This window comes from Vigna umbellata, chromosome 8 (genome assembly GCF_029865625.1).
Source record: "Vigna umbellata cultivar VRB3 chromosome 8, Vumbellata_1.0, whole genome shotgun sequence".
Lineage (NCBI taxonomy): Eukaryota > Viridiplantae > Streptophyta > Magnoliopsida > Fabales > Fabaceae > Vigna > Vigna umbellata.
The window spans coordinates 9,324,185-9,387,319 of record NC_142172.1 but is presented as its reverse complement, the minus strand read 5'-3'; the positions used below and the strand labels follow the sequence as shown (position 1 = coordinate 9,387,319).

The window sequence follows — 63,135 nt, the reverse complement described above, 5'->3', positions numbered from 1 at the left end:
GGGTTTTTGTTTTCATGCTATTGGTTCAGGTAGTTGCTGATTTTTCATAAGTTGTAGAGCTACACTTATAAACTTGGTTCCTTTTTATTAACGAGTTAAATATGTTTTTAGTCCTTGTACTATCAAGCGAATTTGTTTTTAGTTCCTTTTTCAAAGTAAGGTACATTTTAGTCTTTCCCCTTAAGGAAACTTTGATTTTAGTCCTCAAAACCTAACACCGTTAAAAACCAGCTGATGTGGCTAACGGTAAACTGACACAATTTTTTTTTCTTACATTGAGTCAGTGTTTCTGACCTTTTCTCCCTCTCTCTCTCACCTGCAACGCATCGTTCTTTCGGTTGGATTTCCACCACTGCCATCGCTGGCGAGGATTTCCATCAGCGTCGTTGCTCACAACCAAAATCGCCACAACGCCACCGCTCCCCCGCCGCATCGTCGTCGGGATTGTCCTCCATCGTCATCGCACAACCTGCAATGAGGAAACAACGAACCCCATGGCAGCCATTGACGTCGCCGAAGCACCTCTTCAAAATCTCGTCTCTTGCGGTTCAGATCCAGCACGCCTTCAAAGCAAAGAGAACCCCCAAATCAGGTTCGTCCATCAACCTTCGTCGCGCCATCTACTAGGAAGCCCACCATCATCGTCAAAGTCGAGGGCTAATGAAACACCCCCTCCGTGGTCGCTTCCTCCAGCACCCTCTTCTTCAACCACCCCTTCTTTCTCTCTCTCCACCAACTTCACCTTCTTCGTCACCAACACCACCACCTCCGCCAACCCCTTCTTCACTTTCTCCTTCACTAGTAAAAAATATGCTTTTTAACTCGCCTAATAGACTTCGGTCTAAGAACAACCGAAGCCTATCAGAAAGCGATGGAAATTTTGTAGTTTTGATGAATTTATATGCCTCGGTTCAGTGAGAACCGAAGCATATAGCACATATTACAGCCTATTAACTCGGTTAAAGGTGGAACTGAGGTCTGTGTTTTGGCGTATTGACTCGGTTAAAGGAGAACCAAGGCCTATTACCTCTCGCACATGACCTACTTTCGTATCTCCTTTTTCATTTTACACGAAACGCTTTTCTTTCCTCTCGCAGCAGAAGTAGAAACTCTCGCAGCAGAAGCAGAAACAAAAAGGGAAATCTCTCTTCTCCCACTTGGCAGCCACGGCGCGAGGAGGTTCTTTCCTCTATTGCAGTAGCTTGCGCTCCGGAGGGGAGGCGGGATGGTGGCCGGCGTCGAAAGTGAAGGGGAGGCGCGATGGTGGAGACGAGTACCGCGGCGGCGATGATGGGAGGCTCGTCGATCTAAGGCGTTTGGCGAGCATAGAAGATGGTGCCTTAGAGATGATGGGAGGTTCGTCGATCTAAGAGTTGAACGAATAGCGGTGGTTTCTGTGGAGGCGAGGTAGCGGCGAGACCGTAGCGAGGCTGCGGCGAGACGGCAGCGAGGTCGCGGCAAGGCCGCAGCGAGGTGGCGGCGAGGTCGTGGCGAGGTCGTGGCAAGGGCGTCCTGCAGCGGTGGCGTTTCTGCGAGAAGGGGAGGCATCAACCTTCATCTTTTCTTCTCTCTGTTCTGGTTTGGCCTTGTAGGAGCCTCTATGTTCTGGTTTGTTAGGCTAGTGTAGTTGTTGTTGGAGTGCTTGCTTCTAAGATTTGCTTCTAAGATTTGGTTTTGTATTTTTGAGATTTGGTTCTCTGAAAGGGAAGGAAAATTCAATAACCCTTTTGCTTGGACCGTGGACTGTTTTGTTTTGCTTGAACTGTGGACTGTTTTGCTTGAACTGTGCTTGAACTATGGACTGTTTTGCTTGAACTGTGGACTGTGGACTGTGGACTGTGCAAGGAAGAGGGAGAAGTGGACTGTGCATACCGGAAAAAAAAACACGCTATTGCCTCGGTTATCTAAGAACCGGGGCATAATCCGATATCGTTTTAACCCGGTTCAGAACCGAGGCATAAAGTCATCCCCTTTTTACCTCGTTCGTATATGCCTCGGTTGCAGAACTGATGCCTATAAGCAAAATTAACCGATGCTATTTCCCCTTCCTGCACTAGTGTCATACCCCTCTATTTCGTTATGTAGTTCATACCCCTCTATTTCACATGAGTAAAGTTTTAAATATTTCAAAATTTTATCACAATCACTCATGACATCTTAAAATATTAGATATTACAGTTATGCTTACAAAATGTGAAATTGTTCATTATCTAATAATGGTTACACTCATGACATTTTCAGTGACCATTATATTCTACAAAGACTCCAGAAAGCAGTTCAAATGCTTCAAGCCTCCAACTTCAAAATACTTATCATCTCCTAATCGAACAAAGATTGTGTTTTTAAAAGATAATGTGATTTTCAAGTCAGTCAGGTGCATTAGAAGGTATTAAATATGGTAATTAATAAACATAAAATAGTTATCTCTTAAACTATTATATTTTTATATTATTATTTATGAGTTTTTAACGAGTCTAGTTCGTATGGCTAATTACCTGAATCAGTATTTAATTAAAAATGAAAGTTATCTTGGTCAATATATAATTGGTCATGTCATCATGATATATTCTTATTATACCATAAAAAAAAATAAGTATATCTAGACACAAAAGGAAGACATGTATTCAGACACATGTAATACATATATAAACAAATTTTTTTACCATTTATTCTTGACTTACATTAAATTAAAACGATTCACTATTTCCTCTGATCATGTGTCATTCAATTATATTTTATCATTTTGTTGTATCGCTGTAAATGAATAATTGAAAAGTAGTGAGTGTGTAACCTACTCTCTTCTTTTTTTCTTGTGAAGAGATGAAATAGCATTGAACTTGAAGCAACACTCAAGAATAAATAATTGGAATAAAGAAGGAGACAAGATCATTGAAATAAGTTTCACATGGCAAGTGGTAGCTGTTATTTGACTTGTGAGGAATGAAGAAGGTGGAAGCTAATTAAGGTAGCAAAACAAAAATGTTACAAACCTCAAAACACAGCACAAATTTGACTATAAAGTAAATCCTGAGTGATCGTGTGCCACATGGAACATGCGTGTGTGAAGAGAGAGTGAGATATTGTTACTATGCATTCTAATTTTTACATAATTAATACAATAAACTAAGTTTATAGATACTCCGTTCTCTAAAAGTTTTATATGATCTAAAAGTTGATATAATTTATAAATATTATCTCCTGAATTTTAATTTATTAAGACACATTTTTAAAGCAAAAGTAGAGCCAGTTAAAACAGTGATTGGCCTATGGATTATATATACCAATATAATGAATGTAATTTAAAAAATAATTTAGATTAAATTTCATTATATTTGGTTTCAATCCTCAATATGTTTTTTTTTAAATAGAAGTAAATAATTACACTATTTTATTACTTTTTAAGACTTTTTTAGTGAAGCTAACCCTTATATCATTTAATCTAAAAGTTGAGATAATTTATAAATATCATCTCCTGAATTTTAATTTATTAAGACGCATTTTAAAGAAAAAGTAGAGCCAATTTAAAATAGTGATTTTCTTTTGGATTATATATAGAAATATATAATATAATGAGTTTAATTAAAAATAATAATTTAGATTAAATTTCATTGTATTTTGTTTCAATCCTCAATATGTTTTTTGAAATAGAAATAAATAATTACTCTATTTTAATACTTTTTAAGATTTTTTTTAGTGAAGCTAACCCTTATTATTTAAATTTTTATGAATAATCACGATGATAATTTAATATGCCTGATTCAATTGTTGGGAAAACTTAATTTTGATGAAAAGATATTAAAGTACTATTTTAATATATTTGACATTTGATCACACACATGCCGACATGCATGCGTGTGGTGAATGGAAAGTATGTTTTCAATTTAAAAATAAAGTGTTAGATAAATAGTACCATTTTCATTAAAAACACAATTACAAAAAAAAAGTGTTTAAGTAAAATAATTCTATATAATTGAGTTATATACTAACAAATCTATCACTAACAATTATTATGTTAAAATATCTTTAACATATTATTGCCTAAATTATTTTGTTAAACCATTTTTACATTTTTACATAATACTTAAAATGACTTTTACAAACTAATCATCTCTTAATAATTAATTTTTTTCTAAATTTGAAAACCCAACAATAAATATTATAATATACTATAATCAAATTTACATTTTTTAAAAATTGATTTTTTTTCATTGAATATGACTTTATATATATATATATATATATATATATATATATATATATATATATATATATATATAGACACACACACTATAAATGTAATTTTTTTCATATTAATATCTAATTATAAAAAGTTATAAAACAATAGATTAATCTAATTTCATTACGTGTATTTTATTCAATATGATTTAAATTTTTATTTCCATTTTCAGCACCTAGATTTGAATATATTTTTAGAAGTGCGGGTCACGTCACTAATACAAGGAAGGGCATTCGCACCGGTTAATTTTAATCATTCGCACCGGTTTTTGAACCGCAGCGTATTCAGGCGAGACAAAAAATTGTAGACTTTTTGTTTCGGTTATGGACCGAGTTATTTTGTCTGCCTCTACTGCCTCGGGTAGAACTTGAACCGAGGCAGTAAGATCTTTTTTTTTATTTTGATTTCAATTCCAGATTCTAATTTCAAACACCCAAAACTGAAAAACCTTAAAAGATGAACAAGACCCCTCTACAATCCGAAGACATCCGAAGACATAACCAAGCTTTTTCATAAACTCAGATAACAAATTGTTTCACAAACAAACTCAGATAACAAATTGTTTCACAAACTCAGATAACACACTCAGATAACAAAACTGAAATGAGATGAATGGCTGAAACCCTAACAAAAATCCCAAATCTGAAAAACCTAATTCTCCAATTCTGCATTTCAGAAACCCTAAAATCCCTCCACTGTCGCTTCCTCGCAACGCGCCACCGCCACTGCCGCGCCTCACCGCTACCAGACGCGACCCCGCCGCGCCGTGAACTGCCAACGTCCTCGCGCAGTCGTCTCCATCGAAGACCTCACCACGCCGCGCCTCGCCGCTACCATACGCGACCTCGCAGCGCCGCGCCTCACCACTATCAGACGCGACCTCGCCGCACCGTGCCTCGCCTCGCCGCACCGCGCCTCGCCTCGCCGCTATCAGACGCGTCCTCGCCGCGCCTCGCCTCGCTGCTATCAGACGCGTTCTCGCCGCGCCTCGCCTCCCCGCTATCAGACGCGTTCTCGCCGCGCCTCGCCTCGTCGCTATCAGACCCGTCCTCGCCGTGCCTCGCCTCGCCGCGCCTCGCCTCGCCTCCCCGCGTCTCGTCGCGTCTTCGCTGGCCACTCACCTCCATCACAACACTCTCCTGTACTCTGGTCTGCGTTCAAGGGAAGAAGAGAAAGGAATATGCGTTCAAGAAGAAGAGAAAGGGAAGAAGAGAAAGGGCAGATCTGAAACTGAAAATAAAGCTGATCCCTTTATTAGGTCACGGGTCTGGACTGCCTATTGTGCCTCGGTTCAAAATATATCCGAGATTATATAATGATACTGCTTCGGTTATTCAGTTTAACCGGTGCCTATTATATCAGAAAATAAAAAAAAAAATAAAAACTATAATGGCAATTTTGAAAATATATTGAACCTTTATGCCTCGGTTTTTGACTTAACCGAGGTAGTAGATATCTGGCGTTTCGGGTTTTTTTAAACCGAGGCATATAACTTCCATAAAACTACGAAAATGCCACCGTGCTTTTATACGCTTCGGTTCTAGTAAAACCGAGGCGTATATAGCGTGTTAAAATGACGTTTTTTTACTAGTGCGTAAACTAGTTACATAAATTAGAATAATTATAAAATAAAAAAAAAGAATATTTTTGGTTGTTATTTTAACAAATTCTTTCACAAGAGTATTTTGAAAAGAAAATATTAGCATCTCATCCTTTTCAATTTATAATTTTCAACATTTTTACTTATACCATCAATTTTAATTTATTTTCTTTTAAAAAACATATCAATAACGTTATAATTTCTTAAATTTAAAGCATGTTTTGTATATTAAAAAATAACCATTTCTTATAAATTAACTTTTACATTTCACATTTATTTATCATACAAGTTAGTATATATGAAATGTACTTTCTATAATATTAGTTAATTAGATATGTGATTAAATAGTTAAATTAATATATTTAGATGAAACACTTAAATAATCTAATACAAAATTTAAAAGCCGAAAAAGTGGTGATTGAGACAAATACCAAACTTTGTGTCAAACACATAGATAGTATAATATAGTCACGTAGATAGACCTGCATTTACTAAATCCATATTTCTTTGTCTATGATTTTGTACATTATCTTCCAAATGTCTTACCTATTAATTGTCGACATTAGGTTTGTCAAAATTCACAAGCACAGTGTTTCAAACCTGTCTTATCTCATTATTGTCATTTTCCTTCAAATTAATTTTGATCATCCAGGGTTTTAAAAACCCGTATTTGATGGGTTTTAATATAGCTTGACTTATTTTTCATATCTTTTAATTTAAATTAAACTTCATAATATTTTTAAATTCATATTTAAATTATGATTATAAATAGGGCTATTCAATATAAATATTTATTATATATAATTCAAATTAGTAATAAATAGTTATTTTTCAAATTATAGTTTATATTTAAAATTACTAAGCCGTTATGTAAACAAATCCAATTTAAAAATAAAATGAAAAGGAAAAACTAAAAGAAATAAAAAAAATTCCCAAAGATTTCTATCTCGTTAAAGAAAAATTATGAAGTACTCTAATTCAAAATTTAAAATGATTTTTACATATAATATTGGTATAAATTAATTATGACTAAATTTTTAATTTAATATAAATATTTTTATTAAATCTATATCAATATTTTAGTTTGCGTAATACTTATTTATCAAACTAAAATTGTAATATATATATATATATATATATATATATATATATATATATAATTATAAATATTTCATTTCATTTTGATTTACTCATCAAATATGTATCTTTTACAAAATAGGAATTGATTTCTTTAAAGACGGAACATATGAAACAAAATTAGTAATATAAACTATTTATTAGTTAACATTAAATCAGGCATGAATCATATGTTACAAGATGTATTACAATATCAATATTTTTCCCCACAAAGATTATTTGCTTAATGCAAAACTAGCTGAGTTTTTTTTTTCTCTCTCTTGTCAATAGTGCACGAATTTACCTTATTAAATGACAAACCTTCTAGATATTAAAAGCATAATTTTTTATAGAAATTAAAAAAAAAATGTACTATTATCCTAACAACATTCACTTATTGCAAAGTTTCGGATCTCTAAATGTTTTTGATTATACAATCTACTTTAGGGACAATGCATGGGTTCACATCAACATAATTTATGCTATAACAGTATATTATGTGAATCATTTAATATATGATAAACCAACTGAACCATTGACTAATTTAGATTTATGAGTAAGGTATACATTAAACAATGGGGACAGAGTCACAATGATGGCATTTGACTAATATGAAAGTAGAACATTTTGTGTTCATATATGAACCTTCTCAGAACATATATATTAGGCTAAGATCAAATGCAAATTATGTGATATATAGTTATTGGCACAAAAAAGTTGGTTCATGCATGCATGCAGGTACCTAATAGTAGTTATTGTTTGGGTGATACGTCCTTTCTCTGTAGAAAGAAGAAACATATCCTTCCAATCTTTCAAAGTAATCGATGACAGTTGATAGATTGTACCTTCCGTAACAAAGTATTAAATTTTATTCGATATATTTCAAATTAATTGCATGCATTTTTGCAGCTGGACTGTTAAAGTTTCTTATCAAAACATTTATAAAACGACTTACTTTATTAAAATGGTTTAAAAAACAAATTTATCTCTTTTGATGACGTATTTTTTATACACTTATTACGTATAGTGCATATATATATATATATATATATATATATATCTATATATATATATATATATATATATATATTCATATTTAATCAGATAAATTATTTATAATAATTTAAAGAGTTAAATATATTTTTACTCTTTCAATTTTGACGTGAAATTGAAATTTGTTTATATTTAAAATTTTGATATATTTTGGTCTTATAATTTTAAAAATAAACAAACATAGTTTTTTTTAACCTAATGACATTAAATTTATTTAACGTGCCAAACATGTTTTCCAGTTAAAACTAAAGTGGAAATATAACAAATGTGTAAACAACTTAAATATTATTATAAAACGCTCAAAAAATTTAACTTAATTGAATTAAAATAATTATATATTCATTCTTTTTTAAACTTTAGGGACCAAAATATATTAAAATTTTAGACAAAAACGAATTTTAATTTAACGTAAAAATTTAAAGACTAAAAATATATTTAACAATAATTTTATAAAAAACTTAAAAATTATTAGCTAAAATAATACTTTTTTTCTTAATTTATTTAAGCATTTTAATTAGGTTTAATTGTGTGTAGTTTAAACTTTATAAAATCCACTTTATACATATTTTAACGAAAAGTAGTATTATTTATATAATTTTTAATTATTATACAATTTACATAATGTTGTGTGAATACTTTGACTATAAGAGTAGAGATTTTGTCCATAATAAAATGATGACTTTTACATGTTGTATTCACCTTTGTGTGAAACACGATAACCCTGCTTAGTTAACTGACACATCTATATTGGAGGAATTTATGTAGACTTTCTTCAAATTGTTTTGTAAGACAAAGTGTATATTTGACCGCAGATGGTGTCGGCTAGTAAGATATCATTCTACATTAATGTACAATTCACATTTGGCATCTTTATAAAATACACGAATTAGACACAATTTTCACAAAAAAAAGTATATTAAAATATTACAAATCGGTAAAGATTTTAAAGTATATAATATTTATATTTTATTATGTATTAATTATTTTATATGTATCCTTTATGTGAGTATAAGAGGTATTATTGTAGGCATATCAATTTTTTAAATGTTCAGTGGTTAAATTTGGCTTTATGAGAATATTTAAGACTTATAATTGTGAGATCGAGTTGAACTTTTATAAAACGACATGTATTAAAGAAGAATACAATGAACATGAATAGTTATCAAGGATTCTAAGATAATATTACGTAAACAACAAGATATTACTTGTGAAACTCTGGAAGTTAAAGTGAATTAAAAAGGCAAAATATAGAAAATGGATTCTTTGCTGTAAGGAAATATTCAAATGATGAAAAAAATTGAAGAAAAATCCAAAAATATAAGAGGTCACAAATTATTAATGGTCAATATCTAGTACTAAAATAGATTTGGTATTGGTTATTTTAAGGATTATTTTTATTCTACAACCAAAGCATATTAAGATGAAGTAAAACATGAAGACTTTAGACTTCAATTCTTAACCGAAACATATTCTTTAAATATAAGTTTCGATTTTGGAAGAACGGGAGTCTATATGTGACGTAAAAAAAATTAAACATTAAACAGACCAAAATAAATGTAAGATACTTGATGAACTTGTGACGAGGACCAAAACACGTCACTATGTGTCTCCTCGTTGCGAATAAACATCAAACAGATCAAAACAAATGCAATAAAGAGGAAAATGAACCTTGAAACAATAAAAGGTGATTTATGACGACCAAGAATGGAAATGGGGAAGAGAGGAGAACAAGATATTTCACAAGAAAACGAGATGAGAACAAGACGTTTCACAATAGAGAAGAGCTTTGCATAGAGAGGAGACCACCAATGGAGAAGTAACTTTCAAAAATGGTAAAAGATCTTAGGGAGCCCGCGTAGCAACCAAATATACCAACAAGTATATTGGGTAGTTTGTAGTATAACAAGTATCGTATCAACAGGAATTTGGTAGAAAATGCAATGTTCTAACTAGCTTGAAATGTATAAAACATATTTGTTTCATGAAAATAAATTAAAAGATGTTGGAAAATAGTTTGAATTATAAACATGTGACTTTTAGATGATTAAATCGTGTTTCACAAGAAAACGAGATGAGAACAAGATGTTTCACAATAGAGAAGAGCTTTGCATAGAGAGGAGACCACCAATGGAGAAGTAACTTTCAAAAATGGTAAAAGATCTTAGGGAGCCCGCGTAGCAACCAAATATACCAACAAGTATATTGGGTAGTTTGTAGTATAACAAGTATCGTATCAACAGGAATTTGGTAGAAAATGCAATGTTCTAACTAGCTTGAAATGTATAAAACATATTTGTTTCATGAAAATAAATTAAAAGATGTTGGAAAATAGTTTGAATTATAAACATGTGACTTTTAGATGATTAAATCGTGTTTCACAAGAAAACGAGATGAGAACAAGATGTTTCACAATAGAGAAGAGCTTTGCATAGAGAGGAGACCACCAATGGAGAAGTAACTTTCAAAAATGGTAAAAGATCTTAGGGAGCCCGCGTAGCAACCAAATATACCAACAAGTATATTGGGTAGTTTGTAGTATAACAAGTATCGTATCAACAGGAATTTGGTAAAAATGCAATGTTCTAACTAGCTTGAAATGTATAAAACATATTTGTTTCATGAAAATAAAGTAAAAGATGTTGGAAAATAGTTTGAATTATAAACATGTGACTTTTAGATGATTAAATCGTGTTTCACGAGAAAACGAGATGAGAACAAGATGTTTCACAATAGAGAAGAGCTTTGCATAGAGAGGAGACCACCAATGGAGAAGTAACTTTCAAAAATGGTAAAAGATCTTAGGGAGCCCGCGTAGCAACCAAATATACCAACAAGTATATTTGGTAGTTTGTAGTATAACAAGTATCGTATCAACAGGAATTTGGTAGAAAATGCAATGTTCTAACTAGCTTGAAATGTATAAAACATATTTGTTTCATGAAAATAAAGTAAAAGATGTTGGAAAATAGTTTGAATTATAAACATGTGACTTTTAGATGATTAAATCGTGTTGAAGTTTGACTCTACCACTTTGTCCCTCTTTTGTATCATATTTATGTTAAACATGATACAGCAAATAAGAAAGTGTTGAGAGTTCTCTTTAAATATAACTCTAGGTTCATTCTTGGCACCTAGAGTCTAGGATCACCAAACTTTAGTATGATTTCCCAATGATTACTTGAATTGATCACCTGCATTAAGATCATGACCCTATATCCAATTGCAACTTTAGATCTATTCCTAGCATCTAAAAGCATACAGGAGAGTTGAGTGAACCACAACTTGAAACTAGCTTTTACTTAATCCCAAGTCAGTGAAATACGATAAGGGATCACTTCATCCAACAACAAGCATAAATCAATTAATAAACATGTGATCAAAAGCAAACATTCTGAAATAAAAATAATACTAAATACAAGAGAGTTTCAAAGTGGTTTGCATCTCACTTTAACACCTAGGAGACTTAATTCCTCACAATGGATGGAAAGAAGTTAATACATGGAAGAAACTCTATCTCCTAGTGCTTTTATGATGTTGTTTAAAATGCAGAGGAAGTGTGTGAGAAGGCTCTCTAAAGTCTCTCTCTAAAACTCTCTAAAGGAGTCTCTCAAAAGTTCTCAAAAAAACTCTATATAAAACAAAGTTGAAATCTTATTTATATAGACTTTGATAGTATGGCTTTAGCCGTGGCTTCCATGGCTTCAACCGTGAGGTTTCCTCCCAAGGTGGGTTTCCTCTATGGCTTAAGCTTTGTATTTCTAGGTTGGAGCCTCTTGAGATTACTTCTAGGTGAAAGATTTCTCATGACTTTAGCCCAGATTAAGGCTTGAGGTTTCCCTCAAAAAGGGGTTTTCTGATGTGGCTCAAGCCCTAAATTTCACACTATAGCCGTGCTGAAGTTAGTTTGTTGTATTTTGCTCATAATTTCTCTATTTTCTTTATATTTTCTCTTTGATTCTCTGACTTTATCAAACCTACAAAACAAGTAAAGTCGGGGTGATTAACAGAAATATTTAATAGAACCAAAACAAGATAAATGTCAAATTATCATCAAAACTAACTCTATTGGGAATTTATCAAGAGTAGTTAAAATAGAGATAGTGACACAATGTTGTGGTCGAGAAGTAAGTTTTCTAGAAATTTAACCCTAAATAGAAGAATAAGCTTCAGTTGTTTAAAGAACAAAGACTATAGTTGTGTAAATATTTGCAAAAATGCCACTAGTGACAGTTTTGAAGAAAAATGTCACTAGTGTGTGTTTCATTATTTATCATTTGGTATCTAGATCATACGATTTCAAGCATAATTTATTTTAATAATAAACATTATTAACATAGTGTGTGTGTGTGTGTGTGTGTGCATTCTGATGTTAAAGGTACCAAAACAGTGAACAAGTTTTGAAATGCGAACATGAGATCATGTGTATGAAAGATAAAAATCTCCAAATCTGATGCAAAATATGTTAGTAATTCAATCTTTAATTGTTTTTTTTCACAAAAGTATTATTGATAATTATGTTTTGGTCTCTAAATTTTGTGGCAAACTTTCTCTTTCGATGATTGATTCACTAATTCATGATCAACATTGCTTTATGTGCTTATCATTTTCTGGGTAACCTTAACTGATTAAATGTTGTTAATTTATGCATATCATGTGCTAGTTAAATTCACTTTTGGTTGCCAATAGTTTGAGTTACCTTTCTTTGATTTTTATATTCATATGTTTGTGAAATTTTATATACATAACTTTTAGTATTACTTGATTTGATTTTGGTTCATTTAAATTTTTAATTATCTTAAATTGAGTTTATTTATTGACTCTAAATAAAGAATTAAGTGTTAAATTTATGTAGATAAATTGCTAATATAGTGTTTAAGTTTTCAACCACAAAGGCTCACATAAAGTGAAATAAAAATATCTTGATTAAAACTAAATAACATTGGCGGAAAAGCACATGAATCAAAGTTCCATGAATGCTTACATCCTTAAATACATGCAATATTTGATTATTTGATCATGAGTTTGACAAATTAATTTTAGCATCGTGGTTGTCTTGATCTTATTTTCTTAAGAAATTTTGACTTGATGAGCTTGAAGATGAGGTAGATTTTGTTGATAGGCATTTAGTCATTAAAGCTTATCATGAACTTCTATCTAACTTATCTCTTCTCTCTTAATTTGTTTTTAATTCTAAGAGAGAGTTCAATTTTTTTTTTCTGAATGGATTGAAACTTTAATGACTCATTAAAAAAATATGTTAGACACAAACAAATATTAAACAATGAGCTTAAGATCTGGAAGGAGAATTATAAAAATCCTAATTCTAATTTTGAAAATAAAGAAAAGAAGACATTAAGATTAGATGATCTAATAAACCTCATTAAGCGGTTTGATAACACCATTGTGTGATTTTGATTATAACAAAACACTATTGGGTAATGAAAATCAATGATGCTATTTGACTAACATGTGTAATATGCAGTCAAAGTTCATCAAGAGAAAAGATTTGTTTTTCCAACATTAGCCAACTACTGGACCTCATCTAATATCTCTTTAGATATCATCTAATATATAGTTTGTAGTGTTAGAAAAAAATATTAAAGCCATAATGATAAATGGATTAAGAACCAAGTTAAAATGAATCTTAATGAATAATGTATCAATTTGTAAGACCCTTGGGAATAGCTAGAGGTAGAACAAATGAGTCAAGAGTAGACGAGGTTCATGTCTATGTTGGTTAAACGAGTTTAATGTGGTTAGAAACCTCAATGTTATATGAGTGCTTGTTAGACGAGTGAACTATTAAATTATGTTTGTGCCTTAGGCGTTGTATGTGCATAAGAAGTTGTGTGTGCGTTAGACGTTATGAAGAAGGTTGCATGCATCGTGATTTATGTTCATCGTTGAACCCTTTCGATAAGGCTTTGTGTTAGTGCGATGTTTAGAATAGAAACTAGGAAAGACACGTGGCTATAGAGAAAATATATGGAGGGAGAATATGGCTTGACACTTTGATATCTTGTTGTCCTTTTTTAGGATAAAAGCTGACTCAGAGAGTAATATATTATTGTTTTGCTTTTTATTAAGAAATAGGTTCAAAGCACGCTAAAAAGGTACTATTTTGTACCCTTAGAAAGGTAATACATGACTATATTAGGTCAAGGGAAGCTTGGAGGCAAGCCTTATAGCTCTTACATTATCTTCTCTCGTTCTTGTTGAGTTGTTTCTTTTCTCTATAAGTCTTTCTTTCACCAGTGCTAGTTGTGCTTGTTGGGTAACAATGCACTAAAAGGTCTTAAGTGAGCAGAGGTTGTGTTGTGCTTGTAGTTGTATTGTTAGCTTGTGAGTATCTATGTTGTAAGATAAGGGAAGATAACAACAATTATATGTTTATGTTAAATGTTTTGTTTGGTGAAAATGGTTCCTTGACATGAATAAATGTGTTAGCATGCCTTGTATGTGTTGATATTATCATGTGGTGATTATAATGTTGATTGATGATGAAATGAAGAACATATAAATACATGTGATATTGGGGTTAAGCATGAAAATATATGATAACATGATGACACATGGACGAGAATGTATGGTTATATTAAGAGCATGGTGGTGTTTGTGTGAGATTATGAGTGCTATTTTATATGATGATATGAGAATGGTTGTGTTTCCCACTTTTTTCTTTAAGTTCAATATAATTCCTTTTATTAAATTCATAGTGACATGTTCCTACATTGAGAGGTAACATTCAGTGCTTGTATCGTAAATTATTTCAATAAGTTATCTTTGATAAATAACATATTATTCGTTGATTATATTTATATTATATGTTATTGTTGGAACACTTTTATAATTAATGTGACTTAATAGATTATTTAAAAAAAATCAAATTTAGAACATTCATGAGACAATATTGAAAAAAAAATTATAATAATAATACTATAAAAAATCTACTAAATCTAAAAATAAATAAATATTTTATATACATACGTTAATTAACTCGATAGATCAATAGTTAGCAAAACCTTATATAAAGTGAAATGGGCAAAAATAAGAAAAGAATAGAATAATAGAAACGAAGTCGTTCAACTATGGTGGGCGGGAAAAAGTGAAGAAAACGATACTTGTTTTCAGGACCACTGACACTGACCACTTCAGTCTGTGTTAGTGATACGTAGCAAGTGCAATTAGCGTTTACTTCTATTTGTCTGTTTTCCTACCCATTTTTTTATAAACCACTCATTTTTCTTATTAACAAATAATTGTATTCAAATAAGATATAAGTGATAATTTTTTTTATAATATGAGAAAATAAAATCAAATATTTGTACTCACTGGCTTCCATGGACTATTGTAGAAGATAATGACCCACTTAATATGTTAATTTAATATATATCTCCTTTGTTTTAATCTGGCTTAACTCTATTTACCACTCTGATACCTACTTAAAAAATGTTTAGAAAGAGATTGATATACGTGTAGATAACATACAATAATATAAGGTCTTATAAATCTTAATACCGTATTTTTCTATGTTGGACATATCATTATGATCGGATACTGATTTATATATAAAATATTATTTTATATTCCTACACAATCTTGGAAAACAATGTAAGCATAATAAGAAAAATAAAATAAAATAAAACATGATTAATTTAATTTTAGTTTCTATGGTAGGTTCAGTTAAATGTAGAAGTCGGGTATTATTAAAACTAACTACAAGAAATATTATTTATTTATTTATTTTGTAAATTATAAATATTGTTTTAATGAGTTTTAATATTGATTGAAATGGGAATTTGAGGCACGAGTAGAAGGAAAACAGAAAAGGTTAGAAAGTTGGAGTAGAACGCACGTTCACGAAAGTAAACGGTTTCATGTTTTCGTGTAGACTGGGTTGTTGAGGTGCTTTTCTTAACCAAAATCTTGACCAAATGGAGTGAATAGGAGAAAATACGAAAAATAAGGAACACATGTAATGAAAAAATACTTCATTTTATTTTTTTTAATTTTGACATTTAAGTTCTTCTATCTTATGTCTGTTCAATTTGTTGCCAACATTTTAAGCCTTTAGGTTTAAAGTTTCATTTCATTTATGATGAATTTAGCATTTCAATTTTTGATTCATGATGCTATAAATAATTCTTCTTGTATATGAATTTGAAATATTAAATGAATTGAAAGAGTTTCTAATATCTTGCTCCTTGGATGAAGTGATGATTCCGTAGAGATTTATCTTAGAATTTCTTTAAGTGACATGATAACCCCATCATCTCATAAGCATTTCTTTTCCATTTCACTTTTCATTCCTTTTTTACATCGTCAAATTTTTCATTTTATATCTTCATGTTTCATTGTAGTTTTTGTTTTGTTCATGTTCTTCTCTTGAATGTAATTAAGTTTTCATATTTATATATTTCATTTAGATTAAATTTATTTTTGTGGTGATTGGTATTCATTGAATTAATAATATTTAACTTTATTATATATATATATATATATATATATATATATATATATATATATTGTATTTAACGCATAAAATTTTTCATATGCAAATTAATTCGGAGATTTGTGTTTAGAATGCAACATAACTAAAATGCAATGAAATTGTAAGTGCTAGACCAAAGAAATTCAAAAACTGAAAATGCAATAAATTGGAAAGAATATTCAAGAAATGACAAATTCAATTTAAAGATTCGAGATTTACTCAATTTTTCTTATCATAATTTTCTTGTTTAGATTAATGTTTGAACAATTAACAAGATAAATTAATTAATTCAATTGAAAAATGTCATTGAATCAATAATATAAATTAAATCATATCTAATGTATTTTTAATAGTGAAATCAAAATTCAATTAATTTTTATTTGATTTCTAAAATTAAAACAATTAATATAAAAAAGTAAAAATATCAAAATAAGATAGATGAAAAACAAACTCGTTAAACAAACATAGTACAACAAAGAGAAACGACAACGGTTATTTTAGTTTATACACAACGGTTAATGAACCAAGGTATATCCAACCGAGATAAAAAAATGGTAGGTTTTTTGTCTTAGTTTCTATAACCATTATATCAGTCACATATTCAATCATTATCAAACACAGATGAAAAATGGAGAAGGGTTTGAAAAACTTACCACACGAAGACGAAATGACAAACAATAGTAAGGAGAAACGGTGGCGCATTGAGAAGGATACAGCGGGAGTGGCGTGAACGCCTAGTGACAGCGTGACAGTGATAAACAAAAGTGGTGGAGGCAACGAATGTCGTGCGCACAAGAGAGGATGCAGTTTGCGTAGAAGAGAGAAAGTGTTCGTGGAGAAGTAGTGGGTTATTGTTTTACGTTTCTGAAATTTTAACCCTGAAAAACGATATTACCTCTGTTAAGTGAAAAACCGAGGCAATAAGGGATTTACCGCCTTAGTTAGACTAACAATCGATGCCTAAACTATTCAAAAAAAATTCAAAATAAAATATTAAATGCCAATTTTGAAATTTTGTTCAGATTATAGGCCTCGTTTTGCGGTTAAATCGAGACAGAAAAATAATATGACATTGGTTCTGTTAGAACCGAAGCCATACGTGTTGACAAAAGGAATTTGAAATGTTCAATTCCAGAAAGGTCAGCTACTTGGTAAGACATATGACATCGATTCTGTGTGGAACTGAGACAATATAGTGTGTTCAGAATATGACAGTGTATAAGAGTCAATTTGCAGAGTTTTTCGCCTCGGTTACACAGAAACCCGAAGGAGTATATGACCTATTGCATTGGTTTTGCCTGCAACCGATGTCGTAAGGTCTGTCCAAGAGTATGTCAGTGAATTTGCAGAGGTTATAAAGGGATTTTGCAGGGTGTTTTTCCTCGGTGGTTAGAGAACCAAGACAGTATGTCCTTTTCAAAAAAGTTGTCAGGTGAAAAGTTTGTTTTGCAAATAGGGTAAGTGGGTTTAACAGGGTTTTAGGCTTCGGTTACTCAAAGAACCGAGGCAATATCTCCTTTAGGCTTTAGTTCCCGCTTAACCGAGATGTATAAGTTCGTTAAAACTACAAAAATGTCATCGCATTTGTTTAAGTTTTGATTTTTCAAAACCGAAACATATTGAACATGTTTAAAAGTTGTTTTTGCACTAGTTATAACACATCTCAATTCTTGATTTCATAAATTAAACTTTCAAAGAACTAGTTTTTCATTAATGAAAAACATAACATACAAAATAAAGAAAAAGATGAAGAGACAATTTTGTAAGAGAAAATATGTCCAAGAGACCAATTCGAAAACTGTATCTGCAAGGGCCGGACGCCGTACGGAAGGATCCATGTGAGCGGACGCCCAAGCTAATTGGGCGGATCTCCATACGGACGAGGCGGACGCCCATATCACATGGGCGGACACGACGAGCAAAACCGGACGCCGTACGGAAGAGCCCACATGGGCGGATCCCACGTGGGCGGATCCCACGTGGGCGGATCCCACGTGGGCGGATCCCACATGGGCGGATCCCCGCGGACACGACCAGCAAAACCGGACGCCGTACCAAAGAGCCCACATGGGCGGACCCCACATGGGCGGATCTCTGTGCGCGCGAGGCAGACGCCCATTTCACATGGGCGGACGTCCACGCCCGCCGAAACACTAATCAACATAATTTAAGGGAAAGTAGCCTGGTTTAAAGGTAAGTAGAAATTAGAAGCTATCGGGCCGTTTTGGGCCGTGATTAACTTTTCACTAATCCCAAGCCCATAGCGAAAACTATAAATACAGGTCCACGGTGAGTGGTAGATAGGTTACATTGAATGCACATTTATTGCTACTACTGAAAATAACCACTGCTCTGAAACTGACTTTGGCATCGGAGAATCTTTTGTAGGTCTCCACCCCTCCGGATCAAGAGGAGAGCCAAAGCGCCAGGAGTAGATCCGTCACGGAGACAAGACTACGGGAGGACTTGGAAGACTTGGAACCGCACAGCCCTACACATCCGAAACATTTGGCACCCACCGTGGGGCCGTGTGATTTCAAAAACTCAATGGTGACCACAAGAAACCAGGGCACGGACGACCCGGTGGAGATGATCCGCGCATTGCAGCAAAAAATGGAAGAGATGCAGCAGCGTCACGAGGACGAATTGGCCGCCGTAAAGGCCGACTACGAAGCCCGGATAGCCCAGGAGGTCGGGCGGATAGATGAAGGAAAGCAAAGGGAGGATAAGGAAAAGACGGTAGCGGAGGGAAGCCCCCCCACAGATACCGAGTATGATAGAACCTGGAGGCCTACCGGGTCCGAGGCGGAAGGAAGCAAGGCTAAATCGGTGCATGCAGAGAGCGCTGCCGATGACGGACGAATGATAGTGAAGCCGGAATCGTCGTCCACCTTGTTACTCCCGTTCACTCAGAACATCATGAATGTCCAAATTTCGGAGCAATTTATGGCTCCCCAATTCAAAATGTATAACGGAACAACGGACCCTGCCTCCCATATCCAGACGTTCTCGAACGCGATGGCGTTCCGAACAGGCAATGACGCCATCTGGTGCCGAGCGTTCTCGCTCTCATTGGAGGACGAGGCGTTGGAATGGTTCAACACCCTCCCCCCTAATTCGATAGAAAATTTCGCCGGGTTGAAACAGCTGTTCGTCAAACAATTTGCGGCCAGCAGCACTCAAGACCTGACCGTATTCGAATTAATGACCCTCAAGCAGGAGAAGGACGAGACCTTGCGGACGTTCATGGACAGATATCAGAAGACCGTCCGGCGAGTGAAAAGCCTGACACCGAAGCTCGCCCTTCACTACATCCTGCCGGCTCTTAAGCCGGGGCCGTTCAAGGATAGTGTCTGCAGGCGAGCACCCAAAACAATGGAGGAGCTGAGGGAAAGAGCAGCTGATGAAATAAGGGTAGAGGAGATGAAGTTCTCCTATAAAAAAGAAACTCAAGAAGCCAGGGGAGAGAGGGCGGACAGTAATAAACCCGCCAATTCTACGGGAAAAACGTTCGGCCCTAGGCCCCGGGAGCAGAAGAAAGGACCTCGCTTCCAACAATATACGCCCTTGAACGCCTCAAGGGAGAAAATTCTCCGAGAGGCCCTAAGTGCAGAACTGATAGTGGAGCATGAGGGGCTCCAAACTTCAAAGAACGCTGACCGGAGCAAACATTGCTCCTACCACAAAAACATGGGTCACAGCACCGAAGAATGCTGGACCCTCAAGGACAAAATAGAAGAACTCATCCGAGCGGGAAAGCTTAAGAAGTACGTCCGAGACGAGCGCCCATCGCAGTCAACCGAACGGTCTGCCCAGAGACCGGCCTACCGAAAGGATAAGCCGCGGAATCCCCGAGCGGAACGACCTCGCTCCGAAAGGCGCCCGAGCCGAAGTCGAAGCCGCAGTCGGGAACGCCCCTTGAGAGGACACATTAATACCATTTCCGGAGGATTCGCGGGAGGAGGGTCATCTTCTTCCGCCCGTAAACGCCACGTTCGGGCCCTCCAATCCGTCCATCTGGTTGACAAGCCGCGTCACTCCATGCCGCCCATCACCTTCTCGGACGAGGACTTTCACGCCCCTGATCCCGACCAGGACGACCCAATGGTCATAACGGCAGAAATAGCACGGTACGGGATAAGCAAAGTCCTGGTTGACCAAGGAAGTTCGGTCAACATCCTTTACTGGAAGACTTTCCTGCAAATGGATATCTCAGAAGATCTGATCGTTCCCTACGATTGGCAGATAGTAGGGTTCGCAGGAGAAAGAGTTGACACAAGGGGATATGTGGAGTTGAGGACGAGGTTGGGGACCGGACGGTCTAGTGAGGAGAAGAGGGTCCGGTATCTGCTGGTACAGGCCAACACCTCATACAACGTATTGCTCGGAAGGCCGTGCTTAAACGCTTTTGGAGCAATCGTCTCCACCCCCCACCTCACGATGAAATACCCCTCCGAGAAGGGGACTATCTGCACCGTCAGGGCGGACCAGAAGACGGCCCGGGAATGCTATGCAGCGGGACTAAGGCTGCATGTTCAACCGGTAAAGAGGCGGACGGCAGGTTCTGAGGTAGCCATGGCGGACCTCGACCCGAGGACCAATACCGAGGACCGCCTGGAACCCTTGGGAGAAACCCAACCTATCTTGATAGGGAGGGAGCCCGCCCAGACCACACTCATCGCCAGGGAGCTGGACCCTGAAACGGAAAAGGAGCTGAGGGCACTCCTTTGGAAGAACCGTGATCTTTTTGCGTGGACGGCAGCAGACATGCCGGGCATTCATCCTGCAGTGATGTGCCATAAACTCTCGCTGTTCCAGAACGCTCGCCCCGTGGCCCAGAAAAAGCGAAGAATGGGTGAAGAGAAGCGTAAAGCCGTGGCAGAGGAGGTGGAGAAGTTGAGGAGAGCGGGCTTTGTCCGGCCAGTCACTTACACCACCTGGCTAGCTAACGTGGTCATGGTGAAGAAGACCAACGGGAAATGGCGCATGTGCACTGATTACACGGATCTGAACAAAGCCTGCCCGAAGGATTCACACCCCTTACCCAGCATAGACGCCCTGGTGGACGGTGCCTCCGGACACCGAATATTGAGTTTCCTAGATGCATATTCTGGGTATAACCAAATACCCATGTACGGGCCAGACATTGAAAAGACAGCATTTATCACGGAGAAGGCTAACTTCTGTTACGAGGTTATGCCGTTCGGCCTGAAGAATGCGGGGGCAACCTATCAGCGCTTAATGGACAGAATATTCCGGGACCAGATAGGCCGGTGCATGGATGTTTATGTTGATGACATGGTGGTCCGGTCGGCGGACGGAGGAGGACACATCCAAGATCTCGAGGAGGTTTTCCGCCAAGTTAGGAAATTCGGCATGCGCCTAAACCCCGCAAAGTGTACGTTCGGGGTGGCAGCTGGAAAGTTCTTGGGCTTCATGCTGACATCCAGGGGAATCGAGGCCAACCCGGACAAGTGCGACGCGGTACTACAGATGCAGAGTCCAGCCACCATTAAGGAAGTGCAGAGATTAGTCGGACGCCTTACTGCTTTGTCTCGGTTCATCCCCAAGTTGGCGGAACGGATGAGGCCGGTACTACGCAAGTTGAAGAAAGGGGCCGGTCCGTCATGGGACGACGAGTGTGAGCGAGCATTCAAGGACGTCAAGGTCATCCTTAGCAACCCACCGGTCATGAACCGCCCGGTCTCAGGGGGAGATTTGCACATTTTCTTGGGAGTGTCCGAAACGGCCGTCAGCGCCGTATTAATGCAAGAGCGCCCTCAGGCGAGGCTAATCTACTTCGTGAGCCGGACGCTTTTGGATGCAGAAACCCGATACCAGCGGGTGGAGAAGGTAGCTGTGGCTTTATTGCACGCGTCCCGAAGGCTTCGTCCTTATTTTCAAAGCTATCAGGTGATAGTCCGGACAGATTTCCCAATCTCCAAGATCCTCAGAAAGCCGGACCTAGCGGGACGGATGGTAGGATGGGCGGTAGAACTCTCGGAGTTCGGTTTGCGCTACGAACCGAGGGGATCAATTAAAGGCCAACATTTGGCAGACTTCGCGGCCGAGTTACCCCCGTCCGGCCAGGATAACTGGAATTTGTATGTAGATGGAGCATCCGGCCGTACGATCAGCGGGGCCGGCATCGTACTTGAAGGCCCCAATGGATTCTTACTGGAACATTCATTAATATTCAAATTCAAAGTATCCAACAATCAAGCTGAGTACGAGGCTCTGGTGGCCGGCCTAGAATTGGCAAAGGACATGGGGGCGAGAAGGATAACCTGCCGGACTGACTCTGAGCTGGTAGTGGGCCAAATGAACGGCAACTTCCAAGTCAGAGAGGAGCGCCTCTTGCGGTACTACCAGCGAGCGACGGAACTCGCAAAAGCGTTCGATAAAGTCGACATACAGCACATTCCCAGAGAACAAAACACGAGGGCAGACATACTGTCTAAACTCAGTTCGGGAAGGGAGAAGGGACAGTTGACTACGGTCGTACGGCAGGTCCTACTCCAGCCCTCAGTAGAATGCTCGGCGATATCCCGGGGAGGACAAGACTGGCGCGCCGAAATCAGGGAGATCATGACCCGCCAAGATGAGGGGCGGACGGTAAGTCCGGGCGAAGCCAAGAAAGTGGCCCGTTATCTGGTCATAGGGGATGACTTGTACCGAAGAGGCTTCTCCTCCCCCCTCCTTAAATGCCTGGGGAACGAAGAGGCGCGCTATGTCATGGACGAACTTCACAATGGCGTCTGTGGCCTCCACACGGGTTGGAGGACGTTGAAAGCCCGGTTACTAAGAGCCGGATACTATTGGTCTACCATGGAGGCGGATACGAAAGCGTTCGTCCAGAAGTGCCTCAGTTGCCAAGCGCACGCCAACCACTCTCACCGACCACCGCACGCTCTGAATCCAATATCATCCCCTTGGCCGTTCGCCCAATGGGGAATGGACATCGTGGGACCGTTTCCGTTAGGGCGGGCGCAGAAGAAGTTTCTTTTGGTGGCGGTGGATTATTTCACCAAGTGGGTAGAGGCCGAGCCCCTGGCAACCATCACGGCCGCCCAGGTCCAGAAATTCTGTTGGAAGTTGATATGTCGCTTCGGCCTCCCCCGATCCATCATCACAGACAACGGCCGGCAGTTTATAGATAAAAAACTCGCCGAATTCTTCAAAGGATTGGGGATCAAGCACATTACCAGCTCCGTCGAACATCCCCAGACGAACGGTCAAGCCGAAGCAGTGAACAAAACCATAGTTTCGGAACTCAAGCGGCGTTTGGGAGAAAGGAAGGGAGCATGGGTGGACGAACTGCCCGAGGTCTTATGGGCCTATAGATGCACACCTCATGGAACCACAGGCGAAACCCCTTTCAACTTAACTTATGGTACTGATGCCATGTTGCCGGTTGAGCTGGGCGAACCGTCCTTAAGGCGAGAAGTCGAGGACCTGAACCTCAACGATCAAGAGTTGAGAATCGAATTGGACTCCCTGGACGAACGGCGTGACCGAGCGGCGCTGAGGGCCGAAGCTTGCAAACGAATGGTCGAGAGAAAATACAACTCCAAGGTCCGCCCAAGAAGTTTCCAAGAGGGGGATTTAGTATGGAGAAAAACGGGGGATGCCCGCCGAAACCCGGCGCACGGAAAACTCGCCGCCAAATGGGAGGGGCCGTTCAGGATAGTGGAAGCCCCGGGGAACGGAGCCTACAGGCTGGAACGCATGGACGGACGTCCCATCCCCAACACCTGGAACGCCACACATTTAAAGTTTTACTTTAGTTAATGTCAAATACTTGTTTCGATGTACCCCCATAATCAATGAATCAAGATATCTGTTTTCTCCCACAAAGCTAATGTCATCTTGTAGAAATGTAGTAACGAAGGATCGTCCGCCCTACCAAACTCCAAGCTGGCGAACGAGCGTTCCAAAGAGAACGACTCTCAGCTTGGTTGGGCGACGAAGTGAAGAGACGTCCGTCCTACCAAACTCCAAGCTGGCGAACGAGCGTTCCAAAGAGAACGACTCTCAGCTTGGTTGGGCGACGAAGTGAAGAGACGTCCGTCCTACCAAACTCCAAGCTGGCGAACGAGCGTTCCAAAGAGAACGACTCTCAGCTTGGTTGGGCGACGAAGTGAAGAGACGTCCGTCCTACCAAACTCCAAGCTGGCGAACGAGCGTTCCAAAGAGAACGACTCTCAGCTTGGTTGGGCGACGAAGTGAAGAGACGTCCGTCCTACCAAACTCCAAGCTGGCGAACGAGCGTTCCAAAGAGAACGACTCTCAGCTTGGTTGGGCGACGAAGTGAAAAGACGTCCGTCCTACCAAACTCCAAGCTGGCGAACGAGCATTCCAAAGAGAACGACTCTCAGCTTGGTTGGGCGACGAAGTGAAGAGACGTCCGCCCTACCAAACCCAAGCTGGCGAATGAGCGTTCCAAAGAGAACGACTCTCAGCTTGGTTGGGCGACGAAGTGAAGAGACGTCCGCCCTACCAAACCCAAGCTGGCGAACGAACGTTCCAAAGAGAACGACTCTCAGCTTGGTTGGGCGACGAAGTGAAGAGACGTCCGCCCTACCAAACCCAAGCTGGCGAACGGGCGTTCCAAAGAGAACGACTCTCAGCTTGGTTGGGCGACGAAGTGAAGTGACGTACGCCCTACCAAACCCAAGCCGGCGAACGAGCGTTCCAAAGAGAACGGTTCTCAGCTTGGTTGGGCGACGAAGCGAAAGGACGTCCGCCCTATCAAGCCCAAGTTGATGCAAGAACGTTCCAAAGAGAACGACTCAGCTTGGTTGGGGCGGGCCATGAAGCGAGAGTTAAACATCTAAAAGCTAAACGTCGACATCCGCCTGGGAAAAGGAGGCGTCATCCCACCCGGCCGGGCCGGTACTAAAGCAAGTTCTTTGTAGGAATAAAAGGCGCACAAAATATACGAAACAGGAAAAAGCAACTGTGTATTAATCAATGACGCTAAAACGCGCCAATTTACAAAAGGACCGCCCGGCCAACTTCTGGACAATCCGAGATGTTGGGCGGATGGTCACAAGATACACCAAAAAATTAAAAGAGAGTTCTAAACGTTTTTCCCGGCTGCAGCCTCTACAGTCGGCCCGTCTTCTTCAACAGTATTCAGATCCACAAGGACGCCGTCGAAAACGTCCTTCTCTATATCCACGCCCAGAGAAAACGGATCCTGGATGCCCGCCAGCAGAGTTACCTGACGAAGGGCTTTGTTGAACCCTTCCTCGTGTTCGAACATAATGGTCGACTCCAACTCGGCAATCTGCTCCTTGGCCTTAGTAACTTCAACAGTGAGCTCCTCGTTGGTCTTGGCACGATCCGTTTCGACCTCCTTTAGGCGGGCTACCTCCGCCTTCAGCTGGCGACCTTCCTCCGCCAAGCGCTCCTGTTCGGCCTGGGCGGTTGCCAAACTTTCGGCGGCCTCCCTCTTGGCCTCCTCAAGATCGGCTTCTAACTGCTCGATCTTCTTATCATATTCATCCTGGTTAAGGACCATCTGCTCCAAGGTCAACTGAAGGGAGGCTGCGTTTTTCTTCTCCTTGTCGAGCTCGGCCCGGACCTCCGCCACGCCAGGGCGGTCAGCAAACTTTCTTAGGTACCAGGCTAGAGCGGAGGTCCGGGTGGACATCTCTAACATGGCGTTGGTTAACTCCAGCTCGGACAAGGGTTCAATGAGCGCCCGCTGAGAGGAGCTCATGTGGAATTTCGCCCGGTCGCTCATGCTGAACTCCGGGCTGAAAACGCCGCCAGGTAGGGGGACGGCCAATACCCTCTCCCGCTCTTTCTCTTTGCCCTTGTCCTTCCGGGCTTTCTTGGAAGCTGACCGAGACGAAGAGCCCTCTTTGTCTTGGCGTCCCTCAGCAGTAGGATCTTTTCTCTTTCGAGTAGGATCCGCGGAAGTCATGGCCGCCCCAGACGTTGGACCTACTTGGACGGCCGCCAGCTCAGGTTGATGCTCCCGGATTCTAACCTTCACGCCTGAACCCCCGGCCTTACCAGCGGGGTGGACCCGTCCAGTAGGAGCGCCGGCAGGAGGAGGGCGCGGCACTGCTGGAGCACCGGTTGGCCGGGCCGTCGACGAGCTGGCACCGGACTTCTTCCTGACGGTGAGGAAGTTGGATTTGCGGGGGCCCGGGGTCGTCATCAGTTCTGTAAAAAACAAAGAAATTCAGAAAAATTAACGTCAGTATGCGAAAAACGAGCACACCTAATGTGACAAGACCATACCGAACGCCTTTGGTCCACAATCCTCAAGACTAAGGCATTCAACCAAGTGGCGGGCGGAGATCCGGCGAGGGAGGGTGTTAATGGTGCGCACGGCCTCTCGGTCGGGTGCTGACAAATCCCCGATGGAAGTCGCCCGTATTCGTCGAGGGTCTTTCGTCCAATAGAAGGGGAACAGCGGCCTCCCTTCACCATCGGAAAATTCATGGAGGCCGTCCTTGTCAACGATTATTTTAAAATAATGTTGCTTGAAATTTTTAAAGGAATCGGAGAAGGGGCGGAATAGGGTCCTGTCCCGCACCGAGTTAAAGGATACCCAACCGCCAGAAGAAGAAGGGCGGACTTCGAAATAGTAAAAGAAAACTGGGATGGTGGGAGTGACACCAACTGCTGAACACATCGCCACAAACGCCTGTACAGCCGCCCACGAATTGGGATGCAGCTGCGTCGGAGCCACATTAGCTTCCCGAAGAACGGCCATTTGAAAATTAGTAAAGGGCACCCGGACGAAAAGATGGGTGAAGAAGGTCACGTACATGAAGAAGAAATCATAAGGACTAGACCGCCCATCATGAAAGACCCTTTCGTTCAACAAAGTCACCCCAGCACGAATTAACCTCGAATCCTCCATATCCCGTACGATATGGGTATGGCGGATCCGCCATTCCAAATCCTTGCTGTAAGCATAGCAGGAAGCATATCGGCTGGGAACGACGGGAGCCAACTCCGATATCACCGTCCCTTCACCATCCGACTCGAAGGGTGACCCGACTACACGAATACCGCCTTTGAGCAAGAACAGAGGCACACCATGAAATATCCGGTCGTTCATCGAGACCGGTGACCCAGGGTCCCCTCCGGAAGACCCAACCGCCTCCTCCAAAAAATGAGAAGAAGCCGAACTTAGAGAATCGCCGCTGTCGCCCTGCGCCGACCCCTCCCGGACTCCGCCCGACGACCCAGAACCTGACTCAATGGACATAGATGCCATTTATTACCTGAGGGAAAAAGAATCTCAAACTCCTGAGTAATGAAGATAAGTGAAAATGACCCCGTTTAAACACACTATTTATAGGGAAAAATTAGTAACCGCTGGATGTATCATGGCCGTCTAGATTTGGTACAACCAACGCTCCGGATTTGGCGACGCTTCAGCTCTATTCACTGGGGACGCGCCACGTGTTTTCCCGCCTGAAATCCGAATTCAAAAAGCCCACTGGATAAAGCCCAATTACGGGTTCCCGACCCCCACGCGCCGTATTCAAAATCCTACGTTCACTACGTGTACTAGGACTTGGGGGGCTTGTGTACCAGAGAGTGTCGGGCGCCGTACAAAGGACGCCCGAAATACCGAGACGCCCGAAATACCGGGCGCCGTACGAAGGGCGCCGAAGGGCCAGGCGCCGTACGAGGGGCGCCGAAGTACCAGGCGCCGTACGAAGGGCGCCGAAGTACCAGGCGCCGTACAAAGGGCGCCGAAGTGCCAGGCGCCGTACGAAGGGCGCCGAAGGGCCAGGCGCCGTACGAGGGGCGCCGAAGTGCCAGGCGCCGTACGAAAGACGCCCGAAATACCGGGCGCCATACGGAAGGACCGTCCGGTTGTCCAATGATCGCCTACCCAAAGATATACCGGAGTCCACTCCGGAGGCTACGGCGACTTACGACAATGCCTGTACGCAATCGTAAAAGGCACACCGGAGGCTCATGCGTTGAAGAGCCGGCCAAAGATTGAACCTAGACCCGGTATAAACTCTCCTAACCCTCTTGTAGCAGGGAGGAACACCTACCAACCGGGCCGAACCTCTTTATAAGAAAAACTTTGAACTCACAAGGAATCCTACCATCACAGAGCAGCCCGGCACGACAGCCACTGCATCAAATCTTGTCTGTTAGGTGACCCAAAGTCCTACGTTCACTACGAGCACTAGGACTTGGGGGGCTTGTGTATCTGCAAGGGCCGGACGCCGTACGGAAGGATCCATGTGAGCGGACGCCCAAGCTAATTGGGCGGATCTCCATACGGACGAGGCGGACGCCCATATCACATGGGCGGACACGACGAGCAAAACCGGACGCCGTACGGAAGAGCCCACATGGGCGGATCCCACGTGGGCGGATCCCACATGGGCGGATCCCCGCGGACACGACCAGCAAAACCGGACGCCGTACCAAAGAGCCCACATGGGCGGACCCCACATGGGCGGATCTCTGTGCGCGCGAGGCAGACGCCCATTTCACATGGGCGGACGTCCACGCCCGCCGAAACACTAATCAACATAATTTAAGGGAAAGTAGCCTGGTTTAAAGGTAAGTAGAAATTAGAAGCTATCGGGCCGTTTTGGGCCGTGATTAACTTTTCACTAATCCCAAGCCCATAGCGAAAACTATAAATACAGGTCCACGGTGAGTGGTAGATAGGTTACATTGAATGCACATTTATTGCTACTACTGAAAATAACCACTGCTCTGAAACTGACTTTGGCATCGGAGAATCTTTTGTAGGTCTCCACCCCTCCGGATCAAGAGGAGAGCCAAAGCGCCAGGAGTAGATCCGTCACGGAGACAAGACTACGGGAGGACTTGGAAGACTTGGAACCGCACAGCCCTACACATCCGAAACAAAAACTAAAAACACTAACCAAACTAATTAAGTATATTTAATTAGAGCTCATTTCGTCTGTATATAAGCTCCAATTATCTACCTATAGGTGAGCTCTAATTAAGTCCATAAGTTAAATTATAAAAGTTCAAACTGAAACTAAGGAAGTCAAATCCACATTAGTTCTTATACAAAAACACAATAAACTTTTCTCAACTTTTTAAAATCATAAAAGATATCAAATGAATCCAAGGAACAATTCAATACAACTATAATCAAAACTAAAGATATGCAAATTGAACCTAATTTAATAAAGCTATTTAAAAATTAAAAATGTTTCAAATGCATAATAAATATATAAATATGTTGAAAATATGTATCACCAACCAGCATCATTAAGTTATAAATAAAATAGGCATCATTAAGATACATTTTGTGATGGATATGAAGTATAAAAGATTGCATAAATACCCTAATATTTTTACATTTTATACAAAAAGAAGTTTGAAAGGTTGAAAACATATCGTAACTATGCATTGTCACATCACAAGGTAAAAACAATGGTCCCTTTACGTAAAATGTTGTTGGATATATTCCCATTGTTCCCAAGGTAAATTGTTTGTTTGTGATCCAAATGACATTAAAAACCTTGAATTCTGTTGGATGCCATTATTTTTTACATGAATAATGAGGTTTGATGGTATATAAACATGTTGATGTCTTGGAGATTGAATCAGGAAGCCTTGAAGATTGTATCAGGAAGCCCAAAGATAACCATATCACTTGTGCATTTATTTTGTTGCCTAAATAATTTATTACAATTTAAATAATTCAAGTATATATTTTGAAAATGCTTGAATGAGAGCAAAAATGAAGTGAATACATCCCTAGATTCTCAACTTAGCCACCCAATAACTAATAAGAAAGCTAGAACACAAACATATATCATCCATTTCTTTGCGATAGAGTTTATTTCACTCCATGTATTCATGAGTAAATACATGTTTTAATAAATAAGTTGTAGTCAATTATCAAAATATTTTATACTAATTATTTTCTAATATAGATGTCTCTAGTAATTATTATATCTCTCTATGACTACATTATTACATTATTTTGCTCATTTTACAAGAAACTCCTTGTTGGATGCTTCCTATAGGATAAAAGTTATAACTATAATTAAAATGCAATCTTTATTCTTAATTATGATTTTGTCTATATGGCCCCTCCCACGAGGTAGTTGAGATTACTTGCCATACCCTCTCACACTTTAAACATATATTTCTTATCTAGATTTTTTTTTTGTTATTAGTGTTTACTTCGAATATAAAATTTAAAAATGTTGATCATGTAACATTATAGAATATTACCTTAATATAACCTAAGATATTGAATTAAGTACACATTGTTTGTTTGCTTATATTTGTCAATTAATTGTATCATTATATTCATATTTAGTTATGATGTAATAAACAAATTGAAGGTTGTAGTAGTCAAAACTTTAATATCTGATGTTAGAGTTAGTAACCAATTCATAAATCAATTATAATTTTTTATTCATAATAAAAATTATTTTAGATATCAATAATATTTAGTTTATAAATTGGTTAGTATACTAATTACTTTTGGTTTCTAAAATTAGTTGTTATTAAGACATTATATATATATATATATATATGGGGTTTGCTAACGCGCGTACGCCTGTTTTTCAGTTGGTACATTTTAGCAATGTGTACCGGATTTTAGTAGACAAAAATATCCTTATATATTATGGATTCCAAGTTTTAAGGTTAAGGGTATTTTAATAATTTTCATTTTCAAAACTTAAAAAAAAAAAAGAAACCCCCGAAACCCTTACTCACCTCTCTCATTCCTCTCAATCCTTTCTCTTTCATCTCTCTCACTCCAACCTTTTCTCTGTCATCCCTACTGTAGCCCCAATTGAAAAAAATCAGAAACACATGCCTTTAAAAAATTTTCCTTTGTAAAGAATTGATGAAAATTAGTAAGAAATTGTTTAACAACTGAGTGTTTTCCAGGCCAATTACCAATTCCTTTGATGTCATTATGCTTGTGAAAATTAGATAAAATTAGATAAGACAAAAATAATAAAATAAAAACTCATTATAAAATCATTTTTTGTAAGAAATTGTCTAACAGCGAGTATTTCTGAATTTTTTCCAGGTCAATTACCAATTCCTTTATGCTTGTGAAAATTGGATAAAATTAGATAAGACAAAAATTATAAGATGAAAACTCATTATAAAATCATTTTTTTGTAAGATTGTTTAACAGCAAGTGTTTCTGATGTTTTCAATTGAGCCTACAGTAGGAATGACAGAGAAAAGATTGGAGTGAGAAAGAGGAAAGAGAAAGGGTTGAGAGGAATGAGAGAGGTGAGTAAGGGTTTGGGGGGTTTCTTTTTTTTTTTTTTTAGTTTTGAGAATGAAAATTATTAAAATACCCTTAACCTTAAAACTTAGAATCCATGATATATAAGGATATTTTTGTCTACTAAAACCCGGTACACATTGCTAAAATGTACCAACTGAAAAACAGGCGTACGCGCGTTAGCAAACCCCTATATATATATATATATATATATATATATATATATATATATATATATATATTCATAATTTTTTATATTGAAAAGTTGATTTGATGTTTTCAATCATTTTGAACATGTGCCTTGATGATTTTATGATGAAATTCTTATGCTCTCATTTTATTTGTGTTGGTTAAATTTGTATCCTTGGGCTTAGGGGTTATGTGAGTAAGTAATGTTTTTTCTTGACATATTTTGTTTTAAAACTGAATACAAACTATTTAAATTGATTGTAATGAATTTCAAATGATTTCAACTTATTAACATCATTTTAACCATTTAAATGTTTATAGCCTTTTGAGGAAATGTTTAAACATTTCAATCAATTGGAAAGTGATTTCAATTTATTAAAATCCTGAAACATTCATCACAAATCAATTTCACTCTATTTCAACTTGTTGAAACGTGAATCAATCAATTGAAAATAACTAAAAAAAGTCATTCTATGTGATTTCTTTAGTTATTTCACTTGAAATTCTCTTTGAAACTTATATACACTTTGTTTTGTTTGGTTAAACTAGATTTCAAGTGAGATAGTATACCAATTAAGTGTTTTCATTTAAATTATCTTATATAAGTTCAAAAGCTTCAATTCATTAATTAAACAAATTTTAGAAAGCTAAACTTGATTAATCTAAACAAAAGACACTTCTTGGAACTCATTTTGATAATACCAATGTGAAGATCAAGATTAAAAGCGTTGTTCTACTAATCTCTTTTCAAAACAACTTTCATCAATTCCTTGAATTATTCTTACACATGTTGATTGGAAGTTCTAATAAGGAAAGCTTGGATCCTCTAACATTTCTCCTGCTATATATATAATAAAGACCATTAATATAGCGTAACATATTTCTTTTATCCTTATTTTGGCATTCTATATGATTGGATATAAAACATTTGTAAAAAATACATTTTCAATTTTATTTAAGAAAAACTTATATAAAAGACAATTTCTCCTTAAGTTCTAGTAATAAAGTTAATTATTAGAGTGAATACACAAACCACTTCTTATTATGTTGGCTTAATTCTCTCAAAAACTAAAACTTCAAAATTAAAAAGATGAACTCTCACAAAAAAAGTACAATTTAAAGTCCAATGTTTAAACGATGATGACATTCATCTTAAAAATAATCTCTCAAATAATAAAATTATAATAATGGTTATTGAGATATACTTTCTCTAAATATATATGTTAGTTTTAATCACTACTCTATCAACCATAGTGAAACAATTATTATTAAAAACTTCTTTTGACTATAATTAATATATCATTCTATATTTTCTTTACAAAACATATTCATAAAAAAGGGTGTTAAATCTCAAGATAATGACCATATGTATATACCTAGCTAAGAAAAAAAAAGAGCATAAACACTTTTAGAAATAACAAGGATTTCTATTTTCTACACTTGTCCACGTTTCCACATAAACACTTTTAGAAATAAAAAGATTTCTTTTGATTGCTCTTGTCTAAGTTTCCATGCTATCAAAATAGACTAGAACCCGCGGGTCAATTTAGTCCATCAAGGGTTTGGGTCGGATTAAGTTTGAGAAAAATGAATTTTTTTTATATGAGTCAATTTTTAACTCAACTCACTTAGAACTCGGCTCACTCGAGTTGAACCCGTGGTGAACCGGGTTGTCTCATCGACCTACCTATTTTAATTTAATTTTTTATTCTTTTGTGTTTCAATATTATTAATTGACATTTTATTATTGTATTGTAAATGAGAATAAAGAAAAAGATGTAAATTTATCCATTCAAGACTCTAATCTTATAAATAGATGAGTCAGACAACAATTATCAATATTATAAACTTATTTATTCACTTTTTAAGTTTGTTTTTGGATTATATTTTAGTTGTATGTTAATTTTTATTTTGAATTGTCTTTGGAGTTTAACATCATTTTAGAGTGAAATTATTTAAATTCAAATTACAAAAAATTGTAATTTTTTTATTTAAAAAAAACACTTGTAATTAGTGAACTAGTGAGTCAACCGTTTAACCCACCAACCCGTGATGAGTCGAGCCGTCTTTGAATTTTTTTGGCTCACTTATAAATGAGTCGGGTTAGGTTGACTCACTAAGTGACCAATCTGTGGTTAGTCAGACCGAATTAGACGGAGTGACTCATTTTGACAACTAGTGTCCACAATCAGACATATACTCATTTTATATTAAAAAATATATTATATTAATTTTCTAAATGCATAACTTTGAAAATATTTCAACAAACTTCTCCACAAGAATTTTAAGAAAAAACAAGAAAATTGAGCTCTTTACAAATTAAATTTAATCTATGTAAAGGATAAAAGTAAATTTGTGAAGAAGTTATGTAAGGAACATTTTGTTCAAATTAATTTATTTATAAGATAATTTTGATTCATAGTAAAAAATCAGGAATTTGATTTATTTTTCAATTTTGTGAGAAAGAAAACTCGTATGAACCTATATTTTTTTCTTTGGTGGCTCAAAATGGTTAGAGAAAAGGATTGATACCTTGAGTATGCGTTCTACAATATTGTACTTAATTATGCACGTGAATATAATATGATATGTTCCTCTTTTCCTATTATCTGCGCGTGAGAGAAGGAATGCAACCAATTTTTTTGTTGTGCAATTATCACCACACCTACAAAGTGCTTTTTGGCGTTATGTGTCTTATAACGTGGATCCTTCCAGACACTTTCCTTATTCAAAGCTTATTTACTACCTCAAATTTTACTTATACTAATGTGTTTTTCTTTCTCAAGATTTATTAAAAGTTTATTATTTATGAGATAAATTAATGTATTTGACAATATATTTTATAAATATTTGAAGAAACAATAGCATTTATTTTTAGAAAAAGTATCCCTAGACAACAATTTTGTTAAATTATTAAAATGCATACAAGAATGTAAAAAAATATTAATAATTCATATAGTTTCTTTTTAAATATGTTTCTTACTTTCCTTTGGTTCTTATTTTTTAAAAATTAAAACAATTATGTTTTTGGGTTAGTTTCTTACTAACATACTTAAAGAGGTATTATGAGTTAGCTCGTGGTCTTTTTGAATTTTTAAAATTTTAAAATATTTTTTTACTTATTTTATTTTTATTTTTAATTTTTTCAAAATAAAAGAAATTGTCACTTATCAAGTTAACATTGTGTCACATGACAATGACACATTGACACTTGCATGTGAGACCACGTATAATTGTATTTGTCTCAATTTGGTTCATTTATTATTATTTTGTCTTAATTTGATTTCTTTATTTTTATTTTGACTCAATTTAGTCTTAATTTTTTGAAAAATTAAACAATTTTTTTCCTCTCCAAATTCAAACAAAATTTAAATTGTATATAAATTTTTACAATTTTTTTATACAAATCGATAATTTTTTATTAAAGAAATAAAAAAGTTATGAACTAACATATAACACATTTTTATTTATGTAGTACTAACGAAAATAACTTAATTGCATTAAATTTAAATTGAAATAAATAAAAATAAAGAAAATCACTTAAAACTTTTATACAAAATTAAACAACAAATGAAATCATTTAACTTAAATAATATGAATGAGCAAACTATAAAAGTTAACATTTCAATAATAAATATGAAAGTGATCTACACAAAAATAGTTTCAGTACTTCCTCAATAATTCATAAAAATTTTATGTAATTAAAAATTAAGACTTCGAAAACATCATCACTAAAAATTCACTTAACAAAAACATATTTAAAGATAATAAATTGGAAAACGTAAATGTTTATATTTGTATATATTTTTTACACAAAATAAATTTTGTTTAAATTTGGAAAAGATAAAATTATTAAAATTTTAATAAAATTGGGACTAAATTGAGACAAAATAAAAATAAAGAGACTAAATTGAAACAAAATAAAAATATAGGAACCAAAAATGGAGATAAATGTAATGACATGTGGTACTGTCACTAACGCGTGGCACTATCATTGACAATGGCATAATTAAAAAATAAAAAATAAAAATATTTTAAAAAAATATTTAAAATATTCAAAAAGAATATGTAACACCTCTTCCGCAAAGATTTAATTGCATAAAAAAAGTGAAAAACCTATACGAAAAAAATCATTAAAAATAGGAACTATCTAAATAATTAAACATAAAAAAAACAATTACATGTAAGTATGCGCACATAAAGTTATGAATAAATATTATAAATAGATATGTATAAATAACGAATATTAGTACTTTTTATACTCAAATATTAACTCCATGAGTATGAATATCATAGTATCTATATCAATAGATATTGTACTTACTAATATCTAATTTATAAAATATCATATATATATATATATATATATATATATATATATATTAATTAGTAAACAAACTTATTTTTTAATATTTACTTAATATTAATTAAAGAACTTTTATTGAATGTGATTTATTATTTATTTTTGTAATTTTATTCAGTCGTGTATAAATTTGAGTTTATTTAGATTTGTTTGAAATTTATGATAATGATGTTTTTTTATTTTATTTGAATTTATTTAGACATTGATTCAATTTTATATATAAATCTTTTATAGATTTGTACATAGATCGTTTATAGATTTTTATAATTATACAAGTTTTTATAATGTTATATCATTTTTATACAATTTCTTTTATAGACTTTATGTTTAAAATATTTTTTAAATATTTTAGAATTTTTTTAATAAATATCCGTAGGTACTCGGAGATATATGCAAATATTACAAAAATATGCTAGTAACGGCATAATATAACCACGTAAATATAAGAATTGGTACGAGACACATATTTATCTAGTGGAGAACTACTACTTATACTCTTCCGCTTCGTTGACATCTCTATTATGCATCTAATTAAGATTATAATTTATTTTCATTATTTTAAGCCAGTAATTAATCAACTCATTCAATGATTTATTTCAAAATTGAATACCAATATTAAACTAATACTAATAACATAATACTTTAAAAGGATTTAGATAAAAAGAAAAAAATTAGTTATCCATTAATATTAATAATTAAAATTTCAATAATTATAGAATTTTTGGTCACTTGAAGCGTGTGAGTTATTAGTAGAATTTTAAATAAGGAAATTAAGTAGAATAGTTCTCAAACGAAAATTTTAATTTTAGGTTAATAGAAGTATATTTAATATGTCTTGAATTGCTTTGAGAAGAGTGGTATCAAGTCAATTGTTACTCTATTGACATTAACCATTCATCTATCTATAACTAGTATTACTTTTCCAATTTTAAGAAAAAAATACAAGCCTCATGTTCCATATGCCAATGCAACTATAATTTGATATATGGAATAATGTGCATCACATCATACTTTGTTCAAGTAGCTAGCCTACAGAGTAGGTACATAATTAATCTAGGAAACAAACATTGGTTGGGGACGAAATGTGCATGGACATTTTGTGTAAATCTTTGTTGACAAAAGAAGAAGAAGATTAGTATTAAAGAGTAAATTTTGATGATGACAAAATCAAGTCCAAGAACTCAGTGATGATAAAAGATATTAGAAGACTTGTATTTTATTTATGTATGTGATTAAGCTTTTGCAATAAGTTATATACTAGTGAATAAATTATGTGTAGGACTTAATTTAAAGAGTCACAAAATAGCATGCACAAAGATCACTCATGGAAAATTTTATTTTTCATAAAAGCTTTGTAATAATCGATTACGACTAATGATAATTGATTACCCAAATGAAGTCAAGATTTTCATAAAAGACTATATGACAATTTATTATTCACTTCTGGTAATCGATTATCTCTTGAAATAATCGATCTTCAGCGATAGTTGTGACTTGACTCTTCATATTCTTAACACTACAGGAAAAACAATTATTACCGGCGGGTTTTTACCGAAGGCCTTTTGGCCTTCGGTAAATGGAAGTTACCGAAGGCTTTTCCGAAGGCTTGTGTAACATGACCTTAGCGAAGGATAATGGCCGTCTGTAGTGGACATGGGTGATTACCGAAGGCAAGCGACCGTCGGTAAGTGAATAATGTATATGAAATTAGAAACTGAGATATTTCCCTCCCCCTCATTTCGCGAAAACTCTTTCTTCCCCAATCTTCACATTCTCTGCCCTAACTTCATCGACGAACTCACTGGCTGGCTTGTGCAGACTGCTTCCCACCCTAACCACAATCGGGATACGATTCTTCCCCACTCCTCCATTATAGGTGAAGTGTCCCATTCTCCCATCTCATTTTGTTTTCCTGTTAATGTTTTCGATTACGCGTCAGTGGTGGATCCTTTTTCCTTGTAGCGTTTTCCAGTGTTCTGAGCTAAGGAAGGTGGTGGGTGGCTGAGTTGAAGGCTACCATTGTCGAGGGGCGATATTGGACGACGCGGCATAGACGAGGCGGCGTAACCAGGGCAGTGTCGCTGCGTCACAAGGTCTTCCACTACTGCTTCATAGGCTAGTGAAGGGGCTACCGTCGAGGTAAGTTCTTATTTTGATTGATGAACTATAAAAGCTAAGAAGCATTTCTTCTGACTTTGTTCAATGTATGCTGTGAATTAGTTTGTGCAATATGATTTGTTATAGAAAAATTGTTCAAAGTTGGCATTTTTATTGGTAATGCATTTGTTAGAATTAGCCATTTTAAAACTAAAGCAAGCTAATATCAAGCTAATATCAGTACATTATGAAAACTGATAACAATTACTCAATGAGAGTAAAAAGCTATTGGTACACCTAAAAAGCCAATTTCATATAGCATAAGTAGCGAAATACTGAAGATATCTCTGTCCTATACGTAGAGAAGGTGTTATATTCCTGTCAAGGTTAATGTATATACCTATAGAAGGTAAGCCTGTCCTACATGGACTGATAGGTTTCTGGTGTAGAAACCTATTGAAACGCACACTACACACTCCCAAAAGACTTCAAAGAATGCTGTATAACCTCTCTTTGTATTATCAATAATCAAGAATACAAAGTATACTAGTGATGAGAGCTTAACCTCCCCCCTTACAGGAATTAAAGAATTCCTATAGAACAACAATTCTCAAAAACAGTCCGTTCTAAACAACATACAATGTTTATTTATACAACCCCTTCCGCCTTTCCTAACTGCCAAGGCAGTTAGTCCAGCTAATGTTTCTTTCTTCTTTTATACACTCTTAACCTCCTAACATTACCTCCCTCCCCTTCAACAACCTTGAATTCCTATAGAACAACAATTATGAAAAATAGTCCGTTCTAAACAACATACAATGTTTATTTATACAACCCCTTTCGCCTTTCCTAACTGCCAAGGCAGTTAGGCCAGGTAATGTTTCTTTCTTCTTTCATACACTCTTAACCTCCTAACATGGACACTGATATCTCTGTCCTATACCTAATACCCATAACCTTATAAGTAAGTTGCACTGAATATAGTGCATTCAAACTTCATTTCAGTCACAACCTTTTTTTTACTCTTAGTTAATTAAAATGTAGATCAATCAAAACAACGATTGATGGTAGACATATTCTCCATCCTTGATGGAAGACTTATTCTCTCTAAAAAATAGTATATTCAGGATATCCTCCATTGAGCAAAGATGGATAATTCTAAGCCTGAACCCACTCGTTTGATTTCAGGTTTAAAGCTCATTACCAAAGGTATTTGCATCTGTTTTTGATCCTTCTTTTTCTAAATCTAATATTGGTTCTTTACAATATATTAGTACTACCAAACCACAATTATCCTTTTCAATTAACAAAACAGAACAAAATCAATCACTCAGTTCTACTTTGGGGAGCAATTCCTGATGACGACAGAAAGGCATTCTGGGAGCGCTTTCAGGTGAACAATCTATTTAACTAATTGTCCCTCTTATTTGAGTATGTTCTGCAATCAATGTTTGTTCTCTTTAATGTTACAGATGAAGGTGCAGTGGAAACCTGAACATGAAAGTCAGATACACAGAAATTTCCACATGAAAGCATCTCATCGACTGTCAGAGATGTTTAGGGATGCCCGCAATGCAGGACAGCGCCCTTACTGGCTGGGTGAACAAATTTGGAACTCTTTACTGGCTCATTGGAATACGGTAGAGTTTCGCAATAAATGTGCCAAAGCCCAGAGGAATAGAGCGTCTGAAAGGGGTGACACCCTGCATACTGGTGGGTCGATCACCATTCATGAGCATGCCATTCGTATGGTATAATCTCATTACATAACTTTTTCTTTCATACATAAGTTATGTATATTCTATTTCATATGTACGCTTGTAATTCTTTATTATGTTACAGGCACAGGCTCTAGGACGGGTGGTCCATGTTGATGAAGTCTTTGCACAGACTCATGTTCGGAAGGGAACTAATCAATTTGTTGATGAAAGATCTCGGAAGACTCATGTAAGCAAATAACACTATTACTATTACTAATTTTTCATTTATGTTATACTATCGTTCCCTGACATTGCTTTTAATGTTTCAACAGGAAGACTTTTCTACGAGACTTTCACAGGTTAGATCTGAACATGAGTCAGCTCCTACACCGGATGATGCCAGTAATGCAGATGATGACATCCGTAGGACACAGTGCTGGATCGACATCGTTGGTGGGAAGAAAAAAGGACGAGAGTATGGTGCGGGACAGCTTGCTGCAAACTATACAGCATCCAGAGGAGGTACTCTGAAGCACCAGCCTTCTTCTTCCACCAGTACTCCTGACGAGGTCGTTCTTCGCCTCACGCAGGAACTCCGGCAACGTGACCAGGAGATCACTGATCTCAGAGCAGAGTTTACAAACTTTAAGGCCCTAGTCATGAGAGTCTTGCCTGAAACCTCACAGGACGTACAAAATATACCTCCGACCCAGCCACGACCCTCCTCATCACCTGCTGCCACTCAGCAGCCCACATCAGTCCAACCCTCATCAGTCCAACCCTCATCAGTCCAACCCACACCAGTCCAGCCATCAGTACAGGAGCAGGATGATGAAGATCATTCTGATGATAATTATGTACATTATTAGTTTCATTTTCTTATTACTTGTTACACAAACATTTGGATATTAGAACATTTTTGACTTGATATGATTTCAATGTTAGTTATATCTACTTCCAGACTTTGGATGTTAGAACATCCTTTTGTTACATTATTTTATATTTGCACTATAATTAGATTATCTATACATTAATGGATGTTCGTTAGATTAATTGATGTTCAATGGATATTGATAATTGATTGCATCTTTGAGATGCACATTATGCATGTTTGTATGTGCTTGAAAACTGATATGCAGGTCTGTTTGTAATTGAAATTTGATATACAGGTCTGGGTTGCACAAGAAATACCATTTCTCTGAAACCTTCTCTCCAATTTACCGAAGGCTTTTGCCCTTCGGTAAATGCCCACAGTAGGTCATTACCGAAGGCTTTTGCCCTTCGGTAAATACCCACGTATGGTCATTACCGAGGGCCAAAAGCCTTCGGTAAATTACCGAGGGCTTCTGCCCTTCGGTAATTACCGAAGGCTTTTGGCCCTCGGTAATTACCGAAGGCTTTTGGCCCTCGGTAATTGTTAGCGACAAGAGATTTACCGAAGGATTTTTAGCCGTCGATAAGCCTTCGGTAATCACCCTTTATCGACGGCTTATGGCAGTTTCCGAGGGCTTCTGGCCTTCGGTAATGCCCTCCTTTTTTGTAGTGTAACCTAATTTTTGAAAGAGAAAGTATATATATATATATATATATATATATATATATATATATATTTGGTAAAACCTAATTTATAGAAGAACTTTTCATTTAGAGGTTTAGAGTTATGATTGCTAGAGAAACTTTTTGTGTTTGTGAAAAGGGATTTTGAAAAACCTAGTGTGGGTAGAGGGATAAATTTCACCAAAGTGGGTTCTTGGATGATTGAATGTTGTTGTTGTTGCTAAGAGAAATTATTCATCCTTTGTATGACTCAAAGAAGGTGGTTCATTCCTTGTGTGATTCAAGGAATATGTCTTTCATCTCTTGTGAAGATAGATTTTTTTCTAAATCTTAAACTATTCCTTTTTTGATTGTAAGTTTGGTTTGTTTTGGTGTTTGAGTTAATCCCTCTTTAGAGAGATTAATAATTGGACATAGGGTCTTTTCATTTGAACCAATATAAAATACCTTATGTAATATTCTCTTTCCTTACCCTCTTTAAATTATATGTTGTTATTATAAAGGAAATGATTTTATTTAAACTTTGATCTTAAAAAAGGGAAAAAAAATTTAAAAGTACAATTTTTATTAATTGATATCCAACATAAACATTCTGTTGCGTGATTCTATTAATTGATATCAAAACTTGTTTTGATAGTTATTCAAATTTTTCGAAAATGGTTGGAGAAAATCAAACCTTTGTTAAGGGTGCTTCAATTAACACATCCCCTTTGTTTGCTAGGAAAAATGATCTTTTTTGGAAAGTAAGAAGAATGTAAATATTTTTAGAGTTTGTTGATAGAGGTATTTGTGATGCTATTATAAATGATCATTTTGTTCCTACTATTACGGTTAATTATGTGTAGGAACCTAAGCCCTTTTCACAATAGACTAGAGATGAAAATAGAAAGGTTCAATATGATGTTAAAGCTAGAAACATAATTTCATTTGCTTTAACCCTTGATGAGTTTTACAAGATATCTATTTATTCAAGTGTTCGAGAAATGTGGGAAATTTTAAAGTAACCCATGAAGGAATAGATGATATGAAGCGAGCTAGGAAGAACTCATTAATTTAAGAGTAGAAGATGTTATGGAAACAACAAGTCAAAACCATATATGACGTGTAGAAGCGTTTAACGCATATCGCCAATCATCTCTCTGGCTTAGGTAAAACCTTTGATACATATGAATTAAATATTAAAATTCTAAAATATTTGAACAATACATGGCAGCAAAATGTCACGACCATCACAGAGTCACAAAACCTTGCAACCATGTCTATGACGACTCTTTCTGGTAAATTAAGAGAGGATGAGCTTGAACTTGGAAGGTTGAATGAAGAAGAGGATCAAGGAAGGAAAAATAATATTACTTTTAAATTTGAAGTCATCAAAATCAAAAGCCCTGAAGAAGATGATGACTCTGATTGCGAAAATATAGACTTAATGATGTAAATGTTCTCATAGAAAGAAGAATCAAGGTTCATCTTCAAAATTCAAGAGCTACAATTGTGGAGATTTTGGGACATGCCAAAATGGATTGTACAAATGTTGAGTGAAGAGAAAAAAGGCAGAAAATTCTTGAAGAAAAAGAAATGGAAGGAGAATGATTCAAGCTCTTCATAAAACTCTAGTGATTTAAATGAAGAAGCTAACATTTGTTTGATAGCAGAAAATGAATCAAGTTGCAACGAGATCAGTAATTCGAGTGTTTTTAGTGAGTCAAATTATTATGATGAATTATTTTATGCTTTTCAAGACTAATGCTGAATTTGAAAAATTAAATTATGTATATAGAAAATTGAAATCAGAATATAAAGCTTTGGAAAAGAATTTTGAAAAATCTTTGAAAGAAGTAGAAACATTAAATAACGAAATTTCAATTTTAGAGTAAAGTAGAAATGTATATATTGAGTGTGCATCTTGTAAAACCCATATGTTTAATACTGACATTCTAGAAAATTACCTAAAAATAAAATTTTTGAAAAGCCAATGTTTAAGAAAAAGACTTTTAATAAAAACAAGCAAGGTTTTAAGAACAAGAAGAAGAATAAAAGACCATGTAGGGTATGGGTAGAAAAAGGTAAGTCTTATTCCAGGAATGTTGATTGTATAACATGCTTTTATTGTATGAAAAAGGGACAAACTTCAAGTAAATGTACAATAAAATATGTTGATGTTACAAATGGAAGATATGTTTGAGTTCCAATAAATGATCCATATAAGTTTTTGGAGACCAAAATGTTATTTTTTTGTCTTACAGGTTATTTCAAATTCAAGAAGAGTGTTTCTCCCTACACCACCACACCCTTCTCCCTGCACTTCTCTAATTTTTAATAATTCCAAAAGTAACCTTAGGTGAATACTATTTACTTTTTTATTTTTTTTCAAATCCTAGTATCTTTCTCTTTAATCTCCACCGTTGCACCCCAACCCCACCCCCACTTTTCATTTTCTAAATTCTTTCTTTCCATCTTCTTCTCCTCTCCATTCTTTCTCAATACCACTCCAACCCCTTCTTCACTCTTTCAAAATATAAAAAATACACCACCATTTGGGCAACACCAATTTCGTACTTTATCTTTGCATCCATTCAACACAACCCATAATTCATTCTCCAATAAAACCATTGTCTGAACAATCATTCAAGGCCATGTCATTTTCATCCCCTCCATATAGTTAGCATTCTTGTCCAACACACACAAACCCAATCAAAACAGAGAAACATTTCGAACAAAGAGCACACTAGGGAGGTAGTGCGTTGCCAACTCTCGATCTGTATTTCGAATGAAGAAAGAAGCGTTGCTGGTGGTTGTCCCGGAAGCGAACAACAGTGTGACCCAAAGATTAATAGGGAGTTAACGTCTTCGCAGGCGGTTCGGGGTCCGAGGGAAGATGCACGGCAATGGTAGCGGCGTGCTCGATAGAAGGGCACGTATAGTGACAACCTGGAGAAACTGAAGTCATTGAAGAAAGAAGAAACCCCTATTCTTTGGCGAAGGGAGATGAGGGGCACAACATACCAGAGTTTGCTAGAGTGTTGGTGCTAGATAAAGGGTTGCATTATATAACAAACAATTAACAACGCTCATGCTCAAAATGTTAAACAGATGTACAAATCCGTCAAACAGATATCAACACAGAAGAAACGAATGTTCATATCCGTTTGTTCTTGAACGGATACTCATATCCGTTAACAGATCTCCCCTTTTCGTGCCTTCTACTACAATGGGATGGTGAAGAAAGAAACATGTGGTGATGTGGAGAGAAACTCTCATTCAAGAAAGTCTTTCCAAAGTTGATATCTTGACTAAACTTTGGATACCTGGATATGCTATATATATATATATATATATATATATATATATATATATATATATATATATATATATAATAGAAAAGATTTAGACCTAGTGAATGTTTGTAATGTGTCTTAAATTGTTATAGTCATATTTTTTTTTCAGAAATCTATGCTTAATAATTGATTGTACCAAGCTAATAATTTATTATTGATTGAATTGAAATTTTAGAATGTTATTAACAATTGATTATTTCAAAAGTAATAATTGATTATCTAAATTTCTAAAAATTTCTGAAAAATATAAGATGAATTAATAATTAATTATTTATTAATTATAATTGATTATCTTGCAAAGTAAGATGCCTCTTTTCAATTTTTTTTACCGTAGATAATTTTATTAGAAAGAAGTATCTGAAACACTTTGTTCCTTCAACAAAACACACAATTTGATGTGTTACATATTGAAACCATTAATTTTCATAAACTTCTCAATTTTTGTTGTATGATCATCTTCTTGAATATATTGTTGAAGATTTTTTTATGACACACAAAACAAACAAAAACGATTAATCTTAACTTGGAATCAACCACCTGTCAATGTAAAATGAATCGCAGCCAAATCTTTAATATATACCTATTTGTTAAACATAAAGAAGCTAACAAAATTTGTTAAACATTAAACAAATAAAATAAGGGAAATAAATATGATTCTTAATAAATATTCTTCTTGACGACACATTCAGAAACAAAAGCAATAATTACAAAAGGAATAAAGCACAGTCTGAAATAAGAAAAGACAAATTTAAAAAATATTAACAACAAATTACTCACATACATTAATGAATAGAGTTAAAAAGTCCTATACTATAGCTAAATAGAGTTAAATAGCATAAAACGTGACCAATAAAATAGTCAGCTAGCAACACTAATACTTTAGGTTACATGCAATATTAATTAAATAACACAGTACCATCTCCCTCACTAGAACATCTCTACGAGACAAACCAACTAAATATTTTTATTAGATGAAAAAGATAGAGGATAAAACTCAACAATGCAATAAAATAAATCTTCCACAATAATAGTGTAGGAGGTTCTGTTTTTCCTCAATTTGATCACACAAAATAATCTTAATTCTTAACTACCACGCTGTTTTTTTTGTGGACTTTCCTCGAAGGTCCATTTGTGTGCCAGCTTTGAATCCTATCAAACACAAGTTGCATATTTTTCAGCAGTAAAACCATGTGGAAGAAAACTACAAAAGCAAAACCACTTTGCTAATTATATATTTAAGATAATTATTAATAATACACCTTTTAGAAACAGCTCTCCCTTAAAGAATGAGATACAATTAATAAAATAATTATCTTAATGCTCATGTATATATAACTTTAAGTAATTAAAAAATATATTTGCATGTCCTCCGGCAATAAAAATTTGCTTATATTTTTAATAATATATTATATATTACAACAAAGTGATATAATGAACTATTATTAGTTCCTTAATTATATAAACTTCTACGCACTTAATTTAATATTGAAAATTCTCAAAACGAGGATTGAATTAGTAAAAGCTATTTTTTATGAAATAACAGGTATAGGTTTATACAGTACGATACTTAATGTTAATATTTTAAGTTTGATTATGTAAATTAATCTATTTACAAAACGCATTGTCGTAAAGTCAAGTCACATCAATTTTTAAATTTAATGCCAACTTTAGTAACTTTTTTTGGATATTAAATTTGACAAGTAGCATATTGTATCAAAACATTTTATAAACTAAAATAAGTATATAATTTTTAAAAATGATTTTTTTGAGCAAAGTTAGCCTGTTTGTCAGGAGTAAAACATAAATCCTATGTCTGGCGGCTGAAAAGAAGAAAAATTATAGAGAAGGAAAATGTTTGAAATTTAAATTGAAGAAAAAAAACATTTTTTATTGGAAATGAACTTTTCTTTTACTTCTAACAGAACATGAGAAGAATGATCTCTCTAATTTCATTTTATAATAATTCATTCTAAATACAGTATATTTTTTATATTCATTTACAAAATTTGATTTTCTAACATATACTCTTTTATGTACACAAATTTGAAGATAAGCTTCATTCATACACGTAACCATTTCACAACATTTATTATTTAGTATATAATATTTTTTACTAGATATTTATTGTGTAATCTATTATTCGAAGTATTTATAATTTCTTATTATTACATTGTATATTTAAATATACAAATACTATGCAAAAAAAAAAAAACCATAAAATTTCCAAAGTGTAACAGAATTATGAAGACAATTTAAGCAATTCATTAATTGAATTAAATAAAATTAAATCTTAATAAAGTTCTACTCCATCAGCTTTGTCATAATAATTTAATGATGTTGCATATGTAACACAATATATTTCTTATAAGAAATATATCGATTTTAAAATGTCTTGCGTTGTCCAGTTCCAAAATCCCCTTCCATTGACTGACTCAATATTAACACGTCAAAATCTCTCTGTGGGTCGAAGGAAGACCACGCGACAGGGGAAGCGCGTGGGGAGGCAACAAGAAAGGAAAAATAATAAAGAAAGGGACCCCCTGTGTTCTTCCCAACTTCATATTTAAGCACCACTATCCACTCGCTAATTCCAACGTTGTAATGCGTGCTTCTTAACTCCCTCCTCTTCACTCACTCTCCGACATCGTTTTACTCGAACGATCAAACTCTGTTGAGAAACAAACCCTTCTTTCTCTCTCTGATTCAGAGAACATCCTAAGAACTCAATTGATTCTGCATATTACTGTTAGTGTTTTCGTGTTCTTTGTCTCAATGGAGGTTCAAACTCACACCCACGCTCACTCCACCTTCGATGTCAACCCCAACCCCAACGCATCATTCCCTTACGACATTCATCATCCTCAATTTCGGAGCTCCGAATACCCGACCCCAACATTCCCACTCTCCCCTCAAGACCTGTCACAACCTTCACCCACCCACGGCTCATCGGGGCCTCACGCGCCGGGACGCGCCTGCCCCCAGACTACTGCTGCCCTCAAGGTGCAAAAGGTCTACCGCAGTTACCGCACACGCCGGAGGTTGGCTGATTCCGCCGTCGTCGCCGAGGAGCTCTGGTGCGTCTTCTCTGCATGCCCTCTCTCTCTCTCTCTCTCTCTCTCTATATATATATATATATATATATATAATTTATATTCTTTTTTTTAGGACATTTCTTTTTTCTTTAAAATTTTATTGGGTCTGAGTTTGAGAAGGTGGGGTTTGAAAATTTGAAGGTGGCAAGTGATTGATTTCGCGAGGTTAAACCACAGCACCATTTCGTTTTTCAATTTGCCCGAGAGTGCTGCATCACGGTGGAATAGGGTGAAACTCAACGCTTCCAAGGTCTCTCTCTCTATATTCTTTAATAGATTTATGTGTAATACGGATACTATACGAGTACTTGTACGTTTTGTTGGAAGCTATTTTGCCTTTTGTTCCGTTGATACTAAGATAATGTTTGATTCTGAAGTCAACTGTTTTTCGCAGGTGGGAAAGGGCTTGTTCTTGGACGCCAAAGCACAAAAATTGGCTTTTCAACATTGGATTGAAGCTGTGAGCATGCATTTCCTAACACCTCACATTGGCATTATTTATTTTATTTGTATTTTGTTATATATGGCTAAGTCATCGTTATCTCTGTTGTAGCGTGTTTGGTTCCACGTCTTGGTTTTTCACGTTTAATGAGAAGAAGCTAGTAGTAGTAATAATAGTAGCTTTCATGTTTTGGATGTGATTTATTACTTCTCAATATTTCATAGTCATCATTCATTTGGTGTTATGGCTTGAACTGTAGATTGATCCACGCCACCGCTATGGGCATAACTTGCATTATTACTATGAAGAATGGTGCAAGACGGATTCTGGCCAGCCATTCTTTTTTTGGTGAGACTAATTTTCTATAAAGAAAGCATTTATTGATTCATTCATTGGGCTTGGTCGTGTCTGATTGACAATATGCTGTTGGTGTTGGATGGTTTCATTGTGAGTACAGGGGAATATGTTTTGCTTTACACTTAAGCATCTAAAAATCCCATTGGTGTTCATTGCCTTTCATACTTTCCATGAAAAAAGGGGATTGTTTAGTAGCCCAATTTCATTGGTTAGATGAAATGGGCAATTTTGATTTTGTTTTCTATTTCTTGTTTTGACTAAGGGAAGCTTGTCACGTGGAGTGAAATGTTAAGTGGAACGATGAAGAGGTTAAAGTTGTGGTTTTTCACTGAAACTTTTTAATTTGTCTCATTCTGCAGGTTGGATTTGGGAAATGGAAAAAATCTTGATCTTGAACAGTGCCCGAGATCGAAACTCCGAAAGCAATGCATAAAGTATCTTGGACCTGTATGTGCACCTACTTGTTGGATTTATCACCTTTTTTTTCTTTTGTTAATTTAAGTTGTCGTTGACTTGATTGACTATTTGCTTTGTAATTTGTACTGTATTATTCAAAAAGTTGTTGCCTTTTTTTCCTGCTTTTCGACTAGTTGATCCTTCTCAATAATTTTCTGTAACAGCAAGAGAGAGAGCACTATGAATACACTGTCTGCGAGGGGAAAATTATCCACAGGCAATCTGGGGATTTTCTGCACACAAAAGAAGATTCTAAGGATGCCAAGTGGATATTCGTAATGAGCACCTCAAAGAAACTTTATGCTGGCAAGGTAACAATTCAAACTCAGTAATTGTTTCCAATTTTCTGTTTCTCATTTTTATACAGGCAACTCTGCCATTTCTTTCCAGTCATCTTGATACTTTGTAATAACCTCTCAGAAAAAGAAGGGATTATTCCACCATTCTTCTTTTCTAGCTGGTGGAGCTACCTTGGCTGCTGGAAGGCTAGAGGCTGAGCATGGTGTTCTTAAGGTATACTTAATTTCATAGGTTGCATGATTAATTGAGGTCTTTGTCCTATTGGAATCTCTTATAATATTGTAGTGTGCTGTTGTCATCTTTTTTTCTTTTGGTACAAATTTGGTTATGCACATAGAATCTCACTGATAGACTCATTTACTAATTGCTATATCTGTGCATTGAAAAATGACAAATGACTGATTCTCTATGCTTTTGGCCTTTTAGTCCATCTCTGCATATAGTGGACACTATCGGCCAACAGATGAGGCGCTCAACTCCTTCATATCATATCTCAAAGAAAATGGTGTCAATATTGATGAAGTTGAGGTAATTTATTTATAGCAGGCCATTCTTGTGAAGCTAAGTGTTTGTTTACGCCAAAAGCTGTTTCTTCATGTAGATAATCACCTGCATTTTTCATTGAACAATCATGATGCATCGTTTCAGATTCGCAATCCAAAAGATGATGGCGATGCTTACGAGGATGGAAAGGTTAGTGAAATGGAGACAGTAGTTGAAGATTCTAACCATGGTAATATACCAGAGCCTGGAATTTCTGAGGAAGCTGAGAACACCTCATCTTCAAGCAATGTAGTAGACCCTCAACCTTTATCTGTTGGTAGTTATAAAAGGACTCTCTCAGGTGGTCTTCAGAGTCCAAGAGCTGAGGTGCCCAAGAAAGCAATATTGCAAAGAATCAATTCCAAGAAGGCAAAATCCTACCAATTGGGGCATCAACTTTCACGTAAATGGTCAACTGGGGCTGGACCAAGAATTGGGTGTGTTGCTGACTACCCTGTAGAGCTTAGACTGCAGGCCCTGGAAATGCTTAACCTTTCTCCAAAACTTCCTCCTTCACCTTCCTCGTACAGGTTACTAGGTGGTCTTGTCTCACCTACGGCTTGCTCAACACCCAATGGCACAAGAACTGAAACTGATGAGAATTCTCGTTATTCAACTCCTAAATGATATTAGGATTATGTCTGTCAAGGTTATTATAGGTGCTTTAGTTAATGTATGTTAAATATCGTTCTTTATGTCATGTCTACTTTGAAGAACTTAATGTTGTCTTTATAAAATTCAATAGTTATTATCAGCTCACGTCATGGTTGTCTCCACAAACGTGAGGATAAAGTTAAGGTTGTTTCATGCTACCCCTGTAGTGCATGGTATGGTAATGTTACATTGGGTTAAAATTGAGATCTGGCTACTTCTGTATGTGAACTGTGCCACAAATCTCTTCCAGAAGTAGCCTCCACGATCAAAGCAATTTGATGTATGAAATGATGATAGAGCAATGAATTATGAAGAACTTGAGATACTAGTTAGTCTGTGTTTGAGAAACTAACTAGTAATTATCAGGCATTGTAAAACGTAACTGTCATTAACAATGAAGCTTCTTTCTATCATGTCAAATAATGATTTAAATGCTTTAAGAAATTATATTTTTCAGCTATTGCTTTTGGAACGTGGACATGAATGTTATACTCAAGAAAGCTAGACATTAGTGGGGTAATGGGTGGTGGATTTCTTACTTGTACTATAATAGTGAGAACACTCTTACTGGTTGTGTGTCAGAACAAAAATGGCAGAAAGATGTCAAGGAATGGTTGTTCTTGTTTAAATAGAAATTCTTGGAAAGTGAAAATAAAAGAGTCAAAAGAATAATAAGATCCTTTTATCTCCAAGTTATTATGATTGACAAAATATTGCAGTGAAGTTATATATCGAGCTGTAATATTTTGGAGAAACGTAACATGCAAGTTTTTCTATATATATCGAGCTGTATTTTAATAATATGCAATGCATTTAAGAAAATTTATATTATCAAAGTAAAATTTTAAATACCATCAACCGTAGTTATTGTATTTAAGTTTTATCCTATTATTTTTTATATATTTATACTTATCTTTCTATCTCTATTTATATTTTACCCTCTTTTCAGTTAACCCCTTTTAACTTGTACTTTATTTTTCATTTTTATTCACGTTTTGTGTTTTCATCTACCATATTTTTCTGTTTTATACCGAGCAGAATATAAGATTTTTATAAAAATATTTTTCAAAGAATTGGATTTAAAAAATTGACTTTTATTTGAGAATGGTATTTTGAAAGTGAGTTATAAAAAATAATTTGCATGATGAATTAAAAAGTGCTTTTGAGGTGTAATGATAGGAAGCAACTTATCAATAATCAATGAAAAATATCAAAGTTAATGTTTACGTTTTCTTTATTGCTATAACAATAGGTTGTAAATATTAGAGAGCAGTGTAACTTTTAGCTTCGTATTGTGTCATCCCGTTAATTGTATTTTTTCGCTTAGCGACAAACATAACAAAGATGTTAGTATTAGATTCTCCAAAGTTACCACATAGTATTCAAGTATTAGTGTTTCATTCAAAGTTTAACCAGTAAAAAATTAACGGTCTTTTTTTATTACTCTTTATCTTAATGTATACATGCATCTTAATTTTAATACGTGATAAATGTCTTAATTACTAGTTTGAAATAAAAAAGGAAATAAATCTTATCAAACAACTAAGTTAAAGATCTAGAAATTTATATTTTAAATTGATAGTGGTTTAAAAATATTGAAACTTAATTATTTTAATATTAAAATATTTTAATAGAAATAATTTTGTTATGAATGAATTTTATTATTTTAAAACACAATCTCTCTAAAAAATATTTTTTTAGAGTTTTCTAATTTTTTTCTGGGTTATCATTCTATTTGAAGGTCATAGACTGACTGAGTGATCCTTGAGACAAGATCTTCAACTCTATTTGATCAGTTTCTTAGATAGAATATGTTTATTTATGCTTCTTTCTCTGGTCTGTTTCGTTCTTCCTTTGCATGCGAGTTTTTAGTAGTTGCATGTGACGTTTGAGTCTTCTATAAGACTTTTTGTTGATAAGTGGTCTTAACTATATGCCATGATCATGTTTTTGTGGTTTGTATGAGCATAAAAAGTTTTTTGAATTGTTGGAACGGTTTTAGAACTTCTAAAGTTGTTTTGTTATTTGTAAGGTAATGAACGCTAAATTACCTTGTTTTAAGTTTTTGGTATGTTGATAATATGAACTTGCATGATATTCGTTAGATTGATGAAATTTGGGGTTTGAACATGTTGAGTTTCTATTGTGCTTGATGGTTGTATAATGTTTGATTTTGTTTGAATTGATGTTGAGTTGAGGGATTGAAGATATGACTATGTGAGCAAATTGATATTTTTTTGACAGTAAAACATGTTGTTGATTCAAGCACTGAGTCAAGAATACTAATTCGATTGTCTGAATAGGTCCTTGGTTTGCCAAATCACAAAATTGAAGTTGTTGGTTTCTAATTTGGCATTGAGCGCAAGATTGGTTGCGATGGTTTGGAAGCATTTTCACTCCATATCGTTGAGTGAGCAAAAATGTGAATCATCTAGCACTAAGCAGTGGCCTGTTACCATTAAGTGCCAATTTCTACAATAAGTTTGGAACCTCTTTCATCTTGATTCACTAAGCGACAGGTTGTCCTCACTAAGTGAGAAAAATTACGAGAGCTTTGGCATTAAGTGCTCCATATTCCAAGGGTTTTGCGTTGAGTGTCAATTTGAGTGTCAATGTGGTGTTTTATGATTTCTCTAATCTTTTATTGTTTGAAGTAGCTTACCATGAGTTATATGTATGTTTATTACAGAAATTATGATGCTTCATGGGATAATAACATGATTGTGAGTATGTATGACTTATTTATGTATGATATGTGATGATCATGAGTTCATTATTTGTTAAGTGCATGGTATATGTATTTGGCATAATTTCATGGATCTCATGAGGAGATTTTATGGTGACGTTTCATTAGTGTACGCATTAATGAGGAAGTTCAGACGTAAGATGTCATCCTGACACTCTAATAACCATCCAATCTTAGGTAGAGAAGGGTGAAGTATATAATGATAGGAGCTAGATGTCCCAGTCTAGGGATTTTACCTTGGCTTAGGGTGTTAACAAACTAACCTTATGTGTGGTAGGATGAAACTTACTGACAATGACTTTGCAAAACAGTAGAGTTTACCATAAGCGCTCTATCCCCAAGATTTTAAATCAATGTTTTATTCGGATCATGGAGTCTATAAGGAGGCATTACATGTGATAATGTTTTTTTTTATGAATGAGTGTTGTATGATGTTTAATTTTATGTTTATTTATGAAAACTACCATTTTCTCTTTGTTTTTATCTATTTATTTATTCTTGTTTGTGATAATCACTTTAACCGTGTAAACAAATAAAGATGCTCTAATGAATTCAATATAGAACGAGAGTCATGTTGAAATTTAGGAGTAAGTTTAGTTTCCTATCTATATCAATCTTTAAAAATATATTATTCTTAAGAGTATATATATATATATATATATATATATATATATATATATATATATATATATATATATATATATATATATTATATTATAATTATGTATTATATAACTGTAAAAATCTTTATGTACATATTTTTTGAATTATCTATTGTTTTCATTTTTATATGTGATATCTAATAATTATATACTATTAAAATATTATATCGGTAGAATATAGAAAATGTTCATTATTAGAAAAAGACCATGATAATTTACAACTATAATTTTTATACTACTATTTAACAATTATAAATCTTATTATTTTATCTTAAGATTTTATTTATATTTATTTTTATTAGTTAAATATAAGATTTTATTATTAAAAAAAAGTAGATATCAAATAATAATTTTTCACTGAAATTGTTCATAGGTAACCAAGTTTTGCTGGCAAATGAAGTTTACACATCATATAAGTTCTAGATATGATTGTGTTGAATGTCTTTTGAAAAGGGTTGGTACAGAAGAAATTAAAGATGGCCCCATATATTTAATTAAATCTGTACATCAATTCTTCAACCATTAAATCCCACTTGTAAATTCATTTCCTCAAGATTTAATTAACATATGGTTTCTGCTGTGTTCTACTATTTGATATGCAGAAACCTCACTTCTAATTATTTTATAGTTTAATTAAATTTTGGGTCCTATTAAATTTGAAATTTTTTACTTAAATTTCTAATAAATTTGAAATTAACCGAATTTTTATTAAAATTTTGTAGTCTATTAATTTCTAAAATTTTAAAAAAAATTAATGAAATTTTGTTTCTTGATTTTTTTTGTTAACAATTATTAGGTTTTATCATCTCTTTAAATATCATTTTATATATATTTTTGTTTCAAATGACAAGAATTCGTTCTACTTAACAAAAGTTGCTTTCGGAGTTAATTAAAGTTATAAAATTATTATAAAATTATGAAATTTAAAAAATATAAATTATGAAGTTGTAAAATATAAAGTTAACAAATAATAAAGTTTATAAAATTATAAAGTTCTAAAATTATAGAAATACGAAATTATAAAAGTATAAAATATAAAAATAAAAAATAAAAAATTAGATAAATAAAAAATTATAAAATCAGATAATTATAAAATTATTAAATTATAGTTATGAAATTATAAAATTACAAAAATTATAAATGTGACATCCCAAAATATATAGCAATGTATATATGTAGAATGCATCGATTATAATAATAGAAAGCAGTTAAGAGTACACAATAGATAGGATTAAGGAGTACAGTTATCCAAGTCTGGCTGGGAAGTTTTAAAACTTAAGTACAAGTTCATAATTCTCCAAAATACATGATTGAATAAAGATTCAATGGGACCTAAAGAGTGTTTCCAAAATACATATCATGATAAAATGAAGGCTAGAAGTCTTTCAAAATAAAGAGCTATTTAAATTAAGAGCTAGTAGAAATCCTAAGCACTAGGGGCTGGGTCTTCCTCAACTTCCAAAGCTTGCTCCAAAGGTACATCATCATCTACTGCTCACATCCAAAGGATTGGATGATCATCGCAAGGGGGAAAGCAAACACATGCAACACATACAAATGCAAGGGTGAGCTAGGTCTCAAACAATCATACAATTCATTTTCAATCAATCTAGCATTTCCCAGAATATCCATACACACATAAACACCTTAGTCATCATAAACATAAGCATTTATTTCATAAAACTCATCAAGACAAGCGTCCTATCATGTTAAGACTCTAGACACGTCCGGACTTGGAATGAATGTAGAGCTGGGGCGGGTTGTGCACTTGTGATGGCCCCTACTGCTTTGCAAAGCCATTGCCGAGGGGTTCCACCCGACCATACACAAGGCTAGTCCGTTACCGCGGAATAGACCTTCAGTGATAGCGCCTACCCTAGGACCTCCCACTACTCCCACCACACGCGTCAATCCTCTCTAAGTGAGAATGAAAGACCGTTGGAATATTAGGGATAACCCCCCATATGGAAGCCTCTCACATTCATTCAATACACTAACTGATCCCACCGAGAGATCTTAATTTCATATTCAATCCGACCACTTTAAATCACATGATATTCCTCTTGGATCAATAATGTACCTCATAAACCACTTTGATTCACCAAACATAAACTTTCATAGTCATTCAAGTGCATTCTTACTATATTGTCTCATACCAAACCCATACATCATCATACAACATCAACCATGTCATAAAAACCACTCATACATTACATACTTTCACAAAACCATCACTTATTAACACAAATTTCTTTAGGACTTTTAATTTTCAATACTTAAGTAATTCAAACAGCTTGGAGACCCTCACCAATGGCTCTGGAAGGGTCAAAAACCCCCAGAACGACCTAAAGAATGTCCAAAACGGACATCCAGAACCCCACAAACTATCAAAAACTATCTTGGATGATTTTCCGACGACAATAATCGATTATCATATGTGATAATCGATTATTTGCGAGAGCTTTGAAGAGGATACAACTCTCTGACTAAAATAATCGATTATCAAGGGAGATAATCGATTATTCTTATCAGTTTTTGACAGCAACGTGATTTTTCTGGTTTTGGTGCATCTTAGACATATCCAAATGAACAAATTAAAATCTGTAACACTAATATTGATATGAAACATGTTTATAAATGAAAGTAAAGTATTGCATTGGTCATTTGGATGGGAATTAGATGTACTAAACCAACTCAATTTCTACTCCAAAACATCTAACTCAATAACTAGAAGACCCCAAACCCAATTCTAACACTTTGTACCTATTCTGACCAATTTGATGACTCAAACAAGTCACAATCCACTTGCTAAGACTGCCCCAATAGCCCAATTATACCCAGAACTCCTAACTCTCAAATTCACTACCTCACTTCCTCCAAAATGGCCTAAAATTGACCCTAAAGACACTTGATTTCCTTTCTAACAGCGCTACCACAAAATTTTCATGCCAAAACAGTTTCAACATACACAATTCCATCATTCTAAGTCATTCCAAACAGTTGATAGCCCTCAATCACCAAATTCACGTAACACACACTTCCATACATGCATTTCAAGTTTAACTAGAACCAAGTTCATGCTTCCACAACATACCACTACAAATTTTATCATGCATTCACTCCACACAGTAAAATCAAGAGTAGAACTAACTCCCCTTACCTTGGTGGTTATAAGCACAACACTTTAGAAGAAGCCCCAAAACAGTAACCCTCGCACAGAAACAAGTTCAACAGGACCTACAAACCACCAAATTGGATAGAGTACAACTCTTAGAGCTAGAATGAACAAGGAACTAAAGGGAAAAGCTACCAGCTGCATGCAACCAGTAAAGTGGCATGCCCTATATTCAAAGACAGTGGAGGAGAAGGGGGAAAACGACTTACCAGTAGGAATGAAGAAAACGTTCGGTTCAAAACGGAGCTCCCGACTTTGGGAACGCGGGGACGCCACCTAAATGACAATGTAATGGCTGGTGCAGTGTGGAGATTAGAGAGAAGGTAGAGGAGGAAGAAGAAGCTTTCTAGAGAAAGGAACACTTTTAAGAAAATGAGTTCAGCTTCTTTTTCTAAAAGTTTAGCAGAAACTATAAAACTGTTTTTTTTTAATAAAAAGCCCCTCCCCTTTTTCTTAATAATGTTTTCACCCCATCCTCTTTTAATATATACATATATATTTTTAGGTTCTTACAATAAATGCATAAAATTATAAATTATAAGAAAAATTATAAAATTTTGTATTATATAATTAAAAAATTATGAAAATATAAAATTATAAAATATAAAATTGTAAAATTAAAAGATTATAATATTATAAGAATATAAAATTATAAGATTATAAATTTATAAGAGTTATAAAATTATAATATCATAAAATTGTAAAATTTTAAACTTATAAAATTAAAAAATTAAGAAGATGATAATACTGTGAAATTATAAACTATAAAATTAAAATTTATAAATTTATAAATGTAATATCCCAGATTATATAGAAGCATATAATATAGTAAGTTCTCATTTTAATATAAGAGAACAGTCAGAGTAGACGGTAAATAAAGTTGTTAAACTTACAGTCATCCCAAATTGAGTCATAATTTAAAACTTAACATGTTAGAGTATTTCAAAATAATAGAAATAACTAAGAGAATCCTAAGGAGACTAAGCAGCAACATCATCTTCCTCCAAAGTCTACTCCAGAGGCACCTCATCCGCCTCTGCTCACATCCAAGTGGATGATCATTACAAAAGAAAAGCATACCCAAGCAAAACACAAACACACAATCAAGGGTGAGCTAGATATAAAAATCATGTTATAACATCCACACAATATGTAAATAAAGACAGACACACTACACTACACACACATGACTTGTTGCACTTAAACTTGACTCGTCCAGACTTAGATTGATTGTCGAGCTGTGGCGGGTTATGCACTCGTGGTGGCCTCTACTGCTTTGCAAAACCATTGCCAATGGGTTTCACCCTACCACACTCACGAGGTTAGTCCGTTATTACTCACCTTGGGCCATACTGGAAGCACCCAAGACTAGGACCTCCTGCTACTCCTCACCACATGGATCAATCATCTCTACTTGAGAATGAAAGACCATTGGAGCGTCAAGAAAACCCCCAAGACTAAGCTACCATGCAAATCATTCTAAACACTAAGGGCACCATCATGAATCTTCTCCTTGAAGATCATGGAGATTACGTCCATCAACCATACTTGTTACATTCAACCACCAAACATGTTTCATACCATCACACACTATCAGTTCAATAACATTACTATCATCATGTTATGCATTTCAATCATTCCACACACTTTCACCCAAAGCAAGAGCAAAAGAGAAAACTGGACTCAAACCGGTTCGCACAGCGCACCCTATTCGCAAGACAGGATGGTCTCGCACAACACACCCCCTAATTCGCCATGCGAATTAACTCGCAGCATGCATCAGACTTTCAACCTCTCGCATAGCACACCCAGGTCGCTATGCGAGAGCCTAGACAGAGACCAACTTCCCTAAAGCTCTCGCTATGTGCCTCACTCGCCTTTCGAATTAAATGGACAGTGGTTCCAGACCACCACCAGTCGCATAGTGACAGGATTCGCCAAGCGAATCCATAGACAGAGAGCAACACCCTCTGGTCATTCTCACAACGCACCAACTCGCACAGTGAATGACTCAAACAGTGAGCACTTTCTACAGGGTCTCGCTATGCGAAACAACTCGCATAACGAGTCTGCATAATTTGCAGAACGCGAATTCTGCAGAATCATACACTCACACCAGCCCTTACCATTTCTAGGCCTCTTGGCCAACTTCTAAGACCTCCAATTTGTATATTAAGCTCAATTACACCTGCCTAGATGATCCTAACCCTCCCCATTACTAATCTAAAGTGATTAAGATCAAGTTTTATCTTTTAAAACATCAATTTCTATACTTAAGGACCCCAATTTCAATTTTGTCACTTCTAACATGTTCTAGTCCATTTTTATGATCCTAATAAGTCACAATTGACTGGCTTAAGATGTCCCAACAACCCAAATGTGCCCAGAACCCCTACTTCCCAAAATCACTAGCTCACTTCCCCTCAAGTGACCCCAAAACACTACCAGTTCACTCAAAACAATGCATACTTTCCTTACCTTCCACTTGATCACCCCTCTAACAGAATACATACATCAAACATATCAATCTCAAATATCACCTCAGCCCAACCAAATCCCCAGTCACAAATTTCCAGCATACAGTTCATACGTCAAATCTCAAAAACACAATTTCAACCCAAACAACATAGTCACACAAAGATCAACACATTTGCATATTTCGTAATAATAAACTTTAAGAAAACCTAGCTCCCCTTACCTTAGAGTTGAGCAGTACAACCCACTAGAATGCTCTAACAGTGCCTCACACAACAAGGACCCGACCAAACCCTACAAACCACCACATTGATGGTAGAAAACAGCTCTTAGAGCTAAAACGGAGTGGAAAAAACTGAAGAAAATGAAAGCACAAGTCACATGCAACTACAGATATTGCATGTGCTAGTTCAAGGACAAAGAAGAGCTTGCATAGAGGGACTTACCAGCTTAGAATCCGAAACTAATCGGATGGTTCCGAAGCTCTCTACGCCGCAGACGTTTGAGCACCACCTAAGTAGAAATCTAATGCTTCAATGTAAAGAGATTGAAGAGAGAAGGAGGTGAGGTTGTAGAGAGAAGACAGAGAAAATGTGAGTCTGAGTTTTAGAGAGAGAGATGCGCAGTGTGCTTGAGCAAATGGACCAGAGTGTTTTGAAAGGCTCAATTAAAGTCTGATCCCTTAACTTAAGGCACCATTTGCCCTATTTTAAGGTTCTTACAATAAACTATAAAATTATAAAATTTTTTAAAATTATAAAATTAAAGAATTATAAAATTATGAAATTTTGTAATTTCAAATTATCACTTGTAATTTTATGATTTTATATTTTTAAAGTTTTATAATTTTGTAATTATACAACTCTTTAATATTTTAATTTCATAATTTTATGTATTTATATTTTTAATTTCTTAATTTCATAATTTAATATTTTATGAATTGCATTTTTGTTGTTTTCATGGGCCCAGAATGTTCACCCCTGCAATGATAACCCAAGTACTTTATTGAAGTGCAAAATAACATTTTTATATTCCCGGGACAATGAATTTACTCTTTGAGTAGTAAGGACCTTTTTAAATGTTGTAAATGCTCTTTGAATTCTCATTGTAGATGAGAATATCATCAAAGAAGACTAATAAAAATTTTAGCAAAAGCTCTAGAAATACATTGTTTCATTAGGTCCTGAAATGTTGCTTTACATATATGCATACAGGGGTTTGCTAACGCGGGTACGCCTGTTTTTCAGTTGGTACATTTTAGCAATGTGTACCGGATTTTAATAGACAAAAATACCCTTATATATCATGGATTCTAAGATTTAAGGTTAAGGGTATTTTAATAATTTTCATTCTCAAAACTTAAAAAAAAAAACCCGAAACCCTTACTCACCTCTCTCATTCCTGTCAATCGTTTCTCTTTCATCTCTCTCACTCCAACCTTTTATCTGTCATCCCTACTGTAGCCCCAATTGAAAAAATCAGAAACACTTGCCTTTAAACAATTTGCCTTTGTAAAGAGTTGAGTCATTAACATATTCACCTCATTCAAGATCTCTTCAATTTCACCATCTTCACTAATCTTTCTAATTTCATCATCTGAATCATCATCTCTAAAAAAACTCTCCAGGTCAATTACCAATTCTTTCGGATGTCATTATGCTTGTGAAAATTAGATAAAATTACATTCGACAAAAATTATAAAATGAAAACTCATTATAAAGTCATTTTTTGTAAGAAATTGTTTAACAACTGAGTGTTTCTGATTTTTTTCCAGGCCAATTACCAATTTCTTTGATGACATTATGCTTGTGAAAATTAGATAAAATTAGATAAGACAAAAATTATAAAATAAAAACTCATTATAAAATCATTTTTTGTAAGAAATTGTTTAACAACAAGTATTTCTGAATTTTTTCAGGTCAATTACCAATTCCTTTATGCTTGTGAAAATTGGATAAAATTAGATAAGACAACAATTATAAGATGAAAACTCATTATAAAATCATTTTTTTGTAAGTAACGGCAAGTGTTTCTGATTTTTTCAATTGGGGCTACAGTAGGGATGACCAGAGAAAAGATTGGAGTGAGAAAGATGAAAGAGAAAGGGTTCAGAGGAATGAGAGAGGTGACTAAGGGTTTAGGGTTTTTTTTTTTTTTTAGTTTTGAGAATAAAAATTATTAAAATATCCTTAACCTTAAAACTTAGAATCCATGGTATATAAGGATATTTTTGTTTACTAAAACCCGGTACACATTGCTAAAATGTACCAACTGAAAAACAGGCGTACGGGCGTTAGTAAACCCCATATATATACATATATATATATATATATATATATATATATATATATATATATATATATATATATATATATATATATATATATATATATATAGGCTTAATTACCTACTTAGTCCCCATGTTCGGAGGTAATTTGCTGTTTAGTACCCGGTTTTAAAAATGTAGGCATTTGATACCTATGTTTTGAAATTTGTATCAATTGAATCCTTCCCACTTAACGCCGTTATAAATCTAACGTTTTTCTGACATCAACTTTGAATTGTGGACGAGCGGTTGTGGACGATCGTCCAAACAGAGGAGGACGCTCGTCCAACACTGGAGGACGCTCGTCCAAACAGAGGAGGACGCTCGTCCAACAGTGGAGGACGCTCGTCCAACAGTGGAGGACGCTCGTCCAAACAGAGGAGGACCCTCATCCAACAGTGGAGGACGCTCGTCCAACAGTGGAGGACGCTCGTCCAAACAGAGGAGGACGCTCGTCCAAACAGAGGAGGACGCTCATCCAACAGTGGAGGACGCTCGTCCAACAGTGGAGGACGCTCGTCCAAACAGAGGAGGACGCTCGTCCAACAGAAGAGGACGCTCGTCCAACGATGCTCGGACGCTCGTCCACTACCGCTCGTCCACAATTCAAAGTTGATGTCAGAAAAACGTTAGATTTATAACGGCGTTAAGTGGGTAGGATTCAATTGATACAAATTTCAAAACATAGGTATCAAATGCCTACATTTTTAAAACCGGGTACTAAACAGCAAATTACCTCCGAACATAGGGATTAAGTAGGTAATTAAGCCTATATATATATATATATATATAAGGTCCATCTTCACTTGGTTATACCCTTCCCTCAAGTTAATCTTGGAAAAATTAATAAATCCTTTGAGTTCATCCAACAAGTCATCAACTAAAGGAATTGAAAATTTAGTTTTTACCATACTATTGTTTAAAT

General features: G+C 35.4%; 3 protein-coding genes across 3 annotated transcripts; all 3 read left to right on the top strand.

The window, feature by feature from the left end:
- Positions 1–4,849: 4,849 nt before the first annotated feature.
- Positions 4,850–24,288, top strand: LOC148193994 (uncharacterized). The gene is made up of 2 exons (XM_088097084.1): positions 4,850–5,566; positions 18,886–24,288. The coding sequence occupies exons 1-2, from the start codon at positions 4,850–4,852 to the stop codon at positions 24,286–24,288; spliced, it is 6,120 nt and encodes a 2,039-aa protein (XP_087953210.1).
- Positions 24,289–39,823: 15,535 nt separating this feature from the next.
- Positions 39,824–40,959, top strand: LOC148193993 (uncharacterized). Its single transcript, XM_088096237.1, has 3 exons — positions 39,824–40,141; positions 40,233–40,337; positions 40,423–40,959. The coding sequence occupies exons 1-3, from the start codon at positions 39,824–39,826 to the stop codon at positions 40,957–40,959; spliced, it is 960 nt and encodes a 319-aa protein (XP_087952363.1).
- A 6,606-nt stretch (positions 40,960–47,565) lies between these two features.
- LOC124848839 (IQ domain-containing protein IQM3-like) lies at positions 47,566–51,154 on the top strand. The gene is made up of 9 exons (XM_047326651.2): positions 47,566–48,056; positions 48,216–48,324; positions 48,469–48,534; positions 48,776–48,864; positions 49,233–49,320; positions 49,494–49,640; positions 49,750–49,842; positions 50,056–50,157; positions 50,278–51,154. The coding sequence occupies exons 1-9, from the start codon at positions 47,755–47,757 to the stop codon at positions 50,797–50,799; spliced, it is 1,518 nt and encodes a 505-aa protein (XP_047182607.1). The 5' UTR covers positions 47,566–47,754; the 3' UTR covers positions 50,800–51,154.
- The last annotated feature ends 11,981 nt before the right edge of the window (positions 51,155–63,135 follow it).

What these genes read in the sequence shown, in the direction of transcription:
- LOC148193993 (XM_088096237.1), top strand. Translation starts at nt 39,824, where the DNA reads ATGTTCTGCAATCAATGTTTGTTCTCTTTAATGTTACAGATGAAGGTG. An exon ending in ATGAGCATGCCATTCGTATG is followed by an intron (nt 40,142 to 40,232) that starts GTATAATCTCAT and finishes ATTATGTTACAG; the next exon opens with GCACAGGCTCTAGGACGGGT. An exon ending in AAAGATCTCGGAAGACTCAT is followed by an intron (nt 40,338 to 40,422) that starts GTAAGCAAATAA and finishes ATGTTTCAACAG; the next exon opens with GAAGACTTTTCTACGAGACT.
- LOC148193994 (XM_088097084.1), top strand. Translation starts at nt 4,850, where the DNA reads ATGGCTGAAACCCTAACAAAAATCCCAAATCTGAAAAACCTAATTCTC. An exon ending in TATATAATGATACTGCTTCG is followed by an intron (nt 5,567 to 18,885) that starts GTTATTCAGTTT and finishes AATCTTTTGTAG; the next exon opens with GTCTCCACCCCTCCGGATCA.
- LOC124848839 (XM_047326651.2), top strand. Translation starts at nt 47,755, where the DNA reads ATGGAGGTTCAAACTCACACCCACGCTCACTCCACCTTCGATGTCAAC. An exon ending in AGAAACTTTATGCTGGCAAG is followed by an intron (nt 49,641 to 49,749) that starts GTAACAATTCAA and finishes ATAACCTCTCAG; the next exon opens with AAAAAGAAGGGATTATTCCA. An exon ending in TCAATATTGATGAAGTTGAG is followed by an intron (nt 50,158 to 50,277) that starts GTAATTTATTTA and finishes GCATCGTTTCAG; the next exon opens with ATTCGCAATCCAAAAGATGA.